This window comes from Muntiacus reevesi, chromosome 5 (genome assembly GCF_963930625.1).
Source record: "Muntiacus reevesi chromosome 5, mMunRee1.1, whole genome shotgun sequence".
Taxonomy (NCBI): domain Eukaryota; kingdom Metazoa; phylum Chordata; class Mammalia; order Artiodactyla; family Cervidae; genus Muntiacus; species Muntiacus reevesi.
The window spans coordinates 47,864,158-47,932,408 of record NC_089253.1 but is presented as its reverse complement, the minus strand read 5'-3'; the positions used below and the strand labels follow the sequence as shown (position 1 = coordinate 47,932,408).

At 63.9% G+C, this 68,251-nt stretch overlaps 3 protein-coding genes across 3 annotated transcripts in view; 2 read left to right on the top strand and 1 right to left on the bottom strand.

The window, feature by feature from the left end:
- Positions 1-8,158, bottom strand: part of MUC6 (mucin 6, oligomeric mucus/gel-forming) — an 11,692-nt gene extending 3,534 nt beyond the window's left edge. Inside the window, exons 1-23 of the mRNA XM_065937102.1 lie at positions 8,101-8,158; positions 6,290-6,352; positions 5,668-5,911; positions 5,473-5,599; positions 5,149-5,239; positions 4,970-5,079; positions 4,591-4,798; positions 4,372-4,494; positions 3,964-4,084; positions 3,743-3,881; positions 3,544-3,648; positions 3,342-3,414; positions 3,118-3,255; positions 2,738-2,899; positions 2,566-2,660; positions 2,348-2,480; positions 1,949-2,198; positions 1,818-1,870; positions 1,619-1,728; positions 1,005-1,156; positions 708-849; positions 518-628; positions 14-199 (exon numbers count right to left, since the gene is read on the bottom strand). Coding sequence (XP_065793174.1) covers positions 14-199; positions 518-628; positions 708-849; positions 1,005-1,156; positions 1,619-1,728; positions 1,818-1,870; positions 1,949-2,198; positions 2,348-2,480; positions 2,566-2,660; positions 2,738-2,899; positions 3,118-3,255; positions 3,342-3,414; positions 3,544-3,648; positions 3,743-3,881; positions 3,964-4,084; positions 4,372-4,494; positions 4,591-4,798; positions 4,970-5,079; positions 5,149-5,239; positions 5,473-5,599; positions 5,668-5,911; positions 6,290-6,352; positions 8,101-8,158 — 2,994 coding nt within the window. The remainder of the gene's footprint in view (positions 1-13; positions 200-517; positions 629-707; positions 850-1,004; positions 1,157-1,618; positions 1,729-1,817; positions 1,871-1,948; positions 2,199-2,347; positions 2,481-2,565; positions 2,661-2,737; positions 2,900-3,117; positions 3,256-3,341; positions 3,415-3,543; positions 3,649-3,742; positions 3,882-3,963; positions 4,085-4,371; positions 4,495-4,590; positions 4,799-4,969; positions 5,080-5,148; positions 5,240-5,472; positions 5,600-5,667; positions 5,912-6,289; positions 6,353-8,100) is intronic.
- Positions 8,159-37,414: 29,256 nt separating this feature from the next.
- MUC2 (mucin 2, oligomeric mucus/gel-forming) lies at positions 37,415-68,036 on the top strand. The gene is made up of 56 exons (XM_065936635.1): positions 37,415-37,567; positions 37,890-37,914; positions 38,289-38,559; positions 39,294-39,408; positions 39,599-39,689; positions 39,779-39,888; positions 40,015-40,225; positions 40,424-40,549; positions 40,893-41,010; positions 41,394-41,532; positions 41,619-41,726; positions 41,805-41,874; positions 42,033-42,170; positions 42,256-42,420; positions 42,817-42,911; positions 43,166-43,292; positions 43,611-43,866; positions 43,961-44,013; positions 44,123-44,268; positions 44,636-44,748; positions 44,929-45,067; positions 45,374-45,484; positions 45,572-45,751; positions 45,837-46,076; positions 46,595-46,751; positions 46,903-47,034; positions 47,509-47,656; positions 47,924-47,967; positions 48,356-48,538; positions 48,901-48,927; positions 49,491-50,182; positions 51,071-51,262; positions 51,722-52,831; positions 53,462-53,929; positions 53,975-54,068; positions 55,659-55,799; positions 56,553-57,102; positions 59,275-59,504; positions 60,165-60,470; positions 60,752-60,951; positions 61,260-61,434; positions 61,850-62,097; positions 62,658-62,841; positions 63,205-63,430; positions 64,117-64,295; positions 64,546-64,615; positions 64,703-64,803; positions 64,906-64,937; positions 65,432-65,609; positions 65,812-65,916; positions 66,106-66,146; positions 66,317-66,439; positions 66,531-66,629; positions 67,229-67,268; positions 67,592-67,718; positions 67,814-68,036. Exons 1-56 carry the CDS (start codon positions 37,415-37,417, stop codon positions 68,034-68,036), a joined length of 10,125 nt encoding a protein of 3,374 aa, XP_065792707.1.
- LOC136168695 (mucin-2-like) lies at positions 50,444-51,046 on the top strand (the record flags this gene model as incomplete). Its single annotated transcript, XM_065936408.1, has 1 exon — positions 50,444-51,046. A coding segment is annotated over exon 1 (603 nt), but the record flags the coding sequence as incomplete, so codon positions are not given.
- Positions 68,037-68,251: the final 215 nt, after the last annotated feature.

Sequence of the window (68,251 nt, the reverse complement as noted above, 5' to 3'; positions counted from 1 at the left end):
CGGGCAGCGGTACCTGGGAGGTGCGGGCAACCTTGATGAAGACGGTCATGTGCTTGTTCCAGGTGAGGGTCAGGTTGTACGCACTGCCGATGGTGACGTCCAGCACCAGGTTCAGGGAGCCAGCCTTCACCCGGAAGTGCACGCCGGGGTCCTCCCCGCTCACCGTGTAGTTGGCGTCTGCCAGCACGATGGACAGGCCCTGGGGGGCGCAGCTGTCACAGGCTGCCTGTGTCCTGGGCAGCAGCCCAGTGCTGCGGGGCTCCCCCTCCCGGCCCGAGCTCTCCTGGCCTGGGGGCCTGCCCTCTAGAGCCTTCTTGGGAGAAGGTCCCAGGGCACCCTGGAATCTGCTGAGGGCTGAGGGTCAGGCTTGGGGGAGACCCTCCCCGCTGCACCGTTGTCCAGTTCTGGGGGACACTGCGGCATGGTGTGGACGTGGAGGCCGGGGCAGAGGGCGGCAAGGGCCCCGAGTGGTGGGCTCTGGGCCCCGGAGCAGCTGGGGAGGCGCCTGCTTGCTCACCCCCAGGAGGATCTTTATGGCCCGCGAGCAGGTGGCGCCCGACTTCGCGCACACGACATTCTCTGTCAGGATCTTGAAGGTGGGCTGCACGTCGCTGGCATTGCAGCCGTCCTGTGGGGAAGGGGTGTTGAGAAGCTGGCCCCGTGGCCCCCAGCCCCACGTCGGCCCCCGTGGCCTGGCACACACTCACCGTGACCAGGATGTACTCGCAGTTGCCCTCAAACACAAAGCGCTGCCCGTCAAAGGTGACCACGTGGCCCTCCCCATAGAGGCTGCAGGTGGACGGGCAGTGGGCGCTCTGCCGGCAGGACCACGTCCCGTTCACGCAGGTGCTGTGGAAGGAGCGGGGTGTCCTGGAGTTTGGGGGGTGACCTGGGCACACGCACCCCACAGGACCTTGACCTTGTGGGCTGGCGGGGCCCCTGCCCGCCCCAAGCACTTGACGACAGTTGGGCCACCAGGGTCTGCGGGTGTGGCTGCAGCTCACCAGCTCTTACAGTCGGTGTGGAGCTCAGCGCCCCGGGGGTAGGAGACGCCCGCAAACTCGCACGGGCACTCCTCGGGGGGCACGCACTGCCCACTGGCGTCCTCATAGAGCCCCTTGGCACAGACACAGCCGGACTCACACTTCGTGGGCACCTGTGGGAGGAGGGTCAGTGGCTCCTGGACGTGGCCCCACTTGCTGCCACTACAGCCCTGGGCCCTTCTAAGACCCCCCCCACTGCGTTTTTCCCAGACCCCTCCCTGCGTGCACCCTGCTCTGGGCCTTTCTCTTATCAAAGCTGCCCCACCCCACCCCTAGGGGCTGGGCTGCTCTGGCCCCTTCCCAAGTGGCTGGGCCCTCAGTCATCAGGCCTCAAGCCTCAAGGAACCCACAGAGAAGCACGCTTGGCGGCCAGGCCGTCGGTCACACGCATCTTGGGGTGGGTGGGATGGAGTGCAGCCTGCCATCCCTGAAGGGTCTGTGGGAATCCTCTCATGGACCAAGAAGCTGCGGACGTCCACCGTGGGGATGTCCGCCCCAGGGCGTCCCTGGCTTCCTCAGGCAGTGGGGTCTGCTCTCCAAGGAGCGCCCTTGCCCCTCGCTCCACCCAGCCTTACGCAGGGGGTGCCAGTGGCCAGCATCTGACAGGTGGGGGCGCAGGCCGCCCCAAACTTGTCCTCCGAGGACTGGCTGCAGGACTGGAACGTCTTTGGGGCCGAGCAGGTTGCTGCAGAGACAAGGGGCCCGGGGTGAGGGGCACAGAGGAGCCAAGGCCCCCGCAGTCCAGCTCCGCCAGCCTCGGCCACAGCCACTTACCCAAAAGCATCTGAGCCCGTGCTGGACAGCTCAGCCGCCCGTTGATGCAGTGGCTGTGGGAGAGGGGCTGGGTGAGCGCCGCCTGGGCGGGGCTGCCGGCCGGGCAGCTGCCCTCCGGAGCCCTTGCTCACCAGACGACCCCGTTGACCACGGTGGACTGGTCGGCCGGGATGAGCCCGTGGTTGTCCAGGAGGCACGGGCACTGGGCCTTGCGCACACACTCGCTCTTGTGATTCAGGTAGGTGCCGTCGGGGCAGTTGCAGCCGTCCACCGGCACAGCGCTGGCGTGGCACTCGGCCTCTCGGTCGGTCAGCGCCAGGCACGTGTGGTCGCAGGCCTGGCTGTCGTAGCTGAACGTCTGGTTGCCCGTGCAGGGAACGCCTGCGGGGGGCCAGGGGACAGGAGCCACGTCCTGGGGAGGTGCCCTCCGCGTCCGCCCCGCCCCGCCCTCCCCGCAGGCCCCGCCCTCCCCGCAGGCCCCGCCCACCCAGTGTGCCCGCCCACCACGAGGCCCCGCCCCCCGCACGCACTGCAGTTGTCCACGCTGCTCCTCCAGCCCTGTAGCAGGACGCCCCGCGAGGCGCAGGCGAGCGCGTAGTCCCCAAGGGCGGCGCAGATGTGCGGGAAGGTCTCCTCGTAGTTGCAGGCCTGGTACACGCACCTCTGCGGGGCAGACAGTGGCCATGGGCGTCTGCCCGGAGCCCCGAGAGTCTCCCCGGGGCCCCTCCATGCCCACGGCCCCGCCCACCTTGTAGAAGGGCTTGGGGTCCACGGTGGCGTGGCAGTTCTCGAACACCGCGCCCTTCTTCACCAGCACCGCGCAGTGGGTCTCCGCACACACCTCTAGGGGGGCAGGCAGGCGTGGGTCAGCTGCCCGCCAGGGTCTCCCGCCCACCCTGCCCCTCCTGGGCAGCACTCACTGTTGAGCTGGCTCATGGAGCAGGGGTCGGTCTCACGCTCCAGCGCAGCGGGGCAGTTCCCCGCCCGCCAGGAGTCCACGAAGAGCGAGGCAGTGCCCTCGGCAATGCCCATGCTCGTGGTGAAATCGTCCGTCGTGTCCCCGTTGAAGTTGCCGCAGAGCCCTGGGCCGATGGCGAGGGTGGGTGGCCCCAGCTCCTTCCTGTTCTCCCCTGTGCTCCCCAAGGCCCCCTCCTCCCCTAACCACACTGGGAGGGCCAGCTGTGGTGCTGGATGGGCCGGGTCAGCGCCAGGCTCTGCGGGGCCCTCCTCCTCTGGGGTGGCCAGGCCAGGCGGGGAGGGGCATCTGGGCCAGCCCTGGGCAGACTGGGATGGGACTCACCTCTGGTCTGGCCTCTGAACTGGGGCCCGACAGTGATGTACAGCTGGAACACGGGCCACAGCTGGATCACGAGCTCTAGCCCGAAGGTGGTGACCATCTGGAGGTGGGTGGATGTCTGCCTGAACACCGTGATGTTTCCTGAGGGGACAGGGGCCTCAGCAGGTGTCCTGCTTTGGGACCTGGCTCAGTGAAGCCCCGGGTGCCAGGTGGGGTTAGGGACATACGAGTCTTGTATGGCAGCCACTTGATGTCGCCATTGTTGGTGACCACCTCGTCCTGAGAAATCACGATTTTGTCCTGGGGGAAGGAGGCCTGAGTTACAGGGAGCAGGGGAAGCCCCCAACTCGTGCGGGCCAGGCAGGGTGAAGCGGGAGCTGGGGTGGCTCTGCCTGGGACCCTGGGTGGGCACAGGTGGGGTGGCCTCACCTGGCTGGACTTGTAGATGACAGCGACCAGGGAGGTCTCCGAGTGTGAGTAACCAGACTTGTCAAACACAGCCATGACCGAGCCGCCGTCAGGGAGCTGGGGGCTCTGGGGAAGGGGTGGCTCAGGTCAGGCCCCAGGGCGCTCACGGTGCCCCCCCCCCCCGCCTGTGGCGGGGCTCCCATTGGAGGCTGTGTCCTACCTGGACAAGGATGTAGGTGCAGGTGCCATGGAAGCGGTAGGGCCTGGCGTCGAAAGTGGTGACGAAGGAGCCGCCCTCCAGGGTACAGCGCCGTGGGCAGGGCCGATCCTCACACTCCCAGTGGCCCCCCGAGCACCGGCTGTGGGTGACAGGCGTGATCCAGACGGCCCCCAGCATCCCCCCGCCGGCCTGCATGCCCTCTCCCGCAGCTCAGCACTCACCAGGTCTGGCAGGCGGCTGTCGTGACCTCCCCAGGGGCGTAGACCACCCCGCTGAGCGTGCAGGGGCACTGGGGCTCGGACACGCAGCTGTGGTTTTTGGAGATGTCGTCCAGAACCATCCCTGCAGGAGAGTGGCTTCCTGAGGCTGCGGCCCGGGGACACGGGAGAGCCCCCACCCTTGGCCCTGCCCCCTCCCTGGGTGCTGCCCCCTGGGTGGCAGGCCCTGCCCGCCACCGCCTTGCTCCCCGAGGGTGAGGACCAGCCTGGGCACAGTGAGGCAGAGCCCTCCCTAGGGCAAGTCCCAGCGGAGCGACTGGGGCCGAAGGTCCTGGCTCCCAGCCTGGGGTGGGAGGGCAGAGGCCCGGCTCTGGGCGCCTTTCGGGGGTCCTGGGAGGGTGGCGGCCTCACCTTCTGGGCAGAAGCAGCCGAAGGTGCAGAAGCTGGAGCAGCTATGCTGCGGGTTGGAGCAGGTCTGCACGCAGGTCTCGCCGCACTCCCGGTACACCTGGTTGGCCGGGCACTGGCCCACAGCTGCAGGTCGAGCGGCCCTGTGAGAGGGGCCCGCGGCCCCCGGCCTGAGCCCCCACCACCCGCCCGGGCCCTCTCTGCTCGCTCCCCGGGACTCACAGCAGAGGTCGGGGCTCCGCCAGCTGTTGACGGGCTGGCCGGCCATGCTGCACTGGCGTGAGTACTCAGACAGCGTGGCGCAGCTGCAGTTGTGCCGGCCGGGCTGGACGCACGCGGCCATGTCTGCCTGGCAGCTCTGCAGGAAGGGCTCTCGGGGCACGGTGCACTCGGGGGCGACCAGGGTCAGCAGCTGCAGGCAGGCCTGGGCCTGGGCACAGGGCCACGCAGGGTCACGGGGGCCAAGGCACGCCCCCCCCACGTGCCCACAAGGCTGGGGTGTCGCTGGCCTGGGTCCCCGTCCAACCCATGCGCTGGCCCCACCCCGACGGTAGGCCCCCCACCTCCGACCCCAGCAGCCCGCCCCAGCTGCCTCACACACGTGCTCTGCCTGCAGCAGCCGGGGGCTGGGGATGGCCTCGTAGGCGCAGATCTCGTTGGGGTCGTCCAGCTTCTGGACGGTGGCGTACTTGTGGGGCTCCAGCAGTTGGCCTGGTGGGGGCAGGGCGGGGTCAGCGCCACGCTTGCCGGGCCACAGTGGGGCTGCCAGCCCTCACCTACCGTCCTCGCTCAGAAACTCGTTGGTCTTCTCGCCATCGAAGTTCCCGCACAGCCCGCACATCTTGCCCATGTACTTCCTCTCCACCAGGACCTGTGGGGCGGGCTCTGCCGTCGGGTGGGCGGGGAGGGGCGCAGGGCCCCGGCGTCCCCCAGAAGCCACTCACGCCCACTCCAGGGGCGCGGAGCCCGCTCACAGGGCAGGCCCTGGTGCCACGCCTCCTCAGGTCTGCCCGCCCAGCTCCCCCGTTCTCACTGGCTCGTCCTCGAGCCCCTCGAAAGCCCAGGCTCCCCCGCCCAGCCCCCGACCCCTGCTGACGCCCTCACCATGAGGTGGGCGCCGGGACCCCACATGACCACCAGCTCCATCTCCAGCTGCTTGGCCAGCAGCCGCACGCTCTGTCCGAAGGGTGTGATCTGCAGCCCGTTGCTGGTGTGGGGCAGGCTGACCGCCCTGCAGGGGCAACCGTGGTCAGGGCCGCCCCCGGGCCCCCAGCTGCCCCTCCCGGCTCTCCGGCCTACCCCACGTCCTTGACGGCGATGACTGAGCCCTGCACGGTGACCACAGAGGCCCCCAGCTCCACAATGATCCGGGAGATGTTCCCCCCAGGCCCTCGCCGCAGCTGGACGCTGAAGGTGGACGGGGCATCCTCGCAGACGGCCGCCAAGACATAGTTGCAGGTCCCCGAGAAGTCATACGTGAGGCCGTCGAAGGTGGAGAAGTGGTCAGCCCCCCATGTTGAGCACCGGCCCTTGTTGTCTGGAGCTGCAGAGACGGTGGGGTCTTGGAGGCCTGCGTCCTCCCAGCTGGCAGAGGGTCTGCGGTCCCTCCCAGTCTCCAGACACCCCCGGGGGTTGGTGGGGAAAGGGGCCTGCATCTCCATGCCCACCCAGCTCTGGGCTGGGGTCTGCCTCACGGGAGTGTGGGCCTCTGTCGGGCCTGGACTCTGGGATGTGAAGTGGCAGCTTAGCCTGCGTTCAGCGGGACCCCTGCCCCCTCGGCAGGACGAGCTCATCCCCCCCGGGGAGGGGTGGGCTGGGGTCTCCCTTCGCGGAGACTCTAGGCCCCGCGCGCCGTGTAGCCGGGCCGTGGCCCTGTGCCCTGGGCAGTTCCTCAGAACCGGGGGCTGCCCGTGAGCCTCACCTGTCTGGGGGGCGTCCTTCACCCTGTGGAGCCCTGGGGGCACCGAGGAGCTGTCCTCCAGACCTGCGAGGACAGGGCCCCCCGTCAGCACGCCCATGTCTGGGGTGAGGTCCCAGTGCTGGCGGGCGGCAGGGTCATCTGCGTGCGTCCCGGGGCCCCGCCCCTGCCCCCGCCGCTGTGCCCCCTGCCTCGGGGTGCACTGGGTTCCTGGCCACACCGACTCCTGAGTCAGCGTGGTGGCTGCCTGTGTCATCCCTCTGGGTGACACCAGGGGTCCCTGGCCGGCTGAAGGGGTGGCGACCCGGCCCCCTCCCCGTGCAGCGCCCACCACGCGGGGCTGCCCCTGGCACGTCTTCTTGGCTCACCACCAGCCCCCACAGCGCCTGTGCCACCCTGGACGGGCCCCGTGGGGCTGGCACACACACTGTTCCTTCTGCACGCTTGGCGGCCCTTCCTGCGCTGCCCATTCTGGTCGGCCCGGGCCCTGCTCGGAGGCCTCCATCCTGGAGTCTCCGGCCCCCAGACCCCGAGGTCGGAACCAGTGCTTCCGGGCCTCTGGTCCAGGAAGGCAGGGCCTCCCTCTCGCCTCCTCCGGGGCCAGCACGGGGTCAGCGCTTAGAGACTCCGGCCCGCCCCAACCCCACTGCGTCCACAGCCCGAACCCCCACGGCGCCAAAGCCACGCCCCTCGCCACCCCTGCGTCCTACACCCACCCTGGCTGGCTCCTGGCGTTTCTCTCCCCCTGGCTCTGGACCCAGGTATGGGCGTCCCCAGAGCCTGGAATGGGCCCAGGGAGGCGGCCTTGGCTGGGCAGGGGTCCTGGGTGCTCAGAGCCACCCCTGGTGAGAAAGCTGGTCCCTGGGTGGGAGGTAAGGGGGGAATGGGCCCAGGGCTGCCCCCTGGCTCGCGGCCTGCCCCCAGGCCGGGCACCTTTCCCTGGCTCCACACCGAGGTTGCAGGGGCCCTGGGGCTGCCAAGGGTCACAGCGGGGCAGCAGCGAAGCAGGCAGGCCTTCTCCTGGCTTGAGACCGGGCTCTGGGGTCAGACCTGGTGCCTGCGGTCAGCCGACAGGAAGGGCTTCCCCCGGGCCACGGGGTGATCCTTCTGGGCTGGCCCCTTCTGAGGGCCAGGCTGGGGGTGGGGGAGCCTCAGCCCGCAGTGGCTGTGATGCCTGGGACGCTTGGCTGAGGGGCCTGGGGGAGGAGGAGGGGGACCCACGTCCCCACAGCCTGACAGGTGAGACTGGCTGGGGCGGCCCTTCCAGCCCCCGCTTCTCTGATCCTCACATTGGCCACACAAGGGGAGTGTTGCCCCACATTACAGACCGGGAAACCGAGGCCCAGAGCCCCCCTCGGGCTTGCTGTTCGCAGCCAGGACTCCCCGGAGTCAGCTCTCTCCCTGAGTCTTTTGACTTCAGTGCCCACAAGGCCCCCTGCATGCCCTCTGGCTGCCCCTGGGGACCCCAGAGGCCTCTCAGGACCCAGGGCCCAGTGGGGCATGCCAGTGCCAGGCTTCGGGCACTGAGGCCCCACCACTGTCCCCCGCCCAGCACGCCTGCGTCCCGAGGGACCCCTGTCCCCTGACCTGCGCGGACACGTGGACCCTGGCCAGCGGGGCGGCCACGGAGCAGAGACAGGCCGCCCTGGCCCGCCGGTCGTCTCCTGGTGACCGCCCCACCATCTCCTGGTCATCAGCGTCCACATGGCCCGCCCACCTCCCGCCGAGTCTCAAGCGAGAAGACCTGGAGACGCTGCCGCGTGGAGGGGCCCTGGAGGGGTCTGGCACCCCACTGCCCGCGGGCCCCCACTCACCGGCACCCAGCAGGGCCCCCCCGCAGGAGAGGAGCAGCAGCAGCCGTGGCCCGAGCATGGCGCGAGGCGGGAGCGGTCACTGCTGGGCCCGCGCCTCCGCAGGGCACAACCTGGCCGGCTGCACCTGTGCGGCCCGAGCGGGCGCCCTGCGCCTTATGTAGGGCGAGGCCTGCCCGCCACACCCGCCGAGCCCCACGCTCCGTCCCCCAGCGGCCACGGCCGGCAGGGCACCACGGCGGCCAAACAGGATCTCCGGTGCTGCTTTATCAGGACGTGGCCTTTAGAAAATTCTTGAGCGGGCAGCAGCCCCATAATTACTCCCCTTGGGCAGGGGGCTGGCACACACCCTCTGGGGTCCCACAAACATCTCCCATGTTTACTCGAGCTGCGGTTGCCAGGAGTCTCCCGGGGTCAGTGAGGGAGTCAGCCCGGCACCTTCAGCCACACTGAGAGGGGCGTGTCTGGGCTGTGCTGGGGGAGATGCTGGGCTCCCCCCAGGGCACTGCTGGGGGGGCGGGCTCCATTCTCACCTGGACCCTTGTCTCTGAAACGGCGCCAGCCTGCCGGGCCCACCCCACCTGGGAGGAATGGACCCTTGGAGGGACCTCCAGAGGTCAACACCCGCCCTTGGGGGTCCTGGGTGGGGGTTATTGTGTGGCTGGCCTGGGGCTCAGATGAACACTTCCCTGGAGGCCCCAGGAGCTTGTGGGACCACCCCACCCCCCCGGCGTGGGTGTCCTGGTTGGCCACCCCTAGAGACCCCCTTCTTGGCTGGCCTCCTGGGACCCTGGTCATGCGGCACCCACACGCTCTGAGCTGCTGACCTCAGGCGTGGCGGGGGTGAGGTGGGCTCAGGGCTGCCCATCTGGGCACATCTCGGGAGGGGTCTAGTGCCAGCCCCGGGTGCTCGGCCCCTTCAGGCAGAGGAGCAGAGGCTATGCCCACACCCCCCACGCGGGGCGGAGGACGTGGCTGCTGGGGCGGCACCTGGAGGAGCAGGAAGTGGGGGCGGGGGGCGCGCTGGTGGGCACTTGTCCACGGGCAGTTCACATGCCAGCCCTGCGAGGGGTCAGGGCGAGGGTCAGCTGGGGGTCTCAATCAGGGGAGGGTCGGGTCAGGGTGAGGGGAGGGTTGGGGCACAGTTGTTCGGAATCCTCCAGCTTCTCCAGCGAATCCCGGCTCTGAGTAGGGGCTGGGGGGCCGGCATGGAGGGGGCTCCCCACTTCCTGAGAGGGTTCTGCCCACAGGGACTTGGAGTGCTGAGGCCTGGCTCCTTCCACAGAGGATCTGTGTCTGGGGCCTCCCCACACCTCACGGCCCTGCCTGGCCATCTGCTCCTGGCTCATAAGCACAGAAGATGCTATGCGCTCACCTAAAGAAATTGCAGTTTGTAGAATAGTGTTTAAAGAGGAACGCGCTCTTGGAGAGCTGCTAGCCCGCGGGGCCCGAGGCCGAGGGGCGGGCAGGCGGGACGTTCTCTGTCGTCTCTCCCCGCTGCTCTCCGCACCCCATCGGGGGTCCCAGGCCTAGGGTGCGTGGGCCCAGGTGGGCAGGGGCCTGGCCCGGAACCTCAGTGGCTGTCCCTGCAGGTGGGGTGGTGCTGAGAGCCGCCTTTGTTCTGGGGGTGATGGGTGCCCTTGGCCGCTGGCCATGCTTTGCCGGGGGGCCTCGGTGGGGGTCTGTCTGCCCCGGGGCTGCTCTGAGTGAAGGCTCAGGGCAGGCTGACGGGTGGGGGCTGGGGTCCTCAGGGACGGGGGGTGGGCCTGCCCTCAGGCCTCCACCTAGCGGGAGCTCCAGGAAGGCATGTGCACCCAGATGAGGGGCCACAGGGAAGCAGGGCTCTGGGGCCACCGGACCACCTCCCACCCGTCGGCCTGGCGCCCGGGTGCAGCCCAGGGTGGGCAGCGTGAGGCAGAGGGGGCTGGAGGGCTGCCCCTCCCCTGGGCCCCCTGCAGCTGGGGCTGCAGTGGAATCGAGCCCCAAGCCCTTCTCTCTCCTGGCCCGCGTTCCATCCCCCTTCCTGGACCCTCCGGGGGCCCCTGAGCTCCTCCATCGGTCAGGCCACACGCCCACCTGCCGCCCCTCCCCAGCAGGCGCCCACGCGGCCACGGGGCCTTGGCACCGGCTGCCCGAGCTTCCCACACGCGGCCCCGGGTGCCCCCCGCACCCCGTCCCCCCTCCGTCCAGACTGCGCCCTGCACGTCGGGTGCAGCTGTGTCTCCCAGCAGGCCCCCTCGCACGGCCATCCGCATGTCCCCTGTGTCCCAGCGCCTGGAGGGGGCCCACTCCTCGGGACAGCTCGGGTGGACTGTGGTCTCGGGCTGGGGAGGGGGCGGCGCTTGTGGCAGGCAAGGGGTTTGCTTGATGGGGTCCAGGGTCGCCTCCCAGAAGCCTGAGGGGGGCAGACGTCACCAGCCGGATGTCTGGTGGGGATGTCACCGGGTTGCAGTCGGCTGCGCCCGGGGCCTGGACCACAGAGGCCGTGTGTGTGCACTTGTGACTCGGTCTGAGTTTCCTGGAAAAGCCACACGTGTGGTCCAGGATCTGTCACCGCAGGTGGCTCAGGCCCTGAAGTGAGTGAACGGCTCTGGCTTTTCAGCACGGCTGGTGCCCAGGTCCTGCTCCGACCCGGAGAGGGGGGTGTGGGGGGTCTGGGAGGGGCTTCCCTCTCTACTCGGGAAATCACAGAGCAGGCATTGTTGTCGCTGCCCTGGGGGTGTGGGAATGTGCTGAGCAAACAGCACCGAGATAAGCCTGTGTGTGGCCCTCTCACCACTGTCCCCGGCCGGCCTCGGGGACGGAGCCCCAGACAAGCGGGCGACTGTTCGCTGCAGAGCCCTGCCTCACAGCCACCACCCCAGCCTCCCGGCTCAGTTGGGAGGGTGGGCACCGACCCCTAGGCCGCGGCTCGCCGGGGTGGTGGCCGAGGGCCCAGGTGAGGACTCTGCACTCACGGCCCGTGGATGCTTCTAGAAGCTCCCGTCGGGGCCACGTGTCACGCTGGAGGCCCTGAGGCTGGAGGGTGGTGGTTTCAGCACAGCCAAATTCAGCCCGGAGGGTTTGGCCTTGCAGTGCCCGCGCCCTGGCCTGTTTGCGAGCTGGCCGGGTGGCAGAGGGGGCCGTGACGAGCAGTGGGGAGCCGGGCCTTTCGCGCAGGGGCAACGGTGACCTCGTGCTGAGCCGGGGGCAAGGTTGCGACTGCCCTGGGCCTGGGTGTCGAGGCCAGGAGTGAGCGGCTGCTGGCTGAGTCTTTGGCAGGAGAGATATGAGGCCACGAGTGGCCGTGGACCAGGACCGTCCGCGGCCTGAGAGCGGACGCTGGGGAGACGTGCCGACCCAGAGACCCTGGGCCCAGAGTAGCCTGAGCAGGGGTTCCCCGAGGGACCTCTGCCAGGGCGGAGTCGCCTGCCCTCTCCCGCCCACCCCCACCCCAGCGTCCTGTGTGTGGCCAGCTGGGCAGGTGCCCCCCAACTGTGGTTCTTGAGCCTGCAGCCCCTTGCTTGAGACCTCCCACCTGCAGCCAGCAGGGAGCGGCCGCGTGAGGCTTGGGAGGGGCCCCGGGCCCCCCGTCACTCTCAGCCGCCTCATCTGTGCTGACTGGCCTCCTGTCCACTCCCCGGCTGGCCTGCTTCGAGCTGGCCCTTCCAGACCCCCACCCTCAGCTACTGGGGTCGGCCCTGTAGCTGGCATCGGTGGGGCCCGTGAGCCGGGAGGGGCCCCAGTGAGGGTGCTGCAAGGGGCTGCGGCAGGTGTTCCTCTTGGCGGCCCAGGGCCTCCCTGCCGGCCCCTAGCATTGCCTTTGGGCCCCAGCTCTTCCTGCAGATTCCTGGGCCTGGATTTGGGGTGGGTGCGGTCCCTGCAGGGCAGCCCCAGGGCCGACTGTGGCCCCCAGCTCCTTCATGGCGCCGTCAGATGGACAGAACGTCATGTCCCTGGAGGGGGTGAGGTGTAGGACTGGCCTTGGCACAGGGTGGGGGCCCTGGGGAGGGGGACGCCACTGCCTGAGTCCACGGCTGCCGCAGGCCGGGTGGGACTGAACAGGCTCAGTGCCCACCCCTGCCGGCTGGACCTGGGGTCCTTAGTGTCCGTTTTAGCGCCTGGCCTGGCGGGGGCCCTCACCAGGGGCCAGGAGGCTTAGGGGCACATTGAGCCGAGGTGGGCTGGGAAGGCGGGCCCTGGCCGCCTGGCCCTCCTGCTGGGGAGGAGGACCTGAGTCTCTCGGTGACTGCACTGGCCTGTGCTCCGCACGGCCCGCCGCCCACTCTGACCCCGGGGGGGGCCTCCGATCCCCCTGTGGGGGCCAGCTCCGCCCCATCAGCACCCTCTGCCTGCCGCTGGGGGCCTGGGGCAGCCCCTCTCGGTTTCCTGGATGCCGGACCCCAGTCCTGTTTCTTCCGAGCCTGGCTCCAGCCCCCACTCCCGCCCCCATTGGAGGGTCCCGAAGGCTCCACTCGGAGATGCTGGGGGACACTGATGTCTGCAGCGTCTGGCCCAGCTCGGACCCCACCCCACAGTTGATCATGCCCCCCACCTTCCACTCCCACCCTACCCTTCCCCATCCCCTCCCCTCCCCTCCCCCACCCCCATCACCCCCCCATCACCCCGGCTTCGCTGTGCTGAGAGCTGGCGGATGTTGGTGAAAAGCAAACAGATAAGGCTGGTCGGAGGGACCCGCGGGGCCCGCGTTGGGGTTGGGGGGTTATCTGGGGCGGGGGAGGAGGACAGGGAGGGGAGAAGGATGGGGTGGAGGAGGGGAGGCGAGTGGGGAAGCGGGGAGGGGGCAGGACGGGGCGGCGTGGTGGTGGGGGGGAGCGCATTCTTGGCAGAGTGTCCAGGTCGGGCTGCTGGGCAGAGCGGGCCTGGCGGCTCCAAGCCCGAGCCGCTGGGGTCTGGGTCAGGTCCGTGGGGCCGGCTCTGGGGAGGGCCCCACCTCTGCCTGGTGGAAGGGGGCGGGCCGTTCCGGCGTCTCCTCTTCTAGGGTCAGCCACTGAGCCCACCAGAGGGTCCCACGGTCTCAACCTTGGTGTGAATTTTGGGGAGATGCAAATATGCTGCCCGAAATAAGTGGTCCCGAGTTGTGGGGGTCATCAGGTTGGGGGACCCTGCGGGACCCCCAGAAGCACACGTCAAGTGGTCTCTGAGGGCAAACACAACAGGGAGAGCCCTGAGTAGCCCAGCAAGGCTTCCTGGAGAAGGTGGGCTAGAGGAGGGCCAGCCAGACCTTCCAGGCCAAGAGTCGAGTTGGAGTGGGGAGACGGCTTGGCCAGGCTGGAAGTGCCGCCCGTGTGGCCTGGGGGCGGTGCTGAGGGGCGGGGCCGGGCAGGAGGGTGTGTGAGCCTCGAGTGAACCGGAGAAGGGGGTGGACTGAGGATGAAGGTGAGGGCAGTGACCCGGGTACCGGCGGGAAGCAGGGAGGGTGGGCAGGCCAGGTGGGAAGGGTCCCAGGGCCGGGCTCCCTGGCTTACAGGGGCTGGTCTGCAGGGCTGGTCGCGGAGACCAGCAGGGCTGGCCGCATGGGACCAGGCGGACTTCCGGGGCACTTCTGGCTAGGCCCTGACCCCGGGGAGTCTTGGGGCCAGACCTGCTGTCCAGGGGCCATGGGTCCCTCTGGCCGCCTGGGGGTGTGTCAGGCAGGTCCCTGCAGGCCCAGGGCAGTGAGTGGCCGCTGGGCTTGGGGCACAGAGGCAGCTGCTTGGGGCCCCAGAGCTTGTGGGACTGGAGGGCCCAGTCTGGGCTGCGCGACAGGGGCCTGGGGGCTGGGGGAGGCAGGTGGGCGGGACTCGGGCTGCAGCGGTCCTGGCGGGACCCAGCCCCGCTGCAGAGGCACAACGCCCGGCCCTCCGCTGCTGCCCGTCTGCTCCAGGCTCAGCGCTGGGGGCCGTGACCTGTGATCTTAGCACTCAGGGGCAATTCCGAGTGAGGGAGCAGGGTGCAAGGCTCAGGATGGGTCTTTCTTCTTCCTTCCCCTCCTGCTTCTCCGGCTGTTGCTGCTGCTGCTAAGTCGCCTCAGTCATGTCCGACTCTCTGCGACCCCATGGACTGTAGCCCGTCAGGCTCCTCTGTCCACGGGAATCTCCAGGCAAGAATACTGGAGTGGGTTGCCATGCACTCCTCCAGGGGATCCTCCCGACCCGGGGATCAGACCTGCGTCTCTTACGTCTTCTGCATCAGCAGGCAGGTTCTTTACCACTAGTGCTGCCTGGGAAGCCCCCTGCTTCTCCTTCCAGAGGTTAAAAGCATAACTGGGGGATGGGTCTTGTTTTTAATAGCTCTGTGGGTGTGTAACAAGCACACACAGAAAACGCATAAACAGGCGGACTTGGGAGATACTGCCGGTCAGTTCCAGAGACAGCAACACCCAGACGGCATCATGACGGGTCACGTGACCTTGTTTCTCAGCTGATAGAAGAGTTACGTGTATGCGCTCCTGTAGTCTAGGAAGTGTGCAGCGGCACGATTTCTAGAACACACACCCTGGGACTTCCCTGGTGGTCCAGTGGTCAAGAATCCACCTTGGAATGCAGGGTCGCGGCTTCAATCCCTGGTTGGGAAACTAAGATTCCCCCCACGTGCTGTGGAGCAGCTAAGTCTGTGCTCCACGACCAGAGAGCCTGGATGCCACAACGAAGACCAGTGCAGCCAAAAAAATAAAGCAAACAAGCCCACACCATGCATATAGCCTAATTTAAAAATGTTTTATTGCTAGGAGAATGGATACATGTATGTATATGGGGGGGTTGCTTTGCTGTGCACCTAACTATTGTTAATCACAGTTATCCTCTGTATAAAATAAAGAGTTTAAATAAAGGATGTTTTGTTGCTGAAAAATGCTAACCATCATAGGAGCTGTTAGTAAAGACCACTGATATCACAGGTCACCACAACAGACAGAATGACGAAGAAGTTGGAAACACCGTGAGAACGACCAGGATGTGGTTCGGAGACAGGAAGTGAGCAAAAGCTGCGGGAAAATGGGGCCTGTAGGCTTTCTTGGTGCAGGGTTGCCGCCAGCCTTCAGTCTGCGGGAAAAACGGCCAGATATTTGCCAAGCACCGTAGGATGAGTCTGCCCATCCTTGAAGAGTCCTGTTTGATCAGCTGCATCTCCGCTGACACCCGTGAAAGCATCACCACCTCCCAGGACGGCAGTCACCTCCTTTGTCCCCAAAAGTGTCCTGTGCCCCTTTGGGAATGACCTGTCCGGAGCCTGCCGCAGCTGTGGATCTGCTCTTGGTCACCACAGATTCATTTGCATTTTCTAGAATTTTACATAAATAGTATCATGCGCTATGTACTCTTTGGGTCTGGCTTCTTTCACTCAGCTTTTTGAGTGAAATGTTTTGAGACTCATCCACGTTGTAGTTCGATCCAGTCATTGGTTCCATCTTGTCGCTGAGCAGTCGCCCTGGTTTGGGTGAGCCGGTCTGCTCCTCCATCCCCTGCTGGGGGCCACTGGGAGGTTTCTGGTTTGTGGTCGTTACAAACAGCGGCTGGAACAGGTGTGTCTGGTCTCAGGCGGGCACGTGCTCCTGTTTCTCGTGGGGAGGTACCGGGGCATGGCTGCATTGTACAGTTGGTGTCCATTGGAATTTTCAAGCCAAACTGCCCTCCAGGGTGGCCCTACCGCCTGCAAGCCCGCCCACCACAGAGGAGACTTCTGGTTCCTCCACGTCCTTGCCAGCTCTTGGCACTGTCAGCCTCTCGAGTTTTAGCCATTCTTACAGGTAGTGGGGTCTCACATACACGTGCTGACCTGCCATCTGTATGTCTTCTTTGGTCAAGTGTCCTTCAAATCTTTGCATATTAAAAATAATTGGATTATTTGCTTGTTATTCAACTTTGAGAGTTTTTTTTTTTTTTAATCTAGTCTGGATACAAATTATTTACCAGGTACAGGCTTTGCAAAGGTTTTTCTCCTAGTCGGTGGCTTGTCTTGAGAGTCTACACTCTGATTTATTTCTGGCTTGCTGCGTCTTCCCGGCGGCACGTGGGCTGCCTCTGTCTGCGGCAAGCAGGGGCGGCTCTCCGGCCGTGGGCACAGGTTTCTCCCTGGGGTGGCTCCTCGTTTGGGGGCACGGCCCCTGGGGCTTGCGGGCTTCTGCGGTTGTGGCACACGGATGTAGTGCCCGCAGCATGCAGGGTCTTCCTGGCCCAGGGACTGAAGCCGTGACCCTGCCTTGGTAGGTGGTTTGTGTTTTTAATCCTGAATAGTATCTTTCAGAGACTTGAACTTTTTTTTCTTTTAATTAATTTATTTTTTAATTGAACGATAATTGCTTTACAGACTTCGGATGTTTTCTGTCTAACCTCAGCATGAACCAGGCATAGGTATACATACATCCCCTCCCTCCCACCCCCTCCCATCCCACCCCTCTAGGTTGGTACAGAGCCCTGTTTGAGTTTCCTGAGCCACACAGCAAATTCCCGTAGGCTATTTTACACATGGGAATGTCAGCTTCCATGTTAGTCTCCATACATCTCACCCTCTCCTCCCCTCTCCCCGTGTCTGTTACAAAGTCTGTTCCCTATGTCTGTTACAAAGCTGAAGTTCTTCATCTTGACAAAAGCTAGTTTACCAAGTTTTCTTCTATGGATTGTGCTTCCAGCGTCGTATCTAAGAAATCAGATTTTCTCATTATGACGTGACCCCCGCTTTATCCCCAATGGGATCCTTCGCTCCAAAGCCCTCTTTGCTGATGTTGACATTGCCGCTGCGTTTTCCTGCTGTGTGTTTGCACGTCTTTTCCTGTCCTTTTACTTCCAATGGTTGTACTTTTGTGTTTAGCGTGGGTTTCTCCAGGTCTCGCTTGTTCACGCAGCCTGACCCCGGGCTGGATTGTCTGCTTGTCTCCTTGGGGTTTCAGAGGCTGCTCTGAATAGTTACTGACCTGGGTCAGTTATCGCCTGCCGCCTTGTTAGTTGTTTTCTCTTTCTTCCATCTCTTCTGCCTTGTTTTGCATCCACTGAGTAGCTTTCACGACTCAGCTTACCTCCTTTGCTGCTCCTTTGCTGTGATTCTTCATCTTGGCTTTTAGTCGCTTTCAGGGTCAGATCCACCTTCAGAGACCCGGCGTGTGAGGGGAGACCCCGAAGTGCCGACCCCCACCCCCACACTCTGTGAGCTGGACTGCCACACCTTACAGGGTTAGTGTTGTTTAGTTATCTTCTAAGAGATTTAAATAAAACGAGCAAAAATCCTAAATATCCTGTATTTACCCGTGTGACCGCCATCCCAGCCGCTTCCATCTCTGTGTGACCCCATGCTACCACTGGGGGTCATTTCCTGCTGCCCAGAGGACTGGCGTGAACCTCTCCTGTGCGACGGCGGCTCTGAGAACACCCTCACTTTGCCTCTGTTTTTGGACACTGCTTTGCAGGATGATCACTTTCTTTGTTCTGCTGGATCTTCATCTTCCGTGTGCTCCCCATCTCCCTCACCCTGGCTTTTTATTTTGGCCACATCCCATGGCATGTGGGATCTTAGTTCCCTGAGCAGGGATCAGACCCGTGGCCCCTGCATTGGACGTGTGAAGTCTTAGCCACTGGACTGCCAGGGAAGTCTTTTTCTTTAAAAAGTGGTTTATGTGGCGGTACCAGAGCTCAGTCACGGCACGTGAGATCCCCTTTTTAATGAATGAACCAGCTGTGCTGGGGCTTCATCGCTGGGCGAGAGCCTCTCCACCCGAGCCGGGGCTGCCCTCGAGTCCCGCGTGCGGGCTTTCCACGTCAGCGGCTTCTCTTGTCATGGAGCACGGGCTCTGGGCGCTCGGGGTCGGGAGTTGTGGCTCACGGGCTGGGTTGCCCTGCCGCACGTGGGATCTTCCCAGACCAGGGACCAAACCCGCGCCTCCCGCCATGGCAGGCGGGCCTTCGGAGAAGCCCCAGGCAGGGTGTCGGGTCTTTGCTGTGGCACACGACGACGATGTGGGACCCCGTCCCCCGAGCAGGGATGGGCCCAGGCCCCTGCACCGGGAGCGCGGAGGCCTAGCCGCTGGACCACCAGGGAAGTCCTTCCTTTTAGAATCTTCTCGTCACTGACTTTGAGCAATGTGATGACTTGTCTGCTGTAGTTTTCTTCGTGTTTCTTGAACTTGGGGCTGTTGAGTGTCTCGTGTCTGAGGGCTTCTGGTTTTCATTTTTCTGAACAAGTTTTGGCCATTATTTCTTCAGCCTGTTTCCTGTCCCTCTCTCCGTTGTGGAAGCAGCTGCGCATAAATTAAACTGATGACAGTTTCCCCACTGCTCACTCCTGAGCTGTTTGTTTTTTGGCTTCTTCTGTCTTCCTGTGTTTTCTCTCGGATGGTTTTCATCGCTGTTCTTCAGGCTCACTAGTCTTTTCTTCTGTGGGGTCTAAGCGGGTGTTAATCCCTCCGGGGCGCTTTTCATCTCCTGTGCGGTCATGGTTTCCGTCCCTAGAATTGTAATTTGGATTATATATATATATGTATATATATATATATATATATATATATATATATATATATCTTCCTCGTCTCTACTTAACATGGTCAACATATACTTATTTTCTATGCTTTTTGAATTGCTGCTGCTGCTAAGTCACTTCAGTCGTGTCCGACTCTGTGCGACCCCATAGATGGCAGCCTACCAGGCTCCTCCGTCCCTGGCATTCTCCAGGCAAGAATACTGGAGTGGGTTGCCATTTCCTTCTCCAGCTTTTTGAATTGAACACAGCGAATATAGTTTTTAAATTTAATTTTTTTAATTGGGGGTGAATATAACTGTTTTAACATCCTTGTCTGCTCACTCTAACATCCATGTCAGATTTGGGCTGGTTCTGAATGACTGATTTTTCTCCTGATTGAGGGTAGAACGGTCCCTTTTCTCTGCCTTCCTGGGATACGTCTTGATTGGATGCCAGGCAGTGTGACTTTTGCCCTGTGGCCAGGTGTTCCGGCCACCTCTGCATCCTGGGCTCTGTGCGGGACACGTCGAGGCTCGCGGATGCCGTCTCGTCCAGCAGGTCTTGTGCTGGTGGCCACTGGTGGGGCTGGTGCAGTGCTCTGTGGGCAGGGCCTGGGCTGTCTGCCCGCTGCAGTGTGATCCTGGGGTTTGCCAGCGTGGCCTGGGGGCTGCTCCCTGCCCGTGGGGGCCCTGGGAGTTGCTCCCGGTCCTCGCAGGTGGCTCCTCCCAGCTTGGGCACACCCCTCACGTGCATGCCCTGCCCCGTGGGGCTCGGGGCTCTGCCTGCCCAGGGCTTGTTCTGTGCAGCCCCGTCTTCTCCGGCATCCCCTGAACCCCACCTACCTTGTCTGCAGGTGTCTCAGCCCCCTCCCCACACCTCGTCCTGGTAACAGTTTCAGGGCAGCGACCAGGACTGTAGGTGGCGCCACCTCGTGCGTGCCCATCTCCTCTGCGTTCCCTGTTCTTCACGGCCTGACATTGTCAGGCACAGTCAACCTCACATATTGTTTCCCATCCTTTAGTTGTTAAACCCTGTAATGTGGTTCACAGTTGCTGACAGAATGTGGGGAAATGCAGAGAAGTGGCCAGAAGGAAGGCACCGCCCCGTGGAGCCCCCCGTCCACAACCACGCTGTCAGCACGGGCCCTTCGGGGCGTCTCCTCCTGGCTGTTTTCTGAGTGGGGCGTCGGGCAGCACCACCAGGACGCCCGTTTTACTTTTCCAAGGTGAGTGCCTGGTGTTTATCACCTTCCGGTTCTCGAGGCTGAGGTCTGAGGTCCAGGCCTCAGCAGAGTTGACTCCCGGAGGCTGGGAGGAGCGTCTGGTCCACGATCTGCCCCTCACCGCAGTGTTTCCTGGCCACCTTTGGGGTTCCGTGGCCGGTGGACACATCACTGCATCTGCCTGCATCCTCAGGTGGCATTCTCCCTCCGTGTGTCTAACTCAAATGCCCCCTCTTTTTCTGAGGCCACCGCCGTGTGGGTGAGGGCCCACCTGTTTCACTGTGCCCTCCCCTGAAGGGCTTACGTCTGTAAGAACCCGACTTCCACGTCAGGCCGCCTTCTGAGGCTGGAGTCAGGACTCCCACCGTGAATGTGTGCATCGTCTAAGGGGCCGCCTGCCCTGTGGAGACTCCGTTTTGGGGGATACACTGTGTGCTTTGCTCATCTTTTGGAGAGCCAGGGGCAGACCCATTCCTCCCGAAGCTCTGCCCGCACCCCCCATCCCGCAGACGCCTGGGCCACTGTCCCGAAGGAGAGGCCCATCTCAGGGTTCCTGCCTACTGTTGCTGGGGCCTCCAGAGGCTGTGGGTTCACCCTCTGAGCCAGAGCACTGTCCCCACCCCCACTGGGGGACCACCCCTGGGTAGGAGTCTCCCCCCACCTCCTTCTGGGCAGCACTGAGATGAATGTGGCACCCCTAGGCCTGGGCCTTGCTGGCCTGAGCCGGCCCCCAGCCCTCTGGGTACAGCCTCACCAAGCACTCACAGCTTGTAGAACAAGGGTGGGCTTCCAGCAACAGGAACAAAGGTGGCAGTGGCGGCTGCTGCAGCCCATGCTTACAGCCCCACGCCAGGCCCTGCCCTTCGCATATCTGTGGTCGGTGGGGTTACCTGGGGTCCAGCACTGCCCACCGGGCCCCGTCCCTGTGTGGCTGCCGCTGGGGTGATGCTGACCCGTGGGTGATGGGCAGGGCAGGTCCCCCAGCTGCTCCTTGAGAGCGTTCTGTTGACTTTCCTGCTCACCTGGCTCAGTAATCTGCTGGTGCAAAGGCCACATCCGCTTCCTTGAGGCCTGCTCCCACCGCGCTGTGTCACCCAGGCCTGGCTCCGGTTCCAGCCCTGGCCTCCTGCAGGGTCACCCCTCCTGGGGGGTCACCACTGAAGGCTGCGCTCCCTGCTGTGGGAAGGCAGGGCGTCAGGGGCTCTCTGTACGGTCACTGTGCTGAGGACGTGGCCATGCCTGGGAGGACCGGCTCCTCTCTGGGGGAAGCGGGGATAGATTCTAGTTGTCCAACTTCACTGCCCGGGGTAGGGGGTGGCACTGTGGCCGACTCCAGGCAGGGTCGCACCTCTTCCCACCCCCAGAGCTGGGGTGGTCACTCTGGGCACTTCTGGACCCTCACACACCCCCTGCCCCAAGGACCAGCCGGCACTGTGGGCCCTGCTGCCTTCATCCTGCCCCCTGGCTACCCTGGGGGGGTTTAGGCCAGGTGGGCCCCAGATAGCCTGTTTGCAAAGGGCTTTCTAGGGTGGGGACTGAGGCCTCAGAGCCCTGACCATCGCCAGGGGGCTGTAGGCAGGACCTCAGGACCGCCGGGTGGGGGCTCTTCTCTGGAGGATGGAGGCCATCGGGTTGTCCGTTTCCCCCGCACCTGCATGCTGCGACCTGGCTCCCGGTGCTGGCTCAGAGGTGGGTGGTCCTCTGTGGTGCAGGGCCAGGCAGGGAGGGCCCAGGGCCAGGACCAGCAGGGCGAAAGGTCTCCAGCAGTCGTGATGGTTACAGCGACTGATGATTCCCAGCCATCACTGTGTGGAGGCCAGTGACCTGCCCAAGGTCAGGCAGAGCTCTCTCTGGTCCAGCCTGTGAGCCCCGCAGTCAGGATGCTGACTCCGCAGCACGCGCTGCTCACCTGTCACAGGGCGGCGGTGCGGAGACAGGTGGGGTCAGGGGACGGCGAGAAGCATTCGGAATGACCCCGGCACCCGGTTGCAGGGGCCCTGAGGTCGGCGCAGACCCCGGGGATCTCCGGGTGGGCGTGGTCCACTCAAGCCACGCCCACGCAGGGCCCGAGGGGCGTGACCTTCTCACTGAGCCACGCCCCCGACCAGCCCTGCCCACGCCCCGGCGCAGGAGTGCACATGCGCAGACTTCCCTCTGGGCGACTGTGCGGGCGACGCGCGCCACCTGCTGGCCAACGTCTGCATCCCCGGTGCCTCCCGCCCATGCGACCTTCCTTGGTCAGGTTGCGCATGGGCTTGCCTGGGATGCTGGGACGGGGTCGGGGGCGAGCTTCCTGCGCGTCTGGCTGCGGGAGCGCCCAGAGGAAGCGCTGCAGTGGGCAACAACGAGGTGGCTCTGGGGGCCCTGGGGCCTCTGGCTCCTGGGACCTCGGGGCCTGGAAGGGCCTGTGCGGGCCTCTGGGCTGGGAGGTGGCGCTCCGCTGGACCTGATCCGAGGGACCTGGTGGTCGCCAGTTCTCCACGGCTGTGCCAGGCTTCTGCCCACCCCCAGATCATCCCTGTGAACGTGCAGAAGAGGCAGCTGCCGCCAAGACCCCAGACCCCAGACCCCAGACCCCAGATACAGGAGGCCTGTTCTGCGCCCCTCCACTGCTCATGGCCCTCCACGATGATGTGCGGTTTCAGAGCTGACCCCTATCTGCCGCCAGGCCCCTGCAGCCCCCCCCCAAGGGGACAGCACCCCTTGCCCCTGCACCCCAGCCTAAGGTTCTGCCTGAGTCTGGGGGGCCGCCCCCAGGACCCCGCCCCTCCCAAGGCCACCCTCTGGCAGGAGGGCGCAGGTGGGGGCAGGAGGCGGCAGCTCACACAGGGCCCTGAAGTGCCACAGCGTGCAGTGGAACCGCCCTCCACCACAGAAAAACTGCAAGCTTTTCCTGAACACCAGCTGTATGCAGAGCGTGTTGAGGGTGGGAGGCCCGGGAGGACCTCTTCCCACACATTCACCAGCATCAGGGGCGCTAGGATGGAGCTCTCCATGGCTCAGAGAACTCTCCAAGTTCGCCATGGCTGTGCCAAGACCCCTCTCCCTGCCCTCCCCCCCTTCCCCTAGCTGTTTGGTGTCCTGCAGGCTGCCTGGGGGAGCTACTTGCAGGGGCTTGTGTGGGGGGCTACTGGGTAGGTTGGACATTGCTCCCCCCACATCCCCCAGCCCATAGACGAGCCTGGAGGAAGTAATTTCCCAGGTGACCTTACCTGTGGAGAGGAGAGGTGAGCCCCAGTGTCTGCATCTCAGCGCCCCACCCCCAGGGCAGAGCCGGATGGGTGGCCTGGGCACCAGCCCATCAGCTGTAAGGGGTGCCTAGTGGCCCCCCTGGCGGCTCTGGGCCTGAGGGCAGTGGGTCCTCCTGGTGGTCACCTGGGCCCTGAAGGGAGGGAGTGGTCAGTGGCTGTGGTCGTGAGTCCCTGACCTAGGAAAGGGTGCAGGGACGAGGAGGCCCCCAGCTGCTCCTGGAGGCTCTGCCGCATGGGGTGGGCGCCCTCGCTGCTTGCCAGGGCAGCATGCCCGGCCACTGGGCAGCTGACGGTGGTCTTGGGCTCTTGATCCTAAGTACCGCCCTCCAAGCCCCCTTGGTTCTGACACTTAGTCCTCAGACCCAGCCCTGTGCCCAAAGCTGTACCCCGACCCCACCCTGCCCTAACCTGTCTCTTAGAAGCCCCTGGGCCTCTGGGCTGACCCTCCCCATTCCTCAGTGGGCTTAACACACGAGGCTCAGGGGAGGCAGGCGGGTCCTGTCGAGGCTGCACCCCGAGTGTGTGGCTGTGTGCCTCGTCAGGGCACACGGGGCAGAGGGCAGCCTGGGCTGTGGGGGCGCCTGTCCTCCACTCGCCCTGCCCCTGCCCCCGACTCTGAGTTGGACCAGGGAGCAGCTGCCCGTGTCCTGCTCTCTGGGGAGCTCCCTCCTGGCCTGCACCCTCGACGGGCCCCCAGAAGCCGCTGGAGGAGGAAGGGCGGGGTGCTGGAATGGTGCCCTAACAGGACCTGGCCATAAACTGGGGAGGGGTGGGGCTGCGGTCTAGACCGCTGACCCTCCCTGCTGGACTTTCCCCCCAGCCTGGCCCCCAGCTGTCAGCCCTTCCTGGGAATGGGCACCTTTGTTTGTTCCTTGAGAGCTCAGGTGTCATTGACTGCCTGCCCAGGCCCTGGCGGGCTCCTCTGCGGGCCTGGGGAGGGGCCGGTGGTGGCTGGGCTCCCCAGGGGGCCCGGGGCTGCAGTGAGGCCCACCCACCCAACAGTGGGGCGCAGGCCTGGAGAGGCCACCAGTGGATCAAAGGTCAGGCCTGCATGCGTCCACTCAGCCATCACCCAGCCCTGAGCTGGGACCGCAGCCGGGGGTCGAGGAAGGTGGTGGTCATTTGTGGCAGAAACAACCACTTTCGTTTAGTTTGAAAGCGGGGAGGTTATAGAGTGTCCCCCAGCTCCTGCTGGCTGCCCTGCGCAGAGCCACACCCAGGCGTCAGCCTTCAGCGGGCGGTTGTGCCAGAGCCCTCGGGAGGGGGCCCTGTCCCGGCCACTCCTAGCATGGTCCCCGAGATGGCCCGGGGGGAGGCTGGAGCGCTGAGCTAGTTTCATAACAAGACTTGAGAAGTGGTTTGCCTTTTTCACGGGGCTCCTGTGGGCACGGATGGTGCAGAAGCCCCGGCAGGTGAAGCTGTTGGCTCCTCGGTGAGGATCCCGGCATGGCCACGGGCAGGATCCCCTCACACACACCCCTGGGAGGAAGCACCTGAGTGAGCCCGGGGCCTTGGCGTGAGCCGGTAAATGCCCTTGACGCAGTGGACGCCAGTCTGGGCCCTCAGCGAGAGCCCTCGGGTGCCAGCCTCTTGCAGTGCTCACTCAGGCGACGGGCGATCCCTGACCCGTGCTGGGCCGGCCGTGCTATTTACACCTGGGGTCTTGGCAGGCGTTTGCCCCCAAACAAGAGAAACAGCAGTCTTTGTTGCCATGGTAAATTCGAGCTTTCTACTAGAAATTAGAATTTTGGAGCCAGCCAGCATCAGTGAGACAGCTCCCCGACCTGAAGGCCCTTCTCCGAGCGTGTGATGTTGGTGTGAGTCCCACGTGGACATGGAAAGGGAGACTGTGAATCAGCATTTTCCAAACCATCGATGCGTGATGTTAGAGAACCACAGGGGCCAGAGACCCGTCCTTGGAGCAAGATGGACCAAGATTCCCCGGAGCCCCAATGAGCCACGCCTGGGGTGGGCTCCTGGTCCAGACGGCGGCTGCCCAGAGATGCCCCGAGCTGGGGTTCAGTGTTGATCGGAGAACGTCCTCGATGATCCGAGAAGGCCGCTCACCTGCTCCTGGTTTCTAGCTGCAAGGTCGGGAGAGGCCGGGTTTTCTCCGGATGCTTCGACCAGGATGGTGTCCCCAACAGAGCGAAGGTGGACACGCGGATGAGGTCCAGCTGCTGCTGGGAAGACCGTTATCAGGGAGATTCGTAAAGACATGTATTCATGCCACTCTTCTTACTGCATTTTTGTTTTGGAAAATATGGGTTTATTTTTTTGGTAAAAATGTTATTTATGTTAGCATGTATTATATTTAATTTTTAACTGAAATGACAAACATTTAAATTTTTCTCATTTTTATTGCCTAACATGGTGAACACTGAGAGATATCACCCTCATAAGCCGAGGCTCTTTGTGGAGGGGTCTTCAGGTGGGGCAGTCTGTCTGGTCGTCGGAGGGGGGAGACTTCGTCCTCGTCCTGCTAGGGGACTCTGACCTTGAGGAGGGCAGGCGGCCCCCTGCGGAGGTGCTGCTGCTCAGGAGCCCCACTCAACAGATCCGCCCCTCTCTGCCCCCCTCCCTGAGGGTCTCAGATGGGGGCTGCTTCCCTGACCTGCTTTTATTTATTTTTGACTTCAAGTAAATTTTCTCTTTTAAAAAATGTCTTTTTGTTTTGGTAAAGTACACATAACACAAAACTTCCAGGTGCACGGCTCGGGACCCTGAGACTCACCAGGCTGTTACCTTCCCACCGTCATCCCCAGAATCTGTTCATCTTCCCGAAGGGACACTGCGTCCCCACTGGACCCTCACTCGCCTCCCCCCGGCCCCAGCCCCCGGCCCCCCGTCCAGTTCCGTGTCTGTGGGTGAGGCCCCTCCAGGGGCCTCCTGTGGGTCAGTCTGACAGCATCCGTCCTGCGACTGGATTACTTCTGTGAGCGTCTCGTCCTCGAGGTCCACCCGCGTTCACAGCGTCAGGACGTCCTCTCCTGTGAGCAGCGCCCGCGGACGGGCGCTGGGTCCCCCCTTGGCTGTTGTGACGCTGCTGCTGTGAACGCGCGCGGGCATCAGTGAGGCCGCCTGCTCTCTCTGGGGGTGCGGGCGGGCGGGGGGGATGTTTTGAGGCCTTTCCCTGCGTTCCCCACACGGCCGCGCCGTCCTCTAGCGCGGGGTCCGTTCTCAGCGGGCCCTGGGGCTCAGACAGCCCTTCGCCGCGGGGCCAGCCTCGCCCGGCCCCTGCCCCGGGCAGCGCCTGGCCGTGGCGCCGGTCTGGGAAGAGGCCAGGGTGCCGTCAGGACGCGTGTCCTGGGGTCTCTGAACGCGGAGCCTCCCCCGGGGCCCGGGCTCGTGTCTGGGGCTTCAGAACCCAGGCCGGGCGACAGCTGGGGGCCAGGCCCGCGCCTCCCTGCCCTGCCAGCGGCGGGCACCGGATGTGGGCCCCGGGCTGACGTCCGTACTGACTGCTTGCGTCAGGACGCGCCCGCGACCGGAAGCGGGCGTTTACGGCCGGGCGGGCGGCGGCGGCTCTGAGGGCCGTGACGTCACCCGGCCCAGGCCAGTGGGCGGGGCTGGGCGGCCGCCGGGCCCCGCCGCTCGCTGCCCGGGGCTCGCAGCTCGGAGCGCGGGCGGGCGGCCCGCCCCCTGCTCTGCCGGAGTTTGGCTGGGACGATCTGTGCCTGGTTCTCTTTGCTGAACAGCGTGGACTCCTCTGAACCGTCAGTGACCTGGGGGCCCCGGCGCAGCCCCCGGGAGGGGCCACGGCCCTGCTCACCCCCAGCCCTGCCTCCGAGCCCCCAGTTCGCGCGCCCACCTGCGATCTCCTCGTGATGTGCGCGGTGCTCGCGGCCCACGGGCCCCCGCCAGCTGGAGGCCGCGGAGTTTCTCGGACGGTCAGCCACCCTCCAGTCGCGGGGCCGTGGGCCAGGGCCTCGCGCTGGCCAGGGGGCAGCTGGAGGGCAGGGTGATGTGACCTGTTCTCCTGGAGGCACGAGGCTGGTCTGCAGGGGGCTGGGGAGCCCTCATGGGTCCGGCGGGGCTTCCAGGGTGTTGGCGGGGGCCTGCTGGACCCCCGCCCTGGCTGTTGCCTTAGCTTGTTTCGTGGGCTCTCTGAAGCGCCAGTGTGGGTGTTTCACATGACGCCCCTTGATTCGAATTTGCTGCAGGCTTCCTCGCGGCTGGGAAGGAGGCATGCAGGAGGAGGGGCTCCCCAGAGCGCTGTGTGGGAGGGCGTGGCCGCACCGCCCTGCCCCTGGCATAACGAGGACCACCCCCCACCACTTCTTAAGTAGTGAGCCCCGCAGGAGGGGTCCACGACCAACCGCGCTGACAGAAGGTGCGGCGGTGAAGGCGAATTCTCTCTTCCCCTCTAAACTGATTGATTGCATTTTTCTATATGAGTGAGGGTTCCTTCCCGTTTGTTTACTTCTTCAATGATGGGTGTCACTTTGGACTCGATACTTGGGTTACGGTCACACATCACACTTAGGGCTTCGGTGGCTCAGCCTACCCGTCTCTGCCAGCAGGGCTACGTCCTGCTGCCCTGCGGCCTAGGACAAACCTCCAGCCACTGGCCACTTCCTCATATTCTGATGCCACAAACCAGGTAATCTCAACATTCTCACCCAGAACCTCACCTGCTTCCCCAGGGAGCCCCAGTTCCTTTTATTGTCTGCAGGCCCTCTCGGTGGACAGCACTAGAAAGACACCAACTGCAGACACATCTGTCACCCATCTATCTACCATTATTATTATCTCACCTATCTATCATCTGTGTATCCATTTATCACCTATCTATGTATCTATTATCTATCTATCTATCTATTATTTATATATCTATTATCTATCATCTATCCATTCAGTTCAGTCGCTCAGTCGTGTCTGACTCTTTGTGACCCCATGGTCTGCAGCACGCCAGGCTTCCCTGTTCATCACCAACTCCCAGAGCTTGCTCAAACTCACATCCATCGTGTCAGTGATGCCATCCAACCAATCCCCTTTTCCTCCTGCTTTCAATCTTTCCCAGCATCAGAATCTTTTCCAAGGAGTCAGTTCTTTGCATCAGGTGCCCAAAATATTAGAGTTTCAGCTTCAGCATCAGTCCTTCTAATGAATAGTCAGGGTTGATTTCCTTTAGGATTGACTTGTTTGATCTCCTTGCAGTCCAAGGGGCTCTCAAGAGTCTTTTCCAACACCACCGTTTAAAAGCATCAATTCTTCAGCGCTCAGATTTTTTTTATGGTTCAACTCTCATATCCATATACGACTACTGGAAAAACCATAGCTTTGACTGGACAGACCTTTGTCGCAAAGTAATGCCTCTGCTTTTTAATATGCTGTCTAGGTTGGTTATAGCTCTTCTTCTAAGGAACAAGGGTCTTTTAATTTCATGGCTGTCTATCCATTATCTACCACCTAGCCATCATCTGTATATCTGTGTATCTATCTTTATGCGTGTTTATCTATCATCTATGAATCTGTCATCTATCTTGTGCTTATGGTTTGAACCCACTGGGTCTGAGGAGCTGTGTTGTTGACAGCTGATTCACAGTGTTGCTGGGACCTTGAAAACTGTGTTTCCAGGCTCCCTGGCAGCTGGCTCCCTGGAAAGTGCTTTTGGTTGAGGGCAAGGAGCACCTCTGCACCACCATCACCACGGTGGCTCTTGGGCAGGCAGTCCCACCTCTGGCTGTGCTCCCCCTCGGGAGGCCCTCCTCTCTGCCCCTCCAGCCTTGGGGGTGGGAACCACTCCCTGCGGCCCTCAGGGCCTCCTGTCCTCACGGCTTCCAGCTCCTGCGTAACTGGCTCTGTTTGAATCACCTTCTGTGGTTTCCTTTTTCTGACGGGACAGTAATGGTATCGGATGGGTTTCTGAGGTCAGTCCTGGGTCCAAAGGCACAAAGAGACAAGGGCAGGTGGGGCCCAGACACAGAGCCCCGGGTCGGGCAGGGATGCCGAGAAGGCAGTTTTCAGGGAACCTGTGTCAGCACGAAGCAGCTACAATAGAAAAGAGGACAGAAAGGTCAAGGCCTCAGAGTCCACTGTCAGAAACCACAAAAGAAAAAGAGCAGATTAAACCCCAAATAAAGGGAAGAAAGGAAGGGCATTAATGAGATGAAGTGGAAAACAAAGTACTAGACGGAAAATAAGGAACCCGAAAGCTGGGGCTTTGAGAAGATCAGTAAAATTGATAAACCTCTAGCCAGACTGATAGCAAAAATGACTTAAATTACCAGTCTTAGGAATGAGAGTTGTGATATCACCACAGATTCCACAGATACTAAAGGGGTAATAAGGGAATGCTATGAACAACTTTCTGCCAATAAATCTAGCAACTTGAGTGAAAAGGACAAATTTCTTGAAAGACATAATTCACTCAAGAACAGGACTTCCTGGCCTGTTCAGTGGTTAGGACTCCACGCTTCCTCTGCAAGGGTTCCTTGTTTTTTCCTCTAGTTCTTGGTTCCCTGCTTCATCTTACTCATGATCTTCCTTTTACCCCTTTACTTTTGGCAAAAAAAAAAAAAAAAGAATAGCCACATATATTAAAGAACTAGAAAACCAAACCAAACCAAAAACCTCCCCACAGAGAAAGCTCTGGGCCCAGATGACTTCAGTGGTGAATTCCATCATGCATTTAAGAAGAAATAATACCAACTCTGTTCAGACTCTTCCAGAAAGACTGAAAAGGAAGGGATATTTTCAACTCTTTTGATGAGGCTAGTATTACCCTGATGCCAAAATCATACAGACACACCCAAGGGGGAAAAAAATCTGTAGACCCACCTCCCTCATGAACATAGATGAAAAAGGTCTAAGCAAAATTTTAGCAAATTGAATCCAGCAACAAATGAAAATCATGACTAAATTTTTTTTTCCTGGAATACAGGATAGGTTTGACATTCATGAGTCAATATAATTCACAATATTATCAGACTAAAGAGGAAAAACTATAGAATCATCTCAACAGATGCAGAAAAAGACATGTAACAAATTTCAACATCCCTTCCTGATAAGATCTGTCAGCAAACTAAAAATAGAAGAGAACTTCCTCAACCTGGTAGAGGGCATCTACTAAAAGCCTGCAGCTGGCGTCACACTTACAGCCTAAACGCTTTTCTCTGGAATCGGAAACAAGATCAGGATACCTGTTCTTACCACTTCTAATCAATACCATGCTGGGAGTCATTGCCAGTGCAACCAGGAACAAAAAACTAATTAGACTAGAAAGGAAGAAGTAAAACTGCCTTCATTCACAGGGAACATGATCTTCTATGTAGAGAACCTGGAATATAACAAAATAGCTACTATAATTAGTGGGTGAGTTTATCAAGGTTGTTGGTACTACAAGATCAGTATACAAAAATCAATTATATTTTTATATGCTAGGAACAATCAGAGATTGGCATAAAACGACCATTTACAAGAGCATAAAAAACATGAAATACTCAGACAAAAATCTGACAAAAGAAATGAAAGACCTGTACACTGAAAAATATAAAACATTGCTGAGAGAAATCAAAGATCTAAATAAATGGAGAGATAGAACTTGTTCATGGGATGGAGGACTCAGTATTGCTAAGATTGAATTCTTCCAATAAATCTTATTGGTCCAGATATTCAATGCAATCCCAGTCAAAATACGATCAGGATTTTTCTTGGTAGAAATCAATACTTTCTGAAATTCAGATGGAAACGCAGAGGACAGAGAGTAGCCAAACAAAACAAAACCAAACCCACAACTTTGGAAAAGAAAAACAAAATTGGGGCATGAACATCAAGCGATATTACAGTTATTACAAAGCTACAGTGATCAGAACAGTGTGGTGTTAGCATAAAGATGGACAAATAGTTCAGTGTAATAGAAGAGAGCCCAGAAATAAACACACACATATATAAAGAACTAGACTTACAGGAACAATGCAAGGAGGCAAGGGTGGCCTTGTCCAGAAGGAGCTGAACAGCTGGCTTAAGAAAGGGAAGGAAACTTTAGTTCATGCCTCACACTGTATGAAAAAATAATCTCAACTCTTCGTGTAAAATCTAAAGGTATAGGGCTTCCCTGGGGGTCCAGCAGTAAAGAATCAGCCTGCCAAGGCAAGGGACATGGCTTCGATCCCTGCTCCGGGAAGATCCTACGTGCCTTGGGGCGACTAGGCCCACGCCGCAGCTACCGACCTCACACACTAGGGCTCACGCTCTGCAACAAGAGAAGCCCGGTCGTGAGAAGCCGCAATGAAGAGTAGCTCCCGCCTGCTGCAAGTAGAGAAAGCCCGTGCAACAACACAGACCCAGTGCAAACAATAAAAATCAGAGGAAGCAAACCCCCTCAAAACCTAAAGGTATCATAAATACTTCTAGAGGAGGACTCAGGAGGAAACATTCCTGACCTTGGGTTGGGCAAAGCTTCCTTGCTATGTCACTTTAGTTGTGTCTGGCTCTGTGCGACCCCACGGCCTGCAGCTCACCAGGCTCCTCTGTCCATGGGATTCACCAGGCAAGAATCCTGGAGCGGGTTGCCATGCCTGTACTCTATCATCCCAAGGTACCATCCGTACAAGAGTAAACGGATGAACTGGACCTCATCAGAATGAAAACCTTCCACTCTTCCAAAGACACTGTTATGACACTGAGCAAAACAAGCCGCAGAGTGGAAGAAAGATATCTGCAAAGGGTAACTCTGGTACTGGACTGGTATCTTGAATAGATAAACCAGTCTTGGAGCTGAATAAAAAAATCCACCCAAATAACCCAATAAGTTGGCAGAAGATCTGAGCAGACTCTTCACCAGAGAAGACAGGTAGGTGACAGATAAGCTTTCTGACACGGAAAGGTTCTCAACTTTAGTAGTGATTAGAAATGCAACTCAAACCAGGGTGAGGTATCACTGTGCACCTATCGGAACAGGTGTAACTGGGGCGGGGTGCGTGGTGGGGAGGGGGGCTCACCCGCCACTGGGTGGGATGTGACGCACGACCCCTTTGGAGAGCAGCCCGCTGTTTCTGAGACTTTGGAACGTGCACCTACTGTGTGGCCCAGACAGCCGGCTCCCAGGCACACAGGCCCGGCACAAGCTCCTGCGGTATGGTCTGTGATGCTGTCAGACTGCAGGCAGCCCAGGCCCATCAGCCGCAGAAGAAGCGAACACTTCCACGTGTGCTCAGCCGCTCAGTCGTGTCCGACTTTGTGCGACCCTGTGGACGGGAGCTGGCCAGGCTCTCCTGCCCATGGGATTCTCCAGGCAAGAAAACTGGAGTGGGGTGCCACTTCCTCCTCCAGGGGACCTTCCCGACCCGGGGATCGAATCTCTTGCGTCTCCTGCACTGGCAGGAGGATTCTTTCCCACTTGTGCGACCTGAGATGCCCCGAACACACTTCTATTTCCACGTGAAAGAAAGCCACTCAGTCATAAAAGGAATGGACGGTGCACGCAAGTGCCACTGTGGATGGATCTCAAAATAATCATGCTGATTCTGCGAGGAACCAGCAGCAATAAAGGCAGCAGAGGAAGGAGCCAGAGACCAGGATCCAGAAAATCAGGACGACCAGTGGTGGGGGCCTTCCCCGGCGGGCCAGGGGTCAGGGTGCTGCGCTGCCCCTGCAGGGCGCGAGGGTGCCACCCCCGGTCCAGGAACTGAGATTCTGCACGCTGCATGGCGCGGCCAAAAGGTAGGAAAACAAAAGCCGTTGCTGACCCCCTGAGAAACTGACCACCCGCGTCCAGAAGCCAATCCTCCAGCAGCGAGCTCTCTCTTCCCCACCAATGTGGGGAATACGGGCTGACCCAATGAATGGAGGTAGGGGGGAAATTAGTTCAAAGCTTAGACACAAGTACAGAAGGGCTCTCGGAATTAATAATGGCCGAAAGATACGGATATGCCCAGAAAATCGGCAAGTTCCATGATTTGGGAGTGGTGCTTCCCGAGGGTGATTGCTTCTATGATCTTTCCAAACTGGAAGTCTCTCTTTTGGGAGAAAAACTATCCTGACTGAAAGAAACCAAACCAGCAAACAGTACCAGTGTGTGGGGCTGTTTGCATAAGATTCCAGAAAACACAAACTAACCCAAGGGGCCAGGAAGCAGAGCGAAGGAAGGGGTGTGAAGTTTCCCGGACGGCCAGCTGCACGTACATTCACCGTTTCGATTCAGGTGGCGCTGCTCTCAGGTGTGTATTATGTTAAAACTGATCTGATTAGGTCAGGTCCACACTTAGACACATGCTGCTTATTGTATATCAATTACACTTCCGTCAAGCTGAAAGCATATTTCAGATTAGCGCTGTTAGACAAAACTAAGTTTTCCAGACCAGTGAATCGTGTTTTCCTTCTAGCAACAGAAAATCATAGCCTTAATTTATAATGGCTGCATGACAAAGAGGCAGCCATGACTGAGCACAGCATGGCCCATGGCATGACATTCCAGAGATTTGGGGTTAATCATAAAAATATATTCAAGCCAAAACTAAGGTGATGGTGAAAAAGATCACTGGTTGCAGGGGTTTGGTGGGGAGAGTTGAGGAGGTGGAGAAGGGGGATTTGACACTGTAATGGGGCACATGACACTATATTTGCTGAAACTCATAGAACGCTGCAGCTCCAAGAGTGAGCCTCAGGATGTGCAAAGTACAGGCGTTAGTTAGGAGGCTGGGGATCCCAGGATGGTGTGCAGACGCGTGAGAAAGCAATCTAACTGTACTGTAAACGCACGAGACGCCCCACTGGGGGTGGGAAAGAGGGGGCTCTGTCCCAGGGCAACACTCCAGGAAGGAAGGGGAAGAAATTCCTCTCCAGGGCTATGAGCACGCAGGAATCGGATTTTCTGTTGCTCATACTGGGTTTCCACAAAGAGCAACAGTCAACTCTCTGAGAAGAATGGCCACACCATCACCAAGTGGTGGACAGCGTGGGCAGAGGGCAGAGAGGACCACTGTGAGCAGGCTGGGCGAGCGCAGCGGGCTCTTCACACGCTCTGGTCATTGGTTTCCTTGTGTCCAGAACGAAGCAGTGTGAGTGCCCACCCCTCAAGGCTGTGGAGGGCTTTAATGAGGTGGGCTGACTGAGTTCTTGGCCACTGCCTGCACACACCGCGTCCTTGTGAGGTGGCAGCCATGTGGAGCTGCTACAGAAGGCGCACCCCATCCCTCCTAGAGGCTGTTTGTCCATCCATCCATCCATCCATCCATCCATCCATCCATTCATCTGCCCACCCACCCATCCACTCACCCAGCCATCCATCCACCCATCCACCCGCCCACCCAGCCAGCCATCCACCCACCTAGCCACCCCCCGACCCATCCATCCAGTCACCCATCCACCCATCCAGACAGCCAGCCACCCCCCCACGCATCCAGAAGGGAAGTTTGTAAGTGTCTACTGTGACGCTAGTCCATGGAGGAGCCCACATAGGCTGCTTTCCTCAAGCGTTCACAGTCTGAAGGCAGCCGTGGACCCACAGTGCAGTCAGGGCGGTGAGGACGACGCTCAGGGTAAACGTCGGGTCTCGAGGTGGAGGCTGCGTGAACTGACCTCCTGAACGGCAGTCGCCCTTTACCCCCAGGGAGGCCATGCCGTACCCGCCTGCCCCGCGGAGCCTGGATGAGGAGCCCAGCCCGCTGACCCGGCTCTGCCCCACTCACACCTGAACAAACACCTGTGTGTGCGGACCCGCCCACCTTTCACACGGTGCAGGGTGGGGGCGGCAGGGGTGGGGAGGTAATGTCCTCTCGTAAATCCTCGCAGGCCTGGGGGTGACGTGGGGCCTGCGCCTGTGCACCCCCAGGCCTTTCACCAGGTCTGCGACTCCCCTTCCGGCGTCTCGGGGAGGACTCGGGGTGGGGGTGGGCACAGCTGATGCTTTGTCTGCCCCTCACTGATTCTTCAGACACCCACCAGGGACTCCATCTGGGCCTGGCTGGGGCTGGGGTCTCCCTTGGGTGTCCAGAGGGCTTCCCTGGGTGCACCCTCCAACTGCCCACGGAGGCGGACCAGAACCGAGGCCCCGGGGTGGGGCCCAGGGTCTGAGCAAGGTCTACAGGTACAGAGGCCCTGGCCTCCCCCTCCCTCCCCTCCCTCCCCTCCCCTCCCCCTCTCTCCCCTCCCTTCCTGATGAGTCAGGGTCTGTGAACAGACCACACGCACAGCCGTCTTGGGCTGCGTTGCGTGACGTCTCTGGGCCCCTCCCTTGGTCAGTGGTGACCCACGTGGCCCTCGGGAACACTGTCTTGTCAGGGTAAACACTGCTGGGTGTGGGGCCGTGACTGCCCAGGCTGCCGGAGTGTCTGTGCCCCGCGGGGTGTCCGCCCGGCAGGCAGGCAGGCAGGACCCCCGGCAGCCCCGGCTGCGGGGAGGAGTAGGGGTCCCACTGGGGCGGGAACAGGGCTACAGCCACACTGAGGAAGTGTCAGGGTCTGCGGGGCCTCTTCCCGCGTCCCCAGGGGTTAGCGTGATGGATGGGTGGACGTATGCAAGCGCCCGGGGGTCCGCAGCCCTGCTCAGGGGCTGGAGGCCTCCCCACGCCCGCCCTAGTCCGGGGGCTGACGCCACTGCTCACGGGCCCGCCTGACAACCTGCGACTGTGCGCAGAGGGATGGGGGCCGGACACGGGGGCCTCGGGCGGCCTGCTGCCCACCCAGAGGGCCCGTAGGCTGACCTCAGACCCAGGGGCCCTCCTTCTCAGACCAGGGGTTGTGCTGGACACCCTGTGTCTGGCCAGGAGTCCCCAACCTCACCAGGGCAGAGGGCGCCTGGTGGGGAAAATGGCTGCCCCTGGGGCCCGCGGCGGGCCCTCCCGGGGCTTGCCCAGGGCTCAGCGCCAGCCGTGCCAGCCCCAGGGGAAGCGGCACGGCCGGCCTGCTGCTCTGGTTTCCTAACCCCGGCCTCCTGCTTCCAGCCCCGCGCTGTGCGGGCCCCTGGGGCCTGCGGTGGGCGGGATGAGGGGTTTCACCCTCGGGAGGGCTGGGCCCAGGGACTGTGGCTCCCAGTCACCCTTTCAGACCCTGGAGTGCCTGTCCCTTGATGTCCTGGCCCTGCGGGGGCCCCGGGAGCCGGCACCTGTGCTGGGGGGGAGCCTGTGGTCCTGGGCGCTGCCGTGGGAGGATGGGCCGTCAGGAGAGGAAGGCCTGGGAGGGGCCTCTGCGGGGGCGCTGGGCTCAGGGACGCAGGGGCTCCCACGGTCCCCCCCCGGGTGGTCCCCTTGTCCAGAGTAACTGCTGAGATGAGCCCCTCCCACTTGCCCTGAAACCGGGGACCATGAGGCTGGAACCTCAGCTCCCCCCATCGGAGCGGTCGTCCACGCTCGTGTTGGCCAGAGTTAAAAGCTGAATCCAGGATGCAATCTGTTTTCAGGACGGGGGGGACTGCCTGGAGGGGAGGCCTGACCTCAGCTTATCCACCGGTTACGGGGACTGCCCAGAGGCTGCTAAGGTTTGGGGCTGGTGCAGCTCAAGCGCCCCTTTCCAGACGCACTGGGCTTAGCTTTGAGGGTCTGAGACGCGCCCGAGGCCACAGCTCCTCTTGTGGGCAGGACCCTCTTCCGTGAGAGGCATGGCCTGGGAGCACCTGCAGGCCGCTCCCCCGCCCCCCCGCCCGCTGCCCTGGTCCTCCCCACCGTCCTGGGAGGCAGCAGGGCCAGGCCCGAGAGCCGCCTCCGTGCCAGGACCTGGCCCCTTCCCCTCAGGGATGGCCACTCTCGGCCTGGAGCCAGGTGCCCTGTGTCCCAGAGGACGCTGGGCTCCCCAAGTTCCAATTACATGTAATTCCAGAGGCGGGCTGGGCTGGGGGAGGGGAAGGGATTAGAGAGTGGGCTGGAGCCGGGCCCTCACGGAGCTCGCAGGCTCCAGGAAGGAGCTGTGCTGAAGTTAGGGACCCCCTGGGCCCCCAGGAGCCCACGCCTGCCCTGCCTCGGGCAGCAGGGTTCCGGGAGGGCAAGGCCCCTGGGGGGTTGGCTGTGGTCCAGACGACCTTTGGCAGGCCCCCAGGTGGGAGGGGGCGCCCGCCCCCAGAGTGGGCTATCCGGGCCCCTGGGGAGGCCCCCACTGGACCTTGCTGTGCCTGGGGTCCTGGACAGGTGAGGTGGGGACGGGGGGAGCGCGCTGGCTGCTGGGACGAGCTTCCGGCAGGACCCCTGGCCCCAGGCTGGTCCAGCAGCAGGAGGGATGGAGGTCCGCCTCGGGTGTGTGCTGGAATCGGGTAGATGGTGCCGCATCCCGGGCATGGCCGGCTCTACCAGGGCAATAAAAGATAAACGCCAGATAACCTGAGTCAATATTTCCCCAGCGGGCCCGCGGAGCCCCCACAGCTGCTTTCCTGATGACCCGGGGGTGCCCCGCCCGCCCCGCGCCCTCCCGCCCTCCCTGCCCTCTGGGGGGTATATAAGGCCCGGCCCCTGCCCTGGGCGCTCTGCCCTGCCGTCCTTCTGGCCACCATGGGGCTGCCGCTGGCCCGCCTGGCGGCCCTCTGCCTGGCTCTGACCTGGGCCGGGGGCACGGAGCTCCAGAGAGGTAGGAGGGCTGCGGGCGGCCCGGGGCAGATGGTCCTGCCTGGAGGAGAGGGGGTCTTCCTCGGCCCAGGCTTTGGGGCGGGCGACCTGGCCCGGCACTTGCGGCCCCCACCCCTGCTGACTCTGGGTGCGGGGGGAGGAAGGGGGAAGGAAGGGGGCGTCCCTTTGCAGGTGGTGGTCCGGCCAGTGTGTCCAGGGGCCAGTCCCAGGTGGGCGCACTGGGCCGGGCAGCTGCCTGTGGGTCTGAGGGAGGCAGGGGCCACCAGGGGGGGCCAGGCCCCCAGTCCTGGGCGGCAGGGGCCCTTGGAGGGTTGAGACCAAGACGGGCCCCTCTGCAGAGCCGGCTGTTTGCGCCTCTGCTCAGAGGCGGCTTCAGCCAGAGAAGCCCGTGTGAATGCAGGACGAGGGGCTCTCCACCCAGCAGAGCCACCCAGGGCGGGGGCGCGGGGGCGAACCTGGGGCCCCCCCTGAGGGGTCTGGCACTGTCCCTCTGCTGAGTGCGGGCTGGCTGGAGCCAGGGGAGGGGGCGCTGGCTGGGGCATCAGTGGACAGAGAGTGGCAACGGCCAGGGTAGGGGCCCGGGGCCAGGCCATGGCTGCGGCCCCCGCAGGGTATGAGTGTGAGGCTGTGGCAGCTGCAGACACCCTCGCGGGGGCCCGAGACCGCGTGGGTGGGTGAGCAGGGGCCGGCAGAGGGCCCTGCAGCCCGAAGGCTCTGAGCTGCGGCCGGGCACCTCCGGAGCGGAGGGTCCTCGAGGGCAGCAGCCCCGGCCGCTCACGCCTCCCCCTGCGGCCCCCAGAAGGCAGAACCCGGAACCACGGCCACAGCGTGTGCAGCACCTGGGGCGACTTCCACTACAAGACCTTTGACGGCGACGTCTTCCGCTTCCCCGGGCTGTGCGACTACAACTTCGCCTCTGACTGCCGCGACGCCTACAAGGAGTTCGCCGTGCACCTGAAACGCAGCCCCGGCAGCAGTGGGGGCCCGTCCCAGGTCGAATACATCCTGCTGACCGTCAAGGACGACACCATCTACCTGACCCGCCAGCTCGCCGTGCTGAACGGGGCCATGTGAGTGGTCGGGCCCCCCTCCCCCCCCGCGTCCTGGTGGTGGGGCTGCGGCCCCTGCCCCCCAGCCTGACACGCTCCCCCGGCCGCGTCCATTCTGGCCAACGGCTCAGAAGCAGAGTGCTGGGTCTGAGTCCGGGTCACCGATTCAGTCAGCAAACCCTGATGAGGGCCCGGCAGGACTCCCACTGGTGCGGGGCTGGGGAGGGGGCTCGAGGGACTTATTTCTCCCGGGCGACTCCCCCAGCCCCTCTGTGGGTGCTCCCCCAGCTCCGGGCTCGCGGGCTAGGGTTCTGCGGGCCCACAGGAGGCCGGTCCTCCCCCACACTGCGCAGCATTGTCTGCGGAACAATGGGGCGCTGAGCACATTCCTGCCCGACGGGGCCCCACCTGCCGGCTTTGCCTCTGCCCTGCTGCTGGGGGTTGAGCTTCCCACAGCCGGGCTCAGCGTGGCGGTGGGCACAGGGCCTGCCCTGGGAGGCTGGGTGAGGCTTTCCCGGTTGGCCTGCCCTCCTCCCGGGGCTCCTGGGGGGTCCTACCCAGAACGGAGCCTGAGGAGGGGTGTGGAGAGGGCCCTGGGCAGGTGCCTGTGGCCACATCCGGCCAGGCGGGTGGACAGGGGCTCAGCCACTGCTCGAGTGCCCCCAGAGGGTGGCCACCCCAGCCACGCCCACAGCCTCAGCCCCTCTGCCTGCGGGAGCTGCGTGGGCCAGCGTGACCCCCGTGCCCACCCCCAGGGTCAGCACTCCGCACTACAGCCCGGGGCTGCTCATCCAGAAGACCGACACGTACACCAAGGTCTCCTCCCGCGCTGGACTCACGCTCCTGTGGAACCGGGAGGACTCGGTCATGGTGCGGCAGGCGTGATGCGGGGGCCGGGGGAGGGCGCGGGAGGCTGGGGCACCTTGTGGACTTGGGGGTGCCCTCAGGGCCTCCAGAACCGCCCCCGGGGCTTCCACCACAGCTGACCAGTCTCTGAGCCCTACTTGGCTGCAGCCGGGTGCGACCCCGCGGCCTGCTCACCTGCCCCCTACCCCGGCAGCTCGAGCTGGACAGTAAGTTCCGGAACCACACGTGTGGCCTCTGCGGGGACTACAACGGCCTGCAGACCTACTCGGAGTTCCTCTCCGAGGGTGAGCACCTCCTCCGGGGCCTCCGCGGGCGGGTGCGGGCAGGGCCCCCGGGCGCCCTCCAGCCCTGCTGAAGGCCGTGCCCGTCTCAGGTGTACCCTTCAGTCCCATCGAGTTTGGGAACATGCAGAAGGTGAACAAGCCCGAGGTGGTGTGCGACGACCCCGAGGAGACGGTGGTCCCCGAGTCCTGCTCCGAGCACGTGGGTCCCCGGCCGCCGTGGGGGGCGGGCCGTGTGGCGTGGGCGGGGAGGGGGCCGTGCGGTGGGGCGGGGCGGGCAGGGGGCGTGAGCCGCCCGCCCATGCCCGCCTCCCGCATCCGCCCCCAGCGCGCCCAGTGCGAGCGGCTGCTGACGGCTGCGGCCTTCGCGAGCTGCCAGGGCCTGGTGCCCGTGGAGCTGTACGCGCAGGCGTGCGCGCAGGACCGCTGCCGCTGCCCACAGAACGCCTCCTGCGCCTGCAGCACCATCGCCGAGTTCTCTCGCCAGTGCTCCCACGCCGGCGGGCGGCCGGAGAACTGGAGGACGGACGCGTTCTGCCGTAAGCGGCGTGCGGGGACGGCGGCGGGAGGACGCAGGGGGCTCACGGGGGACCACCCCGGGGAGCGTGCTGGCCTTTGCGGGCGCCCGGCAGGGCGGCCTGGTGTGTCCAGGGCTGGGAGCCACGTGCGTTCACTAGACCCTTCACGGTGTCCGCCGCGCCGCCCCTCGGCTCAGGGGTCTGCCTTTGCCTGTCCAGCCAAGAGCTGCCCTGGGAACATGGTCTACCTGGAGAGCGGCTCGCCCTGCATGGACACCTGCTCACACCTGGAGGTCAGCAACCTTTGTGAAGAGCACCGCATGGACGGCTGCTTCTGCCCAGAAGGTGAGGACGCAGGCGGGGGCGGGGCGGGGGACAAGAGGAAGAAGGAGCACAAGCGGTGAGACCGTCCCCACACACACGCACACACGTGCACATGCACGCACACACATGCACACACGCGTGCACACACACACGCGCGCGCAGTGTCAGCTTCCTGCTCCTCACCTCTGGACAGTCCTTCTCCAGCCTGGCCCATGACCCTGAGCCTGGAGGCAGGTCCCTCAGACACAGTGTGGGTCCACAGCGCCCCCAAAGAGGGGTCTGTGGGTGGGAGGCAGGTGCGCCTGTGGCTCTGGGAACGGCGGGGATTCGGGGCGGCCGAGAGGAACGTGTCCTGCTGTCGCAGGCACTGTGTATGATGACATCGCGGGCGGCGGCTGCATCCCCGTGAGCCAGTGTGGCTGCAAGTTGCACGGACACCTGTACACGCCCGGCCAGGAGACCACCACCAACTGCAAGCAGTGGTGGGTGCCGGGGCGGGGTCCCGGCGGGCTGGGGGTCCAGGTGGGCTGGGGGGTCCTGGCGGGTGGGGGTCCCGGCGGGTGGTGGATCCCAGTGGGCTGGGGGGTCCCGGCAGGCTGGGGGGTCCCGGCGGGCTGGGGGGCCCTGGCGGGTGGGGGTCCCGGCGGGCAGTGGATATCCCGGCAGGTTGGGAGTCCAGGCAGACTGGGGGGTCCAGGTGGGCTGGGGGTCCCGGGGGGCTGGGGGTCCAGGTGGGCCGGGAGTCCAGGCAGGCTGTGGATCCCGATGGGCTGGAAGTCCAAATGGGCCGGAGGTCCCGGTGGGCCGGGGGTCCCGGCGGGCGGGGGTGGCAGTCGAGCCTGACCCTGGGCCCTCTTCCTGACAGTGCCTGCAACGCCGGCCGCTGGGTGTGCCAGGACCTGCGGTGCCCCGGGACCTGCAGCCTGGAGGGCGGCGCCCACATCTCCACCTTCGACGGGAGGAAGTACACCTTCCACGGGGACTGCTACTACCTGCTGACCAAGGTGGGCCGGCGCCCGGGGGTGTGCGGGCGCTGGACCCCTGCCCCGCCCTCCCTGTGACCACGATGCCCTCTCCCCCACCCCCACAGACCCAGAACGACTCCTTCGCCCTCCTGAGCGAGCTGGCCCCCTGCGGCTCCACGGACAAGCAGACCTGCCTGAAGACGGTGGTGCTGCTGGCCGACAGCAAGAAGAACGTGGGTGTCCCTGCTTCCCCCCCCAGCGCCCCCGGGGCCCACGGCCCTTCTCAGCCTGTCCCCTTGGCCTTCCTGTAGGTGGTGACCTTCAGGTCAGATGGCAGCGTCCTGCTGAATGAGCTGAAGGTGAATCTGCCCCATGTGACGGGTGAGTCCTGCTTCGGGCGCCCCAACTTGGGGGGGGGGAGGTGGGGGAGGGGGGAGGAGATGGGGGATGGGCAGCCCCCGCCCCTCACTGTCCCCCCACTGCCCCCCACCACTCCTCACACCCCCCTCACGCCCCCCGGCCAATGCCCCCCCTTGCAGCGAGCTTCTCCATCTTTCAACCAACCTCCTACCACCTCATCGTGACCACCACCTTCGGCCTCAAGCTGCAGATCCAGCTGGTGCCGGTCATGCAGCTCTTCCTGACGCTGGACCAGGCGGCCCAGGGCCGCGTACAGGGTGAGTGGTCCCGCCTGGCTCCCCCACGCGCTGCCCTCGGGCCTCTGTGGCCCCCGCCCTTCCCAACCTGGTCCTGGCCCCTCAGGCCTCTGCGGGAACTTCAACGGCCTTGAAGGGGACGACTTCAAGACAGCTGGGGGGCTGGTGGAGGCCACGGGCGCCGGCTTTGCCAACACCTGGAAGGTCCAGGCGAGCTGCCAGGACAAGCTGGACTGGCTGGACGACCCCTGCTCCCTCAGCATCGAGAGCGGTGAGGCTCGGCCGCTGGGGCCCTGGCCCCGGGGAGACGGGGCTCCCGGGGGGACGTGGTGGGTGGGTGAGGTGTGGCCGGCCGGCCGCCTGCTGCCTTCCTGCTGCCTTGCGGCTGGCTTACAGTGGCCCATGGTGGTAGCCGGCCGTGGGACCCAGCAGAGGGCCTGCCAATCCACGGGTGGTGGCCTCGACCGGACGCCCTCACACCCGCCGGGCCGCCCGCCATGTCTGGGGAGCTGGCGAGAGGCAAGGGGCACCTTGCTTGCCTGCCCTGAAGGGAGGGGCCTGGTCTGGTCCACCGAGGGTGGCGTCTGCTCCAGCCAGGGCGACGGGGAAGCGGGCCCCGGGGACCTGCTAGAGGGGCCGTCCCACTGAGGGGCTGAACCTTCCGCAGCCAACTACGCCGAGCACTGGTGCTCCCTGCTGAAGAAGACTGAGACCCCGTTTGAGAGGTGTCACTCTGCCGTGGACCCAGCCGAGTATTACAAGGTGGGTGGGCAGGCAGCGGCCGCCCCCGGCTCAGCCCCAGCCCTCCTGTGGGAAACTGCTGAGTGTGTGTGCACAAGCACGTGTATATTGCGGCGCGTGTGAGCGCACATGCGATGAAGGGTGGGCGTGTGCAGGGGCGTCAGGGCTGCGTGCCCGAGCGCGTGTGCACGGGCGTCAGGGCTGCGTGTCTGCGGGCTCGCGTGGGCGTGATGCTCCCCAGCCGGCCCCCACCTCACGGCCCGTTTGCCCCCCAGAGGTGCAGGTATGACACATGCAACTGCCAGAACACGGAGGACTGCATGTGCGCCGCCCTGTCCTCGTACGCCCGCGCCTGCGCCGCCAAGGGCGTCATGCTATGGGGCTGGCGGAGGCACGTCTGCAGTGAGTCCTGGGCTCTGGCCGGCCTTCCGGTCCCTGCCGTCCCGCCCTGGCTGTCGAGGGGGGAGGGTGTGTAGGGTGACATCGCAGGGGCCAGTGGGGAACCAGCCTGGGCCTCTCTGCTTCCCCGGAGGAGCTTGGAATCCCTCAGCCCGGAGGGCGGGGCATGAGGCCCCTGTGTGGCTGGGATGGGCCCGGGGTGACCGCTCTGCTGGCCCCTCGGCTGGGCAGGCGTCCCGGCTGGACACAGGGCTCGGGGCTGGCCTTCGTGGAAGGGAGCTGAGGGCTGCCCCGCCTCACACGGGCCCCTCCCCTCTGCAGACAAGGACCTGGACTCCTGCCCCAAGTCACAGGTCTTCCTGTACAACCTGACCACCTGTCAGCAGACCTGCCGCTCGCTGTCTGAGCCCGACACCCACTGCCTGCAGGGCTTCGCGCCCGTGGACGGCTGTGGCTGCCCTGACCACATGTTCCTGGACGAGAAGGGCCACTGCGTGCCCCTGGCCAAGTGCTCCTGCTACTACCGCGGCCTCTACCTGGAGGCGGGGCAGGTGGTCCTGAGGCAGGAGGAGCGATGGTAGGTGTCCTGGGGCAGGGGAGGTAGCGCCCCATCTGCTCGGGGGACCCACCCCCTACCTGCCTGCCCGGCTCACCCCACATCTCCCTCTCAGCGTCTGCCGGAACGGGAGGCTGAGCTGCATACAGGTCAAGCTGATCGGCCAGGGTACGTGGCCGCCGCCTCGTGCGTGGCCTCCCGCCCCCCACACTGCTCCCTTGCCTGCCTGAGCCCCCACCCAGCTTCAGTTGAGCTCAGCGGCCCCTTTGTCCCACAGCCTGCGAGGCCCCGAAGATCCACGTCGACTGCAACAACGTGACGGCGCTGGCCATCCGGAACCCCAGGCCTGTCAGCTGCGAGACGCTGGCTGCCGGCTACGTGCGTTCTGGGGGCGCTGCTGAGGCGGGGGCACAGGGGGCTCCCGTGCAGCCCTGAGGCTCCGGATCCTGGGCCCTCGGACGCTCAGGCTTTGCTGCCCCCTCATCCCTTGAGGGAGTGGCTGCCTGTGGGCCCCTGCCCGGCCCTCTGGGGGGACAGGGACCATGTAGGTGCCCCAGGCCGGCCATTCTACTTGTCTTCCAGCCCTGCGGGGAGCCTGAGGGTGGGGCTCTGGAGGCTGGACCAGGGCGCGGGGTTGAGCATCGGAGGGTGGGGTGGGGGACACGAGCGGGTGTCTGCAGCGTCAGAAGAGGGGCTGGCCAACCTGGGCCTGGCATCTGGTCCCTGATCCCACTCTCCAACTGCCCCCCAGTACCAGACAGAGTGCATCAGTGGCTGCGTGTGCCCCGAGGGGCTGATTGACGACGGCCGGGGTGGCTGCGTGGTGGAGCAGGCGTGCCCGTGTGTGCACAACAACGACCGGTACTCGCCCGGGGACACGATCACGGTGGACTGCAACACCTGGTGAGGGCCTGGGCCTCGCTCTGACCCCCGAGCGCCCCGTCGGGAGCCTGCTCGGGGGTACGGGCCTCCTCTGCGTGTGAGCTGCCGGGGCCTTTCTGCAGGCTGCCAGGCTGCTCTCTGAGCAGGGCTGGGGAGCCCGGGCCGCTGCAGCCCCTCCAGCCCCCATCTCCCTCTCCCCAGCACCTGCCAGAAAGGGCGCTGGGTGTGCACCCAACTGGAGTGCCACGGCACCTGTACCATCTACGGGAACGGCCACTACATCACCTTCGATGAGAAGTACTATGACTTCGATGGACACTGCTCCTATGTGGCCGTGCAGGTGAGGCTGAGGGCACGGCCAGGGCCTGCCTCTGCTCTGTGGCCCCTGCGCTGCTGGCCCTGGGTTGTCCCAGCCCAGTGAGGAGGCTCCGAGCGGACGGGGTCTGGGGTCGGAGGGGAGCCCTTCCTCGGCCCTCCCATTCCATGACCTTCCCGTGGGTGTCGGGGGAGTGGGGTGCGCAGGGGCATGTGTGTGGGGGTGGTTAAGCCACCTCTCAGCAGAGGAGGGGCTGAGGCGGGGCCCAGCTGGGGTGGGCCCTCACCCCGTGGCTGGGTCGGCCTGGCTCACGTGCCCTTGGGCCCCCAGGACTATTGCGGCCAGAACACCTCCCTGGGTTCCTTCAGCATCGTCACCGAGAATGTGCCTTGCGGCACCACGGGGGTCACCTGCTCCAAGGCCATCAAGATCTTCATTGGGGTGAGTGCTGCCCGCCCCCCGGGGGGCGCGTGGTCCTTGGGGGACCCTCGGATCAGGCCAGTGACGGGCCGTCTCCCCTGGGCACAGAGGACGGTGCTGAAGCTGGAGGACAAACACTACATGGTGGTCCAGCGTGACGTGGGCGACCCCGTGGCCTACATGACGCGGGATGTGGGCCAGTACCTGGTGGTGGAGGCCAGCATCGGGGTCACCGTCATCTGGGACAGGAAGACCACCATCTTCATCAAGCTGGCCCCCTCCTACCAGGTGTGCAGCCGCCCAGCCTGCCCGGGCCAGCCCCCTCCCCCCGCGAGGCCCCCGGCAAAGCCCCCTGTCCCGCTTGTCTCTGCAGGGCACGGTGTGTGGCCTGTGTGGGAACTTCGACCAGCGGTCCGACAACGACTTCACCACGCGGGACAGCATGGTGGTGGACAGCGAGCTGGACTTCGGGAACAGCTGGAAGGAGGCCTCCAGCTGTCCGGACGTGACGACCACCCCGGAGCCTTGCGCCGTGAACCTGCACCGCCGCTCCTGGTCGGAGAAGCAGTGCAGCATCATCAAAAGCCGAGTTTTCCGGGTCTGCCATAGCAAGGTGGGCGGGGCGTGGGTGTGGGTGGAGCCACGGGTGTAGGTGGAGCCACAGCGAGGTGGGCGGGGCCACGGGTGTAGGCGGAGTCACAGCGAGGTGGGCGGAGCCACGGCTGTAGGCGGAGCCACAGCAAGGTGGGAGGGGCGTGGGCGTGTCGGCCTGTGGGCGGGGCCACGGGCCAGGCGCTGTACCTGCAGGGTCGCCCCTCAGCTCCGTCCTTGTGTCCTTTGGACACATGCCCAGAGGCCCAGTATTTCCTCTGAGACACGTGGCTGGACCCCAGGCTCTCCCGCACCTTCCAGGAAGGGAGACAGGGCGCAACCCACCCAGACAGCCCTCTGCTGCCGGCAGTGGTCGGGAGCAGTGGTCGGTGGGGGCGGTGTGGCGGGCACCGTCGCAGGACGCCCCCCCGGCAGCGCCCTGGGGTCCCGGCCTCGGGGTCCTGAGCTTCTCGGGCCACAAGGGAGGGCCCGGACCCGGGAGGGCAGCGTGGACCCCGGCACATGGAGGCCCCTCCCCAGGTGGACCCCATGCCCTTCTACGAGGCCTGCGTGCAAGACTCGTGCTCCTGCGACACTGGCGGGGACTGTGAGTGCTTCTGCTCCGCCGTGGCCTCTTACGCCCAGCAGTGCACCAAGCAGAGCGCCTGCGTGTACTGGAGGACCCCCGACCTGTGCCGTGAGTGCCTGCTGGGCCTGGTCCCCGGGCCCCAGCGGGGCAGGGTGTGAGCTGCTGGGCGGTGGGTGGGGCCGCTGCCCCGGGGAAGGGGGTGTCCATGGTCCCCTCCCGCCTCCGCCCTCCCCAAGAATGACCGCACCCCTACCCCCAGCCATATTCTGCGACTACTACAACCCCCCGGACGAGTGTGAGTGGCACTACGAGCCTTGCGGGAACCGCAGCTTCGAGACCTGTCGGACCGTCAACGGCATCCACTCCAACATCTCCGTGTCCTACCTGGAGGGTGAGGGGCCCCGTGGGGTGTCGCCCTGAGTGCCAGGGGGACCAGGCTCTCCCTGCTGCAGTTTGTTCATCAGACAGCCCGCTGGGAGTCTGAGCTGAGACCCCACTCTCGAGGGGAGAGGCAGAAAGGGGGCAGGTTAGCACACCACGAAGTCAGGGGGCCTCTGAGGTCAGGAGCGAAGGTGCCGTGGGAAGAGCAGGTCAGGATGAGGTGGGGGCTGAGGAGGCCCCTGAGCTGAGAAAAGCTGAGAACTAGAGAGGCCATGTGGGGCGGGCGCAGGGGCCATGCCCCCCGGGAGGCTGGGCGGGGCCCGGCAGCGCCACGGCAGTAGGAGGGGGTTGGTCTAGGCCCCCTTCTCAGAGGGCATCCTGGAGAAGAGGACCTCCCGGGGCGGGGAGGGTGGGCAGGGTGAGGTGGATGGGGTGGATGTGGGTCCTCCGTGCCGGTCCAAGCCCAGCACCCTGTGCCCACCAGGCTGCTACCCCCGGTGCCCGAAGCACAGCCCCATCTACGACGAGGAGCTGAAGGCGTGTGTCACCAGGGACCAATGCGGCTGCTACATCAACAACACTCGCTACACACCAGGAACGTCCGTCCCCACAGGGCACATCTGCCACTCTTGGTACCTAAGCTCACGTCGCAGGGGCCCGGGGAGACTGGCAAGCACACACACATGCGTGCGCATTCACGCGCCCGGGGAGGGGAGAGGTGGCCCGTGTTGCCTCTGCACCCTTGCCTCGTCCCTGCTCTGCCCACACTGGGAACCCAGGCGGGCTCCTGAGCTGGCCTTTGGGGCAGTGTTTCCCTGAGGCTGTGAGCCTGTCGTGGGCTGTGGGGGGTGGGTGAGAGCGCACAGGCTCAGGCCTGCAGCCTCGCGCTTGCTTTTCAGCATGTGTACCAACTCCTCGACAGTTGTCTGCTGGGTTGATGAAGGTAAGCTGCCCACCCCTGGACGCTCCTTCTGGATCCACCTGGGTTCTGGGTGGGAGCAACCTCCTGCGCTTCCCTGCCCCTTCCTCCCTACTCTTCATCCGCGTGGCTGCCCTGGGCCCCTCCCGGCTCGGAGGTGCCTCTAGTTTGCAGCAGCCCTAGGGCTCACTCGACGCGTCTGTGTTTCTCCTGATGGGGAGCAAAGCCCCTTCTGTGACACAGCTTCTGCATTCTGACGGGCTCCGCTGAGGGTCCTGGGCGCGGGGTCCCAGTGGGCGCTGGCTGGCCATTTGTTGGGGGTGGGGGACCCGTCTCCCCTCGTGCGGACGGGCCTAGGGGGCCTTGGGAGCCTCTGTCTTGTTCCTGATGTGTTGATATCGGCCTCCCGCAGGGAGGATTCTCAACATCACCCAGGACGGCTCCTTCTGCTACTGGGAATTCTGTGGCCCCAACGGGACGGTGCAGCAACACTTCAACGTCTGTGTGTCCACCTCAGCACCCCCAACCCCCATCACGACAACCCCCGCCACCACCACCTCCACCACCACCAGCATCCCTCCGACCCCCAGCACAGGTAAGGCCTGCCTTCCCCTGAGCCCGGCAGGGACGGCCCTTCTAGGCAGGCAGGAAGTGATGATCTGCCCCTCAGCTCGGGGCGTGTCCCCCGCCCCCTCCCACATTCGACCACAGCCACGAGCCCAGAGCAGAGTGACGGCAGCCCGGACACGGGGCCATTTCTCCAGACCTGCAGGAGTCAGCCCTAAGGGCTAGAGGAGGCCGCCAGGCGCCCCAGGTCCCTCAGCTGCAGTCGTAGCTCGTGCAGAGCGAGCCGCCAGGTGTATAACAGCCATCGGGAAAAGAAACATGAAAATTAAAAGATTTAACAAACCTCAGTCCTGTACAATGACTTTCTCTTTCCCCCACGTTTTACCGCAGCGCCACCTTCCTCTTCACCCACTACCGGTAAGTCACGTTAGCGGCTGGTCCCATGACTCAGGGCGGGGAGCAGCAGAAAGCGTGCCTCCCTCGAGACCCCGATGCGGGCTGGGCTAGGAGGCCTGACCACTGGCTCAGGGACTGGAGGTGGTCTATTTTGGTGACCTGATTACTGATTTGCTGAGCCCAGGGACTCATGCAGGGGACTTAAATAGCTCTGGGTGAAAACACTGGTCAAGAGTCCAGCCTGAGCCCCACCAGCGGGCTTCTGGGCTGAGCTGGGTGGCCCTTTCCTCGTTCATTTGTTTGGCCTATGGATTTGAAGGTAGCTGAGGAAGGGGCACTCGGCTGGTTCCCCCAGGCCTGGTCTGTCACTGGCGGGGTGTGGGGTCTTGGGTTTTTAGCTGCAGAGAGAGGAGAGAAGTAGAGGGTGGAAGATTAGGCTCAGCCTGAAGTCTCTGAGCCTACCCCGGGCCCTTTGGTGATGATGTGGACAGCTGGTCACGGGTGTCTCTGGGTTCTTTGAGTCCGCTGACCTCCCGAAAGGCGCGCCCCCACCTGACTGACCAATGCCGGTCTTGCTCATCTAGTTAGCTGCTGCTCCTGGTCCGACTGGATCAACAATGACCATCCCAGTGCTGACAGTGATGGCGGGGACCGAGAGACGTTCGACGGTGTCTGCAGGGCCCCCCAGGACATCGAGTGCAGGGCGGCCGTGGAGCCCCTGCTCAGCTGGGAGACGCTGGGCCAGAAGGCTCGGTGCGACGTCTCCGTCGGGTTCATTTGCAAGAACGAAGACCAGTTTGGAAACGGACCTTTTGGGGTCTGCTACGACTACGAGATACGAGTCTACTGCTGCCAGCAGAAGGATGAGTGTCCTACCTCGACCCCGACCACCAGCCTGCCGACCACCCCGCCGACCACCACCCTGCCGACCACAACCCCGCCGACCACCACCCCGACCACCACCCCAAGCACTCCACCAACCACCACTCCACTGACCACCACCCCGACCACCACCCCGACAACTCCACTGACCACCACCCCAACCACCACACCGACCACCACCGAAACCACTCCACCAACTCCCACCACCACTCCACCAACCACCACCCCAACCTCCACCCCAACCACCACCCCGACCACCACCCCAAGCACTCCACCAACCACCACTCCACTGACCACCACCCCACTGACCACCACCCCGACCACCACCCCGACCACCCCACCGACCACCACCTTGCCAACCACTATCCCAACTGCAACCACTACAATCACCACGGTGACACCACCCTCTCCGTGTTTGCCAGGCTGCAGGTGGACTGGCTGGCTGGATTCTGGTAAACCAGATTATACCAAAGCAGGTGGAGACGTTGAATCCCTTGAGAACATCTGTGTGAATGGCTCAGTAACCAACATCTCCTGCAGAGCAGCCATGTTTCCCAACACTCCCCTCCAAGAGCTTGAACAAACTGTGGTGTGCGACACCTCTGTCGGGCTTGTCTGCAAAAACAAAGACCAGAAGTCAGGGGGAGCCACCCCCATGCCTTACTGCCTCAACTACGAGATCAACGTCTACTGCTGTGTTCACTGTGCATCCACACCTTCCACCACCACTACGGAGACCCCAGGCTCATCATCCACCACCACAACCTCAGAGACCCCAACCCCAACACCCACGACCACAGGGACCCCAACACCCACCACCCCCACCCCAGCCACAAGCACGTCTACCACAGAAGGGACTGCCACGGTGACACCAACCTCTCCGTGTTTGCCGGACTGCAGGTGGACTGGCTGGCTGGACTCAGGTAAACCGAATGATACCAAAGCAGATGGAGATGTTGAATCCCTTGAGAACGTCTGTGCGAAGGGCTGGGTAGCCAATATCTCCTGCAGAGCGGCTGACTCTCCTGAGGTTCCCCTCCAAGAGCTTGAACAAACTGTGGTGTGCGACACCTCTGTTGGGCTTGTCTGCAAAAACGAGGACCAGAAGTCAGGGGGAGCCACCCCCACGCCTGCCTGCCTCAACTATGAGATCGACGTCTACTGCTGTTTTGTTCCACCTTTCTGTGTCACCACACCTTCGACCACCACCACGGAGACCCAAACCACGACGCCCACTGTGACAGGGACCCCAAGCCAGCCATCTACCATCGCCTCAACAGAGACTCCAACCCCACCACCCACCACCACAGGGACCACCACCCCCATCACTGCCACAGGGACCACCACCCCCATCACTGCCACAGGGACCACCAACCCCATCACTGCCACAACCACAGTGACCCAAACCCCAACACCCACCACGACAGGGACCACCACCCCCATCACTATCCCAGAGACCACCACCCCCATCACTGCCACGGGGACCACCACCACCAACACTACCACAGGGACCACCACCCCCATCACTGCCACCGAGACCACCACCCCCATCACTGTCACAGAGACCACCACCCCCATCACTGCCACAGAGACCACCACCCCCATCACTACCACCGAGACCACCACCCCCATCACTGCCACAGGGACCACCACGCCCATCACTGCCACTGAGACCACCACCCCCATCACTGCCACAGGGACCACCACCCCCATCACTGCCACGGAGACCACCACTCCCATCACTGCCACAACCACGGGGACCCCAACCCCAACACCCACCACCACAGGGACCACCACCCCCATCACTACCACCGAGACCACCACCTCCATCACTGCCACAACCACGGGGACCCCAACCCCAACACCCACCACCACAGGGACCACCACCCCCATCACTGCCACAGAGACCACCACCCCCATCACTGCCACAGAGACCACCACTCCCATCACTGCCACAGGGACCACCACCCCCATCACTGCCACAACCACGGGGACCCCAAGCCCAACACCCACCACCACAGGGACCACCACCCCCATCACTGCCACAGAGACCACCACCCCCATCACTGCCACAACCACGGGGAGCCCAACTCCCACCACCACCACCCCAGCCACAACCACGACTACCACAGAAGGGACCGCCACGGTGACACCAACCTCTCCGTGTTTGCCAGACTGCAGGTGGACTGGCTGGCTGGACTCAGGTAAACCGAATGATACCAAAGCAGATGGAGATATTGAATCCCTTGAGAACGTCTGTGTGAAGGGCTGGGTAGCCAACATCTCCTGCAGAGCGGCTGACTCTCCTGAGGTTCCCCTCCAAGAGCTTGAACAAACTGTGGTGTGCGACACCTCTGTTGGGCTTGTGTGCAGAAACGAGGACCAGAAGTCAGGGGGAGCCACCTCCACGCCTGCCTGCCTCAACTATGAGATCGACGTCTACTGCTGTTTTGTTCCACCTTTCTGTGTCACCACACCTTCGACCACCACCACGGAGACCCAAACCACGACGCCCACTGTGACAGTGACCCCAAGCCAGCCATCTACCATCGCCTCAACAGAGACTCCAACCCCACCACCCACCACCACAGAGACCACCACCCCCATCACAACCACAGAGACCACCACCCCCATCACTGCCACAGGGACCACCACTCCCATCACTGCCACAGGGACCACCACCCCCATCACTATCGCAGAGACCACCACACCCATCACTGCCACAGGGACCACCACCCCCATCACTATCACAGAGACCACCACCCCCATCACTGCCACAGAGACCACCACCCCCATCACTGCCACAGGGACCACCACCCCCATCACTGCCACAGGGACCACCACCCCCATCACTGCCACAGGGACCATCACCCCCATCACTGCCACCGAGACCACCACCCCCATCACTGTCACAGAGACCACCACCCCCATCACTGCCACAGAGACCACCACCCCCATCACTACCACCGAGACCACCACCCCCATCACTGCCACAGAGACCACCACTCCCATCACTGCCACAGGGACCACCACCCCCATCACTGCCACAACCACGGGGACCCCAACCCCAACACCCACCACCACAGGGACCACCAACCGCATCACTACCACCGAGACCACCACCCCCATCACTGCCACAGGGACCACCACCCCCATCACTGCCACCAAGACCACCACCCCCATCACTGCCACAGGGACCACCACCCCCATCACTGCCACAACCACGGGGACCCCAACCCAAACACCCACCACCACAGGGACCACCATCCCCATCACTACCACCGAGACCACCACCCCCATCACTGCCACAACCACGGGGACACCAAGCCCAACAGCCACCACCACAGGGACCACCACCCCCATCACTGCCACAGAGACCACCACTCCCATCACTGCCACAGGGAGCACCACCCCCATCACTGCCACAACCACGGGGACCCCAAGCCCAACACCCACCACCACAGGGACCACCACCCCCATCACTGCCACAACCACGGGGACCCCAACCCCAACACCCACCACCACAGGGACCACCACCACCATCACTGCCACAGGGACCACCACTCCCATCATGGCCACAGGGAGCACCACCCCCATCACTGCCACAACCACGGGGACCCCAAGCCCAACACCCACCACCACAGGGACCACCACCCCCATCACTGCCACAGAGACCACCACCCCCATCACTGCCACAAGCACAGGGACCCCAACTCCCACCACCACCACCCCAGCCACAACCACGTCTACCACAGAAGGGACCGCCACGGTGACACCAACCTCTCCGTGTTTGCCGGACTGCAGGTGGACTGGCTGGCTGGATTCAGGTAAACCGAATGATACCAAAGCAGATGGAGATGTTGAATCCCTTGAGAACGTCTGTGCGAAGGGCTGGGTAGCCAACATCTCCTGCAGAGCGGCTGACTCTCCTGAGGTTCCCCTCCAAGAGCTTGAACAAACTGTGGTGTGCGACACCTCTGTTGGGCTTGTCTGCAAAAACGAGGACCAGAAGTCAGGGGGAGCCACCCCCACGCCTGCCTGCCTCAACTATGAGATCGACGTCTACTGCTGTTTTGTTCCACCTTTCTGTGTCACCACACCTTCGACCACCATCACGGAGACCCAAACCACGACGCCCACTGTGACAGGGACCCCAAGCCAGCCATCTACCATCGCCTCAACAGAGACTCCAACCCCACCACCCACCACCACAGAGACCACCAACCCCATCACAACCACAGAGACCACCACCCCCATCACTGCCACAGGGACCACCACCCCCATCACTGCCACAGGGACCACCACCCCCATCACTATCGCAGAGACCACCACACCCATCACTGCCACAGGGACCACCACCCCCATCACTGCCACAGGGACCACCACCCCCATCACTATCGCAGAGACCACCACACCCATCACTGCCACAGGGACCACCACCCCCATCACTATCACAGAGACCACCACCCCCATCACTGCCACAGAGACCACCACCCCCATCACTGCCACAGAGACCACCACACCCATCACTGCCACAGGGACCACCACCCCCATCACTATCGCAGAGACCACCACACCCATCACTGCCACAGGGACCACCACCCCCATCACTATCACAGAGACCACCACCCCCATCACTGCCACAGAGACCACCACCCCCATCACTGCCACAGAGACCACCACCCCCATCACTGCCACAGGGACCACCACCACCATCACTATCACAGAGACCACCACCCCCATCACTGCCACAACCACGGGGATCCCAACCCCAACACCCACCACGACAGGGACCACCACCCCCATCACTATCGCAGAGACCACCACCCCCATCACTGCCACAACCACAGTAACCCAAACCCCAACACCCACCACGACAGGGACCACCACCCCCATCACTATCACAGAGACCACCACCCCCATCACTGCCACAGAGACCACCACCCCCATTACTGCCACAGGGACCACCACCCCCATCACTGCCACAGGGACCATCACCGCCATCACTGCCACCGAGACCACCACCCCCATCACTGCCACAGAGACCACCACTCCCATCACTGCCACAGAGACCACCACCCACATCACTACCACCGAGACCACCACCCCCATCACTGCCACAGAGACCACCACTCTCATCACTGCCACAGGGACCACCACCCCCATCACTGCCACAACCACGGGGACCCCAACCCCAACACCCACCACCACAGTGACCACCACCCCCATCACTACCACCGAGACCACCACCCCCATCACTGCCACAACCACGGGGACCCCAAGCCCAACACCCACAACCACAGGGACCACCACCCCCATCACTGCCACAGGGACCACCACTCCCATCACGGCCACAGGGAGCACCACCCCCATCACTGCCACAACCACGGGGACCCCAAGCCCAACACCCACCACCACAGGGACCACCACCCCCATCACTGCCACAGCGACCACCACCCCCATCACTGCCACAAGCACAGGGACCCCAACTCCCACCACCACCACCCCAGCCACAACCACGTCTACCACAGAAGGGACCGCCACGGTGACACCAACCTCTCCGTGTTTGCCGGACTGCAGGTGGACTGGCTGGCTGGATTCAGGTAAACCGAATGATACCAAAGCAGATGGAGATGTTGAATCCCTTGAGAACGTCTGTGTGAAGGGCTGGGTAGCCAACATCTCCTGCAGAGCGGCTGACTCTCCTGAGGTTCCCCTCCAAGAGCTTGAACAAACTGTGGTGTGCGACACCTCTGTTGGGCTTGTCTGCAAAAACGAGGACCAGAAGTCAGGGGGAGCCACCCCCACGCCTGCCTGCCTCAACTATGAGATCGACGTCTACTGCTGTTTTGTTCCACCTTTCTGTGTCACCACACCTTCGACCACCACCACGGAGACGCAAACCACGATGCCCACTGTGACAGTGACCTCAAGCCAGCCATCTACCATCGCCTCAACAGAGACTTCAACCCCACCACCCACCACCACAGGGACCACCACTCCCATCATTATCACAGAGAACACCACCCCCATCACTGCCACAGAGACCACCACCCCCATCACTGCCACAGGGACCACCACCCCCATCACTATCACAGGGACCACCACCCCCATCACTGCCACAGGGACCACCACCCCCATCACTATCACAGAGACCACCACCCCCATCACTGCCACAGAGACCACCACCCCCATCACTGCCACAGGGACCACCACCCCCATCACTGCCACAGGGACCACCACCCCCATCACTATCACAGGGACCACCACCCCCATCATTGCCACAGAGACCACCACCCCCATCACTGCCACAACCACGGGGACCCCAACACCCACCACCACAGGGACCACCACCCCCATCACTGCCACAGGGACCACCACCCCCATCACTGCCACAGAGACCAAAACCCCCATCACTGCCACAACCACGGGGACCCCAACCCCAACACCCACCACCACAGGGACCACCACCCCCATCAGTGCCACCGAGACCACCAACCCCATCACTGCCACAGGGACCACCACCCCCATCACTGCCACAACCACGGGGACCCCAAGCCCAACACCCACCACCACAGGGACCACCACCCCCATCACTACCACCGAGACCACCACCCCCATCACTACCACCGAGACCACCACCTCCATCACTGCCACAACCACGGGGACCCCAACACCCACCACCACAGGGACCACCACCCCCATCACTGCCACAGGGACCACCACTCCCATCACTGCCACAGGGACCACCACCCCCGTCACTGCCACAACCACAGGGACCCCAAGCCCAACACCCACCACCACAGGGACCACCACCCCCATCACTGCCACAACCACAGGGACCCCAAGCCCAACACCCACCACCACAGGGACCACCACCCCCATCACTGCCACCGAGACCACCACCCCCATCACTGCCACAACCACGGGGACCCCAACCCCAACACCCACCACCACAGGGACCACCACCCCCATCACTGCCCCAGAGACCACCACCCCCATCACTGCCACAGTGACCACCACCCCTATCACTGCCCCAGAGACCACCACCCCCATCACTGCCACAACCACGGGCACCCCAACCCCAACACCCACCACCACAGGGACCACCACCCCCATCACTACCACAGAGACCACCACCCCTATCACTGCCCCAGAGACCACCACCCCCATCACTGCCAAAGGGACCACCACCCCCATCACTGCCACCGAGACCACCACCCCCATCACAACCACAGAGACCACCACCCCCATCACTGCCACAACCACGGGGACCCCAACCCCAACACCCACCACCACAGGGACCACCACCCCCATCACAACCACAGAGACCACCACCCCCATCACTGCCACAGAGACCACCACCCCCATCACTGCCACAGGGACCACCACCCCCATCACTGCCACAACCACAGTGACCCAAACCCCAACACCCACCACGACAGGGACCACCACCCCCATCACTATCGCAGCGACCACCACCCCCATCACTGCCACAGGGACCACCACCCCCATCACTGCCACAGGGACCACCACCCCCATCACTGCCACAACCACAGTGACCCAAACCCCAACACCCACCACGACAGGGACCACCACCCCCATCACTGCCACAGAGACCACCACCCCCATCACTATCGCAGAGACCACCACCCCCATCACAACCACAGGGACCACCACCCCCATCACTGCCACAGAGACCACCACCCCCACCCCAGCCACAAGCACGTCTACCACAGAAGGGACCGCCACGGTGACACCAACCTCTCCGTGTTTGCCGGACTGCAGGTGGACTGGCTGGCTGGATTCAGGTAAACCGAATGATACCAAAGCAAATGGAGATGTTGAATCCCTTGAGAATGTCTGTGCGAAGGGCTGGGTAGCCAACATCTCCTGCAGAGCGGCTGACTCTCCTGAGGTTCCCCTCCAAGAGCTTGAACAAACTGTGGTGTGCGACACCTCTGTTGGGCTTGTGTGCAGAAACGAGGACCAGAAGTCAGGGGGAGCCACCTCCACGCCTGCCTGCCTCAACTATGAGATCGACGTCTACTGCTGTTTTGTTCCACCTTTCTGTGTCACCACACCTTCGACCACCACCACGGAGACCCAAACCACGACGCCCACTGTGACAGTGACCCCAAGCCAGCCATCTACCATCGCCTCAACAGAGACTCCAACCCCACCACCCACCACCACAGTGACCACCACCCCGACCACTGCCACCGAGACCACCACCCCCATCACTGCCACAGGGACCACCACTCCCATCACTGCCACAGGGACCACCACCCCCATCACTGCCACAACCACGGGGACCCCAACCCCAACACCCACCACCACAGGGACCACCACCCCCATCACTACCACAGGGCCCACCACTCCCATCACTGCCACAGGGACCACCACTCCCATCACTGCCACAGGGACCACCACCACCATCACTGCCACAGGGAGCATCACCCCCATCACTACTACAGGGACCACCACCCCCATCACTGCCACGGAGACCACCACCCCCATCACTGCCACGGAGACCACCACCCCCATCACTGCCACGGAGACCACCACCCCCATCACTGCCACAGGGACCACCACCCCCATCACTGCCACAACCATGGGGACCCCAAGCCCAACACCCACCACCACAGGGACCACCACCCCCATCACTCCCACCGAGACCACCACCCCCATCACTGCCACAACCACAGGGACCCCAACCCCAACACCCACCACCACAGGGACCACCACCCCCATTACTGCCACAGAGACCACCACCCCCATCACTGCCACAGGGACCACCACCCCCATCACTGCCACAGAGACCACCACCCCCATCACTGCCACAGGGACCACCACCCCCATCACTGCCACAGAGACCACCACCCCCATCACTGCCACAGGGACCACCACCCCCATCACTGCCACAACCACGGGGACCCCAACCCCAACACCCACCACCACAGGGACCACCACCCCCATCACTGCCACAGGGACCACCACCCCCATCACTGCCACAACCACAGGGACCCCAACCCCAACACCCACCACCACAGGGACCACCACCCACATCACTGCCACAGGGACCACCACCCCCATCACTGCCACAGGGACCACCACCCCCATCACTGCCACAGAGACCACCACCCCCATCACTGCCACAGGGACCACCACCCCCATCACTGCCACAGAGACCACCACCCCCATCACTGCCACAGGGACCACCACCCCCATCACTGCCACAACCACGGGGACCCCAACCCCAACACCCACCACCACAGGGACCACCACCCCCATCATTGCCACAGGGACCACCACCCCCATCACTGCCACAACCACGGGGACCCCAACCCCAACACCCACCACCACAGGGACCACCACCCCCATCACTGCCACAGGGACCACCACCCCTATCACTGCCACAACCACAGGGACCCCAACCCCAACACCCACCACCACAGGGACCACCACCCACATCACTGCCACAGGGACCACCACCCCCATCACTGCCACAGGGACCACCACCCCCATCACAACCACAGAGACCACCACCCCCACCCCCACCACAACCACAGAGACCCCAACCCCAACACCTACCAGCACAGTGACGCCAGCCTGGCCGTCCACCGCCACCACAGCTGTGGAGCCCTCTCGCACACCACTGACCCCAACGCTGACAGTGCCGACCGCCACTGCTGTGGGAGGCACCACCCCTCAAGGTATGTGGACACCAGTGCGGTTGTGTACTCACGGTTCTTCCTCTCATCAGGGTGCATAAAGCTCCTGGGACTTCAGACAGGTGCCTCCATTCTTCCCAGGGAATGCAGTTCCCAGGGAGGTTTTAGAAGGACTCACTTGCTCTTCCTGCCCCTCTAAGCCTACCGCCAAGTATTCACAGAGGGGCTGACCCTCCGCCTGTGCCTGCCCCCACGGGATGTCTTTCCTTGGGCACGGCTGCCGTGGCCCGCATCCTCCGCCTGCAGCTGCGTGATGGGCTCTGTGGGCAAAGCCATCCTGCGTGAGCCACCAAAGGACCTGGGGCCTCATGGGGCGTCGAGGCTGCCGGTCAGGCGCCCTGGGGGACCCTCCCTCTGTCTCCCCCTCTCCCACTGGCGCTTCCCTGCTGGGGCTTCGGGGGCCAGTGTTCAGCCCCTCCGGATGGAGTAGTGTCCTGTGGAGGCCTCCCCGTTACTCACCCCAAGGCCCGTGGGCCTGACACCCCATCCAGCCCCGAGGCCGGGAAATAGGAAGTGGGTGGGAGGCCTTCACATCCCGTGCTGCACCTCCAGGGGGCTGCCCACGTGTGTTTGCCGCCCGGCCACCTGTGCGCTGAGAGGCGTGGACCCCCTCAGCCCTCACTGCACCCTCCATTTTTACAGGCTCGCCGACCCCAGGTCCCACCTCCTCGAAGACCACCCCCACCCCTGGATCCACGACGGAGCCGCCTTTACCCAGCACAGGCCCTACCTCCAGCCCCACTGCCCCGCCTGCGTCAGCCACCTCCACAGGCGCTCCCACATCAACAGGACGCCCGTCGACCACGCCAGAGTCCACCGGCACTTGGACCTCCAGTGTGTCCACCTCCACTGTGACCCCAGCAACCACCCCCCACATTACCACGAGCACTGGTGGGGTCACCTCCATTATCAAATGCTGCTTTTTGAATGACACCTACTATGCCCCAGGTACGCAAGCTCTTCATTCTGATTCAAGCAGCACAGGCTGGTGGCGCTCTGCGTTCCCGGTGCTTAGGGGTCAGTCGAAGGTCTAAACTGGGAGCTTGCTTGGGAAGCTGGGTGCTGGGCCTGGGTGGATGTGTCCTTGGCCAGCCCCACGTGCTACAGCCACAAATCAGGGGCAGTGGGAAGTGTGGGCGTCTCTCTCATGGCCTCTGGGGGAGCTAGCCTGTGTACTCGGGGGGCCAGCCCTGTGTGGGTGGTGTCAGCACTGGTCTCTCCCCTTGCAGGCGAGCTGGTGTACAACGGCACGCATGGGGACACCTGCTACTACGTGAACTGCTCGCTGAAATGCGAGCTTGAGTTCTTCAACTGGTCATGCCCGTCCACATCCTCCCCAACACCCAGCCCATCCACGGCTACCACCTACGAATCCAGTACACCCACCCCACCGGTCCCCGGGTGCCCGGACTTGGATCCTCCCAGGGAGGTCTGTGTCTGTGGGTGACTTTTGTCCCCTCGGGCGTCTGAAGCCCCAGGGGCTGGCTTCCTGTAGGTCATGCCCTGCCTCTGTGGCCCACGCCAGCCCCAGTCGGGTCACGGCTTCAGGCAGCCTGCTGGGTGCAGGGTGTGCGGGGGCCGTCCCACGTCCTCCCCTTGGCTGACTGCCCTCCTGGACAGGGTCGCCCTTGGCTGTCAGTCTCCTTGGCAGGGCCTCGCCAGCACGGCCCAGCCCTCCCGTGTGAGCCTGGGCGCCAGGCTGGTCCCGCTGACCCCGTGTCCTTCCCGCTCCTGCAGGAGAACGAGAGCTGGTGGCTGTGTAACTGCACCAAGGCCATCTGCAAGTACAACAACACCGTGGAGCTCGTGAAGGTGAAGTGCGAGCCCCCGCCCATGCCCACCTGCTCCAACGGCCTCACGCCCGTGCGTGTCGAGGACCCCGACAAGTGCTGCTGGCACTGGGAGTGCGACTGTAAGCCCGACGCCGTGCAGACCCCCGCCCGCTCCCCCCGGGTGGGGGGCGGTGCTGCAGACGCCAGGGTGTCGTGATGGCGTTGGTGGCTGAGTGCCCGCGGAGGGCCCTGTCTGGAGCGGTTTCTCCTGCCTCCTGCTGGTTCCTCCGCTCGGCCGGGGTGCAGGAAAGGGTGGGGCTGGTCTGGTGGAGGGCGGCCACCGCTGAGAGCGGAGCGCAGGGGCATCGGGACCGAAGCGGGCCACTGTGGGCCGCGGGGCACGTGCGCTCCCGGGGCCCAGGTGCCCTGAGTGCCCTGGGAACCAGACCGCAGGGCCTTCTGCAGTGTCTGCCCGCCCTGCCCACCCGAGCCCGCAGCGTGCCCTGTCCCCGCCCGCCCGGGGGGCGCGCCGCGAGCTCAGCCCCCCCTCCGCAGGCTACTGCACGGGCTGGGGGGACCCGCACTACGTCACCTTCGACGGGCGCTACTACAGCTTCCAGGGCAACTGCACGTACGTGCTGGTGGAGGAGGCCCGCCCCACGGTGGACGGCTTCGGCGTCTATGTCGACAACTACCACTGCGACGTCAACGACGAGGTGTCCTGCCCGCGCACGCTCATCGTGCGCCACGAGACCCAGGAGGTGCTGATCAAGACCGTGCAGATGGCGCCCATCAGGGTGCAGGTGCGCTGGGGGGGCGGTTGGGGGGCGCTGGGGGGGGCTGGGGGGCGCTGGGGGCGCTGGGGGCGCTGGGGGTCCACGCTGGGGGGTCCACGCTGGGGGGTCCACGGGGGGTGCACTGCTGCGGGCCTCCTCACGCACGGGGAGCTTGGGCTGCTCCCCAACCCAGAGCCGGGCTCGGAGAGGTGCTCCGTGGACACGTCACATGGGCCCTCTGGGGGCCTTCAGGGGCCCTTTGACCTCCACTGCTCACGCCCCTACCACTCACCCTAGACACAGGTCTCTGTGGCAGGCGCCCCCGCTCTGAGGCCCGGGGCTCTCTGCACACCACGTAGGGAGTCCTACCCCTTTTCGAGGTCCCCAGGCCTCCGGGGGACCCTGAGGATGGTGCCCCTGCCACCTGGCCCCTGGGAATAGTCAGGACAAGGATCTGGCCCACTGTGATGGGAAGGAAGTGGGGAGGGGGAGGGCAGAGAGCGCCCTCCGGATGTGCTGGGTCGGGGAGGGGTGGCCCCCACGGCTCGCCCTGCCCCCTGACCCCTGACCCGGGGTTTCCGCCGCAGGTGCAGGTCAACAGGCAGGCCGTGGCGCTGCCCTACACCAAGTTCGGGCTGCAGGTGTATGAGTCGGGCATCAACTACATGGTGAACATCCCCGAGCTGGGCGCCCTCATCTCCTACAACGGCCTCTCCTTCTCCATCCGGCTGCCCTACCGCCTGTTCGGCAACAACACGAAGGGCCAGTGTGGTGAGCCCCTGACCCCTGCACCCCGGCCTGGGGAGGATGGCCTGGCAGAGGCTGGCCACGGGAGCTGCTCCCCCGGGGGTGGCTCTCCACACTGCTCAGGCCCCCACAGGCCCCCCAGCCCCGTCTGGGCCTGGCCTCTGTGGGAAGCCAGCAGGAGCCTCGTCTGTGCCCTTAGGCCTGGCCAGATGACCACCAGGGACCTGGGCTGGAGCGGGGGTCCCGGGGGCTTGCCCAGCTGCATGGCTGGAGCGGGGTGTCCCGGGGGCTTGCCCAGCTGCATGGCTGGAGCGGGGCGTCCCGGGGGCTTGCCCTGCTGGACGGTTGGGCCTGGTGTGTGTTCACGTGGGCTGCCCACCCGCACAGGCACGTGCACCAACAACACCTTGGACGACTGTGTGCTGCCCAGTGGGGAGACCATTGACAGCTGTGAGATCGCGGCTGACTACTGGGTGGTGAACGACCCCTCCAAGCCACGCTGTCCCCACACCAGCTTCACCACCAGGCGCCCGGCCACCTCGCCTTCGGCGGGCACCAGCAGCTCCCCCACGAAGAGCTGTGCGTCTCCGCTCTGTGAGCTCATCAAGGACAGGTGATCCGCCCCGCAAGCCGCACCCCCACCTCGTCTGCCAAGGACCCCCAGCCAGCTGCACCCCCACCTGGTCTGCTGCGGACAAGCCGCTGGCGCTGGGCCTGGGGCTGGGAAGGCAGATGGCAGTCACTGTGGGCTCAGGATTTGGGCTCCTGTAGGGTATCCAGGGCCCTTTGTGACCCCCCCATTCCATCTCTCTTGCCTCCTGGGGTGGTGCAGTGTCTGCTGAGTGCAAAGGCTGGGGTAGACCAGTTGACCCGGGACAGAGTTAGCACCCACAGCTGATGTTGGGGAGGGGAATTTGGGCTTAGAGAGGGGACCAAAGCTGGTATCCATGGGAGCAAACCTCTCATCCCCAGAGGTGTGTCTGTGGAGGTCAGGATGGCCCCGCCAGCCTTGTAGGGGGACCTTGGCCCCTGGTGACCACTTGGACGCAGACCTTCCGTGTCTGGGGGCCAAGCATGGTGGGCATCCTTTGGCCTGAGTGCTGGCTGCCACGGCCTCAGGCCAGCCCGAGCCCCCGAGGCCAGCCCTGATGCTCTGCTCCCACCCTCAGCCCACGGGCATCTGTCTGGGTGCACAGGCTGAGCTGGGCCCCCGGGGGTGCAGCCCAGACGGAGGTGCCGGCAGGGGCGCGTGAGAGGCTGGGGCCTGGCCAGCCCGTGACCCGCAGGCCTCCTCCACAGCTTGTTCGCCCAGTGCCACGCCCTGGCGCCCCCCCAGCACTACTACGAAGCCTGCCTGTTCGACAGCTGCTACGTGCCTGGCTCGAACCTGGAGTGTGCCAGCCTGCAGACCTACGCGGCCCTATGTGCCCAGGAGGGCATCTGCGTGGACTGGCGGAACCACACCGGCGGGGCCTGCCGTGAGTGCCTGCCTGCCCCGTCCCATGCCCAGCGGGAATCCTGGCTGGGGTGCGGGGCCAGACCGCCTGAAGCCCGGCCCTGCTAAGCCACTGTGGGGCTGGACCCCCGCCTCCTGGCTCGGGACAGCGTGAGGGGCTGAGGCCACGCTCGGCCTGTGTGGGACGGGGTCCCGTGTGGGAGGGGCTGGGCGGCGGTCAGTGGGGTGGGTGGGGGCCCAGGCCCCTCCCGCTGACGCTGCCCCCTCCCCAGCGGTGACGTGCCCCGCCCACCGTGAGTACCGGGCCTGCGGCCCCGTGGAGGAGCCCACCTGTAAGTCCAGGTCAGTCATGGTGGAGGCGCTGGGAGGGCTGGCTGGCCTGGTGGTCCCACCCGTCCCCACACCCATCTCCTGATGCCCTCCCCTCAGCCCCTCCCAGCCGAACAGCACACGCCTGGTGGAAGGCTGCTTCTGTCCCGAGGGCACCACCAACTACGCGCCCGGCTTCGACGTCTGCGTGGACCTGTGCGGTAGGCTGCCCGTGCGCGCTCTCTGCCCTCCCCTTCCTGGAGCTGAGCCCAGCGCCTGTGGCACGGCCCGAGCTCACAGGGCCCGTCTCCTCTCTCTCCTAGGCTGCGTCGGGCCCGACAACGTGCCCAGAGAGGTAGGCCACCCCCTCGGCACCGGGGCCAGGCCCTCCCACGAGCCCTGCGTTTTGGGGGGCAGGTTGGGGTGGGATGCAAACCTGGGACCCTCGGAGGCAGACTGATGAGTCCCTGAAGCCCTGGAAGGTTGAGGTAGCGCGGGGCCCATCCACCTGCCCCCCCCCCCCCCCCCCCCCCGCCCACTAGCCGCTGGATGCTCTGGCTACACCTGCGGCCTGTCCGCTGCGTGGTGTGCATGACTCCTGCACGTGGCTGGTTCTTTAGCTCCGCTCTGCGTGAGCCCCGCAGACACGCCTGGTGCCGCTGCCACGTGCCGGGCCCGGGGGCCACGTGGGAGCAGGTCCCAGCACTGGTGCGAGTGTCCTCCGCGGAGCCTGCCCTGGGCGCGGAGGTGGGGAGGGCTCGGGGCTTCCCGCCGGCTGCTCGATGGGCCAGGCGGCACGGTGCTGCCTTGCTCTGACGGGGGTGGGCTCCCCCCCCCCCCCCGCTGCAGTATGGGGAACACTTCGAGTTCGACTGCAAGGACTGCATTTGCCTGGAGGGTGGGAGCGGCATCATCTGCAAGCCCAAGACGTGCCGGCCGGAGCCCCGGCTGGAGTGCGAGGAGGACGGCACCTACGCGTTCACGGAGGTGGACCCCACCAACACCTGCTGCAACCTCACCTCCTGCAGTAAGGCCCCCGCTGGCGGGGTGCGCGGCGGCCGGGCTCTAGCGAGGTCCTGGAGGCCCGGGTCTCAGGCGTGTCTGCGGGGCGTGGGCGCTGGGCAGGCAGGTGGTGAGGGGTCCAGGCCCAGGACCCGCTCTGCACGGGGCGGCGTCCGGGCTCAGCGGGCGAGGGGCCGCGCTCACCGGCGTGTCCCCACCACCTGCAGAGTGCAACGCCAGCCTGTGCAGGGAGAAGCCCCCGCTGTGCTCACTGGGCTTCCAGGTGAAGAGCGAGATGGTGCCCGGGAGGTGCTGCCCTCTGTACTCGTGTGGTAGGTGGGCTGGGCCAGGCTGGGTGTGGGGGGCAGAGGATGGCTGAAGGGGCTCCTGCCTGGGGGCTCAGGTTCTGCCTGGTGGATGCACCCAGCCCAGCCTCACGCCCCCGTGCTGTCCACTGGCTGTGCATCCACCCCAGGGTCTGGCAGGACAGTCTGACGCTTGTTCTGGTTCTTTCTCCCAAGTACCCAAGGGCGTGTGTGTGCTGGAGCATGCTGAGTACCAGGTGAGTCCTGTTGGCTGTGGGGAGCGGGGCGGGGGTGCAGAGGGGGCTTCGGGGGCAGGGACGCGGGCAGGCTCGCCCGGTGGGGGCCCCTCTCCCGGCAACGGGGCGGCGTCTTGGAGGCGGGGAGGCACCGCGTGGGCCCGCCTCACCCGCCTTCCCTGTGCCTGAAGCCCGGCTCGCCAGTCTATTCATCCAAGTGCCAGAACTGCGTCTGCACCGACCGCAGGGACAACGCCACGCAGCTCAACGTCATCACCTGCAGCCACGTGCCCTGTAACACCACCTGCAGCCCCGTAAGCAGCCCCGGTCCAGCGGGCTGGCCCCGCCCAGCCTTCCCCCACGCAGCCTTGCCTCTTCCCACGCCAACTCGCCGGTGTCCCGCAGGGCTTTGAGCTGGTGGACGCCCCCGGGGAGTGCTGCAAGAAGTGTGAGCAGACCCACTGCATCATCAACCGGCCCGGCCAGCAGAGCCTGGTCCTGAAGGTGCGTCCCCCGCCGCTGCCCGCAGGGCCGAGCACGTCCTGTCTCCCGTCAGGACTCCGGTCCTGGGTTTGGGGCCCTCTGGGTGACTTCTCCAAGTCAGGCCACGGCTGCAGGACATGGACCATCTGGGGACTGCGGGCTGCGGGTCCCTGGGCCCCTCCGGGTGTCACTGGCTGCGCAGCTCTGGGCCTGTGGGCTGCACCTGGCGAGGTGGTCAGGAGGCTGCCCGGGGCTCCCGCTAGGCCTCACACAGAACCCCCCACCCCGTCCCGCAGCCCGGAGACATGAAGAGTGACTCTCTGAACAACTGTACCTTCTTCAGCTGCGTGAAGATACACAACCAGCTCATCTCCTCCGTCTCCAACATCACCTGCCCCGACTTTGACCCCAGCACCTGCGTCCAGGTGAGCGGGCCCGTCCCTGCTGGAGTGGGGACCCTGAAGTCCCTGAGGGGCTGGGCTCCATCGCAGGACGTGGCCACGGCTGCAGCTCCGCCCTGGGCCCTTCTGCAGGAGCTGCCCGTCCACCTTCATGGTAGGGGGCAGCACTGTCACCACTGGGGGAGGTCTGGGCTCCCAACTGTCTCTCCTTCCCGCTAGGGCTCCATCACGCTCATGCCCAACGGCTGCTGCAGGAAATGTGAGTGTGGGCCTCGGGCGGGCGGGCCCTGCGGCCCAGGCCTGGCGGGGGCTCCCCCTAGGCCCCTTGAGGGGAGGGGGAGGAAGGGGATGGTGCCCCGGGAACCCTGTCCCTTCTGGGCCACTCCCGGCTGGACGCTGGCTTTGAGGACATCACCTGATGTGCCCAGGAAGCCTGCATCCCTTCCAGGAACCCATGATGACCCAGCTTGCTTGAGGGCCCTGGCGGGGGGTGGCACTTGAGAAGGCAGGAGGAGGCTGTGAGGGGCGCGGGAGGGCCCCGGAAGGTGGGGACCCCCTCCCAGCCTCTGCCTCTCTCCCCAGGCGTCCTTCGCAATGAGACCGGCGTCCCCTGCGCTACCGTCCCTGTCGTGAGGGAGATTTCGCACAATGGCTGCACCACATTGGTCTCCATGAACGACTGCTCTGGGTCCTGCGGGACCTTCGCCATGTGAGTCCTGGGCGCCAGGGGCCCCGGTGGGGGCGGTGGGGGAGGCTGTGGCCGCCCGGCGGTCGGGGGCCGCCCTGACCCCGGCCTTCCCCCAGATACTCGGCCGAGGCCCAGGCCCTGGACCACAGGTGCTCCTGCTGCAAGGAGCATCGCTCCAGCCAGCGCGAGGTGACGCTGCGGTGCCCGGACGGGGGCACGCTCCGCCACACCTACACCCACATCGACAGCTGCCTGTGCCAGGACACCCTGTGCGAGCTGCCCGCCCAGCGCAGGGCCCGGCGCGCCTCGCCCTTCGGGGTGGCCCCTGGGCGGGGGTGAGGGGCGGGCCCGGCCCCCAGCGTCCCGCGTCCCCTTCCCGCTGACCCCTCAGCTGCCTCGCCTCCTGGGCTGACTTTCTCTCTGCAGATATTTATTTTCTGAGCCTTTGTTCGATTCTTTGCTTTCCAAAATAAACTTGGGCAGAGACGCCGTGGTGGTGTGCTTCAGTAGCTGCTGGGGGCCTGGGTGGGTTGCGGTGCACGGCCCGGGTGTGG

Coding starts and splice junctions, on each gene's coding strand:
- MUC2 (XM_065936635.1), top strand. CDS start 37,415: ATGGGGCTGCCGCTGGCCCGCCTGGCGGCCCTCTGCCTGGCTCTGACC. Junction 44,014..44,122: donor GGTCAAGCTGATCGGCCAGG/GTACGTGGCCGC, acceptor TTTGTCCCACAG/CCTGCGAGGCCCCGAAGATC. Junction 65,610..65,811: donor CTGCAACCTCACCTCCTGCA/GTAAGGCCCCCG, acceptor CACCACCTGCAG/AGTGCAACGCCAGCCTGTGC.